This window comes from Mastigoproctus giganteus, chromosome 13 (genome assembly GCF_048544385.1).
Source record: "Mastigoproctus giganteus isolate SK-2022 chromosome 13, ASM4854438v1, whole genome shotgun sequence".
NCBI lineage: Eukaryota > Metazoa > Arthropoda > Arachnida > Uropygi > Thelyphonidae > Mastigoproctus > Mastigoproctus giganteus.
In genome coordinates, this window is record NC_143587.1 from 48,323,038 (window position 1) to 48,395,126 (window position 72,089).

Below are 72,089 nucleotides of genomic sequence, written 5' to 3' on the forward strand. Positions count from 1 at the left end.
TATTATTATTTTTTTGTTGTTTTAAATTTTACAATCCTAAAAAAAAATTTTTAAAAATTGAGTGAAAACAAATTTACGTAAATCCGTGGTTGCGTAAGTTGGGGACTTACTGTATTGAAAAATGTTCAGCAACCTACGTAAAAATATAGCGATAGATAAAAAACTTACCACACACTACTCGTGTGTCCAATATGATGCTCCCCTTTTTGCAATGTCAATTTTAAATCGAATAGCTTCCCTTTATCTTTTTACAATGTCGCGTATGGTTTGGTCACCAACATTATAATGGTTCAATAGAGATTTAACGGATGCACCGTTTTCTCACTTTTGAATAATTTCAAGTCTTAGTTTAACTGAAAGCGCAATTTTCACGATTTCTAAATATAAAAAAAAAAAAAAAATTCCAGCATCCTTGACATAAATAACGAAACAAAATTTGTCCTTTTGCGGTGCGACGGAACACAACAATACGCGACACACTAAAACAAACCTAAACATTTGGTCTCCCCTTTTTTTTTTTGAGGGGCAGGTGTGAAGACAGCGGGGATTGCAAGATAATAGGTACATTAATCTCCCAATGACGACTTATAACGCCGCTTCTTGTCGCTTATTTATGACCTGCAAAATATCTGTTTATACCTATTCTAGTTATTACTTGAATTTTATGATTTCTAATTTTTTTTTTTTTTTTTTTTAATTTGGAGTCTTGAAGTGTCCCGGTTAGCATTAGCATTAGCAGAGGCATATGATGCAAGAAAGCAAGCTTATGCAGCATCAGCCAAAAAAAAAAAAAAAAAAAAAACCCACTCCCATTTCGCCCCTCCGTTCGTTTAAAATACCCGTCTAGCTGAGCCTTAAATTTATTTGGGCTATCAACTTCCACAACAAGGGATGAAAGTCTGTTCCACCAACCAACTACCCGCTGGCTAAAGGCAAATTTCCGCACATCTATCCTACATCTGTCTTTCCTCAATTTGAATTTATGCCCTCTCAGGTGATTATTCTGAGCAAAAGGAAGAATCCCATCGGTATTGAGCATGCTCAAACCATTCAAGGCTTTATACACCTCTATCAGATCACCTCACCGGTGCCTAGTCTCCTGACACTGTAATTTGCAAAACTTTAGCCTTTCTTCGTAAGAGCAACCCTTTGTTCCATTCACTAATCTTGTTGTCCTTCTCTGTACTCGTTTCAGCAGCTCTACATCCTTCTTGAAATGAGGCCTCCAGACCTGTATACAGTACTCCAGGTGTGGCCTGACCATTGCCTTATACAAGGGAATAATCACTTCCTTATCCCTGCTAGAAAAATTCCTGTTTATCATTGACAAGACACCATGAGCTACTCTTGCAGCCCGTCTACACTGCTCAGAGAACTTCATATCTGCCTGAACAATTACCCCCCAGGTCCTTTTCATTCTCTACCACTGTCAGTGTAGTACCACAGAGTTGATACGTTGCTCTGGGTTTGCTGTTTCCCATATTTAGTACTTTACATTTGTCAATGTTAAACTTCATTTGCCACCTCTCATCCCATCTGCTCAACCTTTCCAGATCCTGTTGCAGCAGCATAGCGTCAGTAGTGTCTTTAACAACCCTGTCAACTTTTGTATCATCTGCAAACTTGGACATTAATCTTGATATACCTTCATCAATATCATTTATAAATACAGAAAACAAACAGAAAACAAAATGGACCCAACACTGAACCCCGAGGGACTCCACTAATAACATTAGTCCACAATGAGCAGTGTTCATTGATTACTACTCTCTGTCTTCTCTCCCTCAACCATCCCTTTATCCATAGCAACAATTTGCCTCCAATGCCACACTGCTCCAATTTGTGCATCAGTCTTCCATGTGCAACAGTATCAAAAGCCTTTCTAAGATCCAAATATATAATATCAAAGTTATTCCCTGCATCCAGTTCTTTTGTGACTGCATCATAGTATCCAATCAAATTGGTCAGGCAAGACTTTCCCTTAACAAAACCATGCTGTGTCCGAGCTGTAACTGAAGTCTTGTCTAGATGATCCTGCAGTGCTTCTTTAATCGGTGCCTCTATTAATTTTCCTGGAACAGAAGTTAAACTCACAGGTCTATAATTACTTGTGTCAGCCTTTGTCCTCCTTTGTGAATTGGGGTCACATTTGCACATCTCCAGTCTATGGGTACCTCCCCTGAGTCCAAGGAAGCTCTCATAATTATGGCTAAGGGTTTGCTTACTTCTTTTGCTGCCTCCTTTAATATAACTGGATAGATCCCATCCACCCCAGGTGCCTTTCTTGTGTTTATCTTCAACAATTTCTCCTCCACTTTACTCTCAGTTATTACAAGATTCTCTAGTTTACTGCAAGAGTTGAATACACCTCTGGCATTCCCCTCGCTGAATAACTCTTCATGGGTGAATGTCGATGCAAAATATTCATTTAGTTTGTTAGCTACATGAGCAGGATCATCAACAGTTGAACCATCGATATCAAGTGGACCAATCTGATTCATCCCCTTCCTTCTAGAGTTTACATAAGTAAAGAACTCTTTGCTGTTTTTCTTTGCATCCTTTGCCAAAGATTTCTCATAATCTGCCTTCGCCTGCCTAACCTCCTTTGTAACTTGGTTACAGACCAGCTTATATCTATCATAGGCTTCTGTGTCACATGTTAATTTATATGTATCCCATGCATTTTTCTTCTCTGCCATATGTGTCATTAGTTCATCTGACATCCATTTAGGCCTAAACCTTGAACAATATTTCTCAGTTGGTATGTAAAGCCTAGTAGCTTCCGAGATAAGTTTTTTAAATGCTTCCCATTTTGAATTTGCTGTTGGTAACATCATCAGTTGGTCCCACTGTATACAATTTAAATACTGTCTCAGACCATCGTAGTCGCCTTTATGAAACAAAAACCCTTCCCTTTACCCCTGATGGTTGTTACCTCTTTGAGTAAATCCCACTTCAGCACACTGTGATCACTGCCACCTAGTGGTTCCTTTATCTGCAGATTCTTAATGCATGAAGAATCACTACTGATAAGTAGATCAAGAGTATTACTCCCTCTAGTTGCCTCCTGAACATGCTGATGTAGAAAACAATCATCCAATAAATCCACAAAAGCCTTGCTAGTGTGTGAGTGACCAACCCACAAATTCCAGTCAATATCTGGGAAATTAAAATCCCCCATTATAAGACTCTCTGCTTTACTGGCCCACTCTATTTCCCTGTACAGTTTCTTATTATACTCATCAGCGTCATTAGGCATATAGCACACTCCTACTCTCAATTTTGATCTCCCAATGCTTATGTCACACCAAACTGACTCGACACTGCACTGTCCAGTGATGTTGACTGGCTTCACTTCCTTGGATTTTATGTGTTCCTTAACTAATAGCATAACCCCTCCTCCCTTCCTATCCTTTCTGTACACATTGTACTCTCAAAATTCCAGTTCTGCATTCCTTATATCTGTGTGACACCACATCTCTGATATCCCAACAATATCTGCCTTTGATATTTTTAGCAATACCTCAAATTCATCAAATTTATTTATCAAACTCCTAGCATTGGTGTACACACAAGTATACATGCACCTGTTCCTATTCTTAGCTATCCTAGCACAACCCATGAGTTTACTTGTACCGCAGTGACTCTCAGCAGTCTCTGAAATATCCTGCATCTTGTTTTCAGGCTGCTGCTCATTCCAATATAAGCAGTGCAAGAATCACTTTCACCTCTGCCAGTGGCTACTGTTACCTAACACTGCCTCGATAGCATCAGCAAATATTCTTGCACCCTTTCTATTTAAATGTATCCCATCCCTGTAGTTAATCTGCTTCCTGGTAAATTGAGTCTGCTGTGTGTGTGTGTGTGTGTATATATATTATTATTATTATAGGTATATGGGAATTGATAAGTCTGATAAAGTTTGATAAAGGTGCACAGATGGAAGTGAAAAATACAAAAAGTGCCAAGAACTAGAACAGTGAGGATAGCAGAAATAAGTATTGTAGGTTTGGGGGGGGGGGAGGGAGAGAGAGAGAGAGAGAGAGAGAGAGAATGTGAATATCCTATGTGATGTGTTATGATGAATTAAGAAAATTACAGGTTGAATTGCAAAGCCAATTAGAGGGGAGGGAACTGCAAAGTAAAATAGTTAATATAAAATGATAAAACAAATAAAATAAAAGGTGAAATAGCTAAATCAGAAATGGATGGACAAATTTTAGTTAAGTCGAAAAAAGGGATAGCAAAAATCTTATGTTAGCTAAAGTAAATATTGATACACAGCCAGGTATTTCAGAGGACTACACCTGACCATGTTTCAGGAACTGCATTTCTATACTTGTCCATAACAGTGGAAGAGAAGTGAAATAAAGCATAAAATTACAAGGGATAAAACAGCACAACTCTCACACAGTATGGACAAGGCAGTCCCAATGCAGTGTCAGTGATCTAAAAATAAGGTAAAATAAGGATAAAGCAAACATAAATTATAAATAAGTGTTTTCAGAGTAGGAAAAAAAAAATTAGAACTTTATGTAGGTTTTATGCAATTTGTAAAAAAATATTAGTGTAGGAATTTGGGGGAAAAGTATATAAATTTGATTAATTAAATTTAGAACAAGCAAATGATACAGGGCAAGGTAATAAATTGAGGATGGGGAGGGGATAAAGGAGTAATTAAATAAAGACGAAAATAGCAATTGAATGAGGATGGCTGTAACGTTCGTATCACCTCTGTATTGCACTAATTGTTTTACAAACAGAGAAAAAGGTAGAAATAGAAAGTAAAAAGATAAAAAGATTAAACGTACTAGGCTAGCTGGGGTTGTAAAGCCCAACCTTTTAAGTAAGGGCCGTGGCTTTGTAAGTGTTAGTATAAAAAGGAGACTAATACCAAATGCTTGTAATGAAGGAAAAACTAAAATCAAGAGCCGAAAAATGTAAGTTGAAACAGGCCTAAAATGAACAGAAACTGAAAGTATAATGAGAAAATAGAGAATAAAAACAATACCTGAAATTTTCAAGCAATACATAGTGGAAGGAAGAAGGTGGGAAAATATAGTGAATGTATTCAGTTGAGTTTTTTTTATATATTATTAATTATTATAGGTATATAGTATGCTGATAATCATTAATATATGGAATTTAAGGGCAAGTGCCATTGCAGTGGCAGTATATGCACTATGTCCATAATGTAATATATATACAGTATTATTTGTTAAATATATGTATTAGTTTACTGGGAAGAGTATTGCAAAAGGCATACCTAGATAAACCTATGGAGAATGCATAGGTAAAGTATGTTACACAGACACATAAGATAATATACATTAAAACTTATCGCTGTATACCTATAATTTGGGTGACTTTTTCAGGGATCAGTCAACCACCCCAATTGAAAGGAAAAACACGATAAGGGATTCTCTGTTTTTTTTTTTTGCTTGTTTCTGTAATTATTATTATTATTATTATTATTATTATTATTATATTAGCCATAGGTAGAAAGGAATCACCAAGAAAGGGAAGAATGATGACAATGATCAATATGCATTATGGCAAAATCAATTTTGAGGTTATATAAAAAATAATGGAATTTAGGATTATATAAAAAATAATGGAATTTAGGATTATATAAAATATAATAGAAATTAAGAAATTTTAAATTTATACCGGTATAATGTATATACATTGATCTTTAACCCAACAGAGAACAGAAGATATAAAGCTAAAAACTAAAGCAATAAATAAAGCATGGTGTATAAGCAGACTTATGTCCAAGCAAAATAGGTATACAGCGATATGTTTTTATGTATATTATCGTATGTGTCTATGTAACATACTTTATCTACATGTTCTCCATAGATTTATCTACGTATGTCTTTTGTGATGCTCGTCCCCATAAACTAACACATATATTTAACAAATATATATATATATAAATTATACAATTGAATCTCCAAGATCCAACGATACATTATCTGACACCATCCTGGCTGTTTTTAGGACATGGCTGTATGTGAATCGTGTAAATCACCTGAGAAATGTGAAATTTAGTTGTCAGGTTAGATATACACCTAAATGGCTTGTCAGTGCTTCCTTCCAATTACTATTCTCAATTGGCTAATGGCATCTCCTTTTGTTTTACATCTGCATCTCCCATGATTATATCCGTACCAGTATTCCAATGCCTTTGCCTCAACATACACTCGGTGATCACTGAATTATACCAGCTCATCTGTAGTGGGTTATGCCACATAGTTTGCAGACAAAAGGCTAAAATGCATTGTATGCTACAGCAGTGGTAATTTGCATCTGGTCATGCACGTCAAAATGATAAAGTAGCAGTTATGAGACATAGTAAAGATATCAGAGTTTCAAATGGGCATGCCTGTGAGTGGTAGCTCTTGCGTCAGGTACTTCCATATTGAAAACGGCACATCTTGTCGGTTGCTCATGGCCACTGAAGTTAAAGTGTACAAAGAATGGTCTTGAACAGGTCAAACTACCTCTCACTGATAGAATCATAAAGAATTACACAAAGTGGATGTTCCTGGTGAGTGAAGTGCACTGTATGGGCTCAACGGCAGATCACTGTGTGACAGCTGACATCACAATACAATATGGGAAATACAAGAACAATATCCCAAATGATGATGCATGCACACACAGATGTAAGTGTAAGTGTTTTCAGTGTCGAACGGCACCAGACGTTTCCCCCATCTCCGTGTTGCTTTTATTGTGGGTGTACCAGTTCACTGGGAAGGCCAGAGATTTAAAAGTGTATGGATTATGGAAGTGTGGTGTTTTGTACCATTGTTCCTTTGGCCATTTACCCGCTGGACCACTGCTGAGGCCCAACATTGCCCCACTTACGCCCCGTGGAGGCAGACCAGGTACCCAATCACTCTGGCAGGTCCTGCCACTTAATTTCCTGTGATTTCAGTGGCTAGGACCTTAAAAAAAAATTTACACATATATGTATAGATATATAGGTGTGATATCTATCGATTGTGTAGGGTGATGTCGCTTGAATAAGGAAAGATCGAAATGTGGACACTGGACTTGAACTTCTGCAGACCGTAATTTTCAGGAAATATGTATGAAGGAAGGTTGTTCCAGAAAACGGCAGTTGAATGAATAAACGAGGAAGATGAAAAGTTGGTTCTGTGAGTTTGAAGTTGGCGGCATGTGTTCGGACTGTTTTGAAAGAGAGAGCGGGAATTATAGAAGCCAATTCAGAAGAACAGTGCCAGTGGAAGTATCTGTAAAAAGGGCATGCAGCAGAAACAGTACGTCTATGAGACAGCCAGTGGAGAGACTCTGTTAGAGATGAATCATTAATTAACCTATTTGCCCTCTTCTGAATGGAATCAAGAAGCCAGAGAAAGGTTTTGGGGGCATCACCCCAGATGTGGGAACAATATTCCATGGCAGGGCGGGTTTGCGATTTATACAGAGTAAGCAGCTGTTTGGAAGAAAAGTAACGCCAAGAGCGAAAGAGAAAACCAAGTTTTTTAGATGCAGAGGAAGCAATATTTGTAATGTGCTTGTGCCAAGAGAGATTAGAAGTCAGGGTAATCCCCAAAAGAGATATAACATTTTGCCTAGAAATCGGAGTGTCACTAAAGATAAGCATAGGAGGAGAAGAATCCTTTTTTGCGAGATATAAGACAAGACTGAGTTTTAGAAGGGTTGAAATCAACTAAGTTATCTTTGCCTGACTGGAGAATTACCTGAAGATCGGCATTTAAGGAATTGGTAGCAGATTTTCGAGAAGTTGACGCTGACTGAGCAGGGCAAGGTTTCTCAAAATGTAAAGTGGAATGCAATGTTTTTTTTTTTTTTTTTATGAAAAACCCCAAACACGAAAGATATCAAAACCTATAGTACTTAGTACCATGCATGGGTTGAAGGAGAAGTATGGGGGAGGGGATGCTTTAGAGACTTTGCTCTAGAGACTAAACTTGGATTTCACCACTTCAAGCCTCCAATAAGCAAAGTGGTGGTATTTCACCGGTTGATGAAAGTCATCTACCACCTGCTATCATCGGCAAAACTATGGATAGGATTTCCAGTCAATGGAAGAAGGTCATTAATATACAATAGGAAAAGAGTGGGGGAAAGAACTGAACCTTGGGGGACACCAGCATTAGTGAAGAAGTTAGAAGACAGAGAGCCATCTACCATCACCTTCAGTGAGCGATCAGAGAGAAAACTGGATAACCAATTACTAAAAACAGTTGGCAAACCACAAGATGGAAGCTTGTTTAGAAGACCTTTATGCCAAACACGATCGAAAGCCTTTGACACGTAAAGAGCAACTACTTGTGTTTCACCGAACCTTTCCATTGAGTTAGTCCATAAATTGTTAACGTAAGCCAGAATATCACTAGTGGATCGACACTGGCGGAAACCATACTGGTGATCGTATCAGACGGAAGGTTTCTAGGAAGTTTATGGCGGTTAATTGATTTCTCCACTATTTTAGAAAGAGTAGAAATAATTGCAATGGGACGATAATTGGATGGGAGGGATTTATCGCCCTTTTTAGGAACTGGCTGGATATGGGCAAATTTCCAAGCAGAAGGAAAAACACCTTTGGAATAAGAGAGTGAAAAAGGCGGCAAAGAATAGGAATAAGTTCAGGAGCACAGGTTTTGAGAACAAGTGGAGAAATACTATCGGGACCTGGAGCATTCTTAGCATCAAGATTCATCAAAATCCTTCTGACATCCTTTTGACGGAAGTCCACAGGAGGTACTGACTGAAGCGTGTTGGGAATGGTGGGAGGTGTTTTACATAGATCATTAATACATGAGTTGGAAGAAAAATGGGATGCTAGCAGGTCAGCTTTATCCTTGGCTGAAGTGACAACAGAACCATCTGGTTTGGACAGAGGTGGGAGCAGAGATGGGCAAAAGTTGCGGCCAACAGCTTTGGCAAGAGACCAGAATGTTCGGCTACCATTTGGGCAAGAAGCAATTTTTCTACTCTTAGCCTGTTCAAACTCTAGTTTGGACTGATTAATAACTGCTTTACAATTGTTGCGAGGTTTGGTGTAGGCAGAAAATGAAACTGAAGAATTAAAAACAAGCCAATTACGATATGCAATATTCTTCTCTTGAACAGCAGTAGCACATTTATTGGAAAACCAAGGTTTAGATAAAGGACGAGATTTTAAAGTGGAGTGTGGGATAAAGGATTCCATTCCTGCAAGAATAATTTCACTGACATGATCTGAGCAAACATTGACATCAGAAGTTTTGAAACAGTAATTCGACAAAGGAAAAGAAGAAAAGAAATCTCGCAGGCCATCCCATTTTCCATTCTTGTAATGCCAAACAACACGAGGTTGGGAATAGCCATGAGATAAAAGCTCCATTGGAGAAGAGACAATCACCAAGTTGTGATCTGAAGTGCCTAAAGGGCCTCTCACTTCAACCATGTACTTAGAAGGGTTGTTTGTGAGAAAAAGATCAGGCGTGTTGGGTGTATGATTAGGACTGTCCGGTATTCTTGTAGGTAAATGAAAAATCTATGCAAGGTCATCAGTAATTGCAAAAGCCTCAGCATCTCGACCAGCTAGGTCAGTGTGACTAGAAAATGGAAGCCAGCTGGAGTTGTGAACATTAAAATCACCAAGGAAAATTAACCCACTGTTAGGAAAGTTGGACTGAAGAAAGTCAAGTTACAAAGAGAAGTCAAAGAGCTCCAAGTTATTAGTGGAGTTGGGAGAACGGTAGAGACAACAGATGAATTTGACACAATGAGGTACAGAGATTTTAAGCCAGAGAAGATCAAAGGGAGGAGATTCCAAATTGGCAAGTCTCTGACAGGGCATATCAGACCGGACATATGCACAAGTATCGCCTTTGAGGCAAAAGAAATCATACAGCGAATAATCTGGGCATCTGAGATGAGTGGTAGTTGAATCAACCGATAACTGAGGTTCTGTGAGAAAAAGTACATGGGGTTTGGCAGACTGCAAGTGGAAATGGACATCGCTAAGATTAGAATTGAGACCACGTATATTTGTGAAATGAATTAGTGAAGGGTTGGGACATGCTGTATGAAGTAATGAAATTTTTGGATATGGCATACACATGGTAAGAATATACCCAAATCCTTGACATAACGTGGCCTCGATAATGCTCCCCGTATACACACTACTTGGACTCCCTCCAGTCACTATCTGGCAGAGTAGAGGTAGCAAGATTATACACTAGCTGAAGTTACCAATAGGTTCGGTCCGGTGTACTAACTAGTGGCCGGCCTGCGAACACCATTTTAGAGCTGTACCCTTGAAATACAGTAATACCCCAAAGTTACGCGATAGGTGGGTCCGACAAAAATCGCTTAAGTCGAATTCGTGTAAGTCGGGGTACAACTTTGCATATAAATACATATAAATTTTGCTTAATTGGGACCGAGGACTAACAAAAACACTAGTTTAGAAGAAAAATATTTAATAAAATTGCAGTTCTTTATACATATTAATACAAAATATGTATTAAAAAAATAAATGAGTTACGTAAAAAAGTTATTTCGATGTCGATGGCTTCATAAAATCTAACAAATTTGTCTGACGACACAGCGCCTTCTTTTTTTCAAGCAGAATTTCTTCGTAGCAAGCTAATAAATTTTTTATTTCTTGCTTTATAGCTATAACGCGTTCTTCAATTGAGCTGAGACCTTCTGTCAAGCTTGCAATTGTCATGTGCTTTATGTGCTTTTCTGGTGGAACTGGGTCTGAAGTGTCGGATACTTCAGTGCTCACGCAGCTCTATGAGCTCATTCATTGTCAGCTCCTGACTATGTGAATCCAACAGCTCGTTGACATCATCACCATTAACTTCCAAATCTAATTGCCTGGCAAGATTAACAACTTCTATCACATGAGCGACATGATCAGTTTCGGCGTTGTCGTCTCGGTTTTGAAAAAAAAATGGACAAAGTTACTTCCAGACACCATTCAATGTTTATTGTGAATTTCATCCCAAGATTTTTCAATGATTCTTACGGCATCTAAAAGATTGAATTGTTTCCAAAAGTCTTTAACAGATATCTCACTATTTTGTCTCATAGCTTCATTCAGATTAACGCCTCATGTAGTAAGCCTTGAATGTTTTGATGACTCTCTGGTCCATCGGTTGAAGCAAGCTAGTTGTGTTTGGAGGCAAAAACACAACTTACACACATGGGTCGAAATTAATTAGGGTGGCAGGAGGGTGACCGGGTGCATTGTCAATAAGAAGCATCACTTTAAATGGAATCTGTTTAGACTTTCAATAACGTTCGACTTCGGGTACGAAATGGTGACCAAACCAGTCCTCAAAAACGGAAGCTGTAACCCAAGCTTTATGATTTGACATCCAAATCACTGGTAAGCTAATTTTAGATATACACCAAACGAAAAAATCAAGAACTGCGTAACTCCGAGTTCGCGTAAGTCGGGGTATTACTGTATAAGGAATATTGGATCTCGCCACGATGTTCATCATAACCTCAAAAGTCATCAATCATACTGCATGATGGAAGATATAGGGAAGGGTTGACTGGAACTTACCTCTAGAGACTAAACATGGGTTTCACTTCAAGCCTCCAATAAGCAAAGTGGTGGTATTGCACCGGTTGATGAGAGTCATCTACCACGTAGTACTGCCTGGTAACATAGAGAGGCAGCATTCCTCCATGTGGTGTGGGCGCCGCACCTCGACCCCTGCTTACAGTGGTTCACTCTTGGGTGGTCACCCACCATGTACTTGTGCATGGAGGTTATACCCAGGATTACTAATAGTCCCATCATCGTGAAGGTGCAAGCAGAGGATTTGGCTGGCACAGACCATCCGGACTTCGCCAAAATTGGGTCCACTTGACTTCAGTGTCACCCAAATATCAGTTCCATTAGCGTTTTAGACTCCCAGGTAGCAAGTACAACTTGTCTGGCATATCTGAGAGAATGTCTGTGACAACCTCAAGGACCTGACTGCTGTGTCATGTGCTTTACCACTTTCTGATTGGAAGATGTACTGGACTTTTATTACACAGCTAAGAAAGTATATAATTAAAAATCGAAAAAAAAAAAAAAAAAAAAAAAGGAGAGTAGATCCATTCAGAGGTAAAAATTGTAAAGAATGGATAAAGGAAATGTTGCAAGCTTATTTATTGAGAAATGGCCTGAAAAAAAGGAGAGGAAAATATTTTCAAACATATAATCCCTTCCTCTTTTGTGAAAATAGTTTTCCCTGAAAGGTTGCTGGGTAACAATTTAAAAGTTACCCAACTTTTTTCAAGGATCGAACCACGATGAGTTATTTTCAGCAAAAAAAAAACAGCAGCAAACTTCAATAGTTTAGGAAAAAATATATTTTTAGCCCATTAAAAGTTTTATATACATAAACACTTAAAACTGAAAGACAACATTTACTCAAATATTCATAAACTACTCAAAAACTAATAATAAAAAAGAGAAAATAATTTTGGGTAACAACAAACTGTGGATTTTGGAAAACCAATAACAGCATATAGAAATCCATAATTGATGCTGCCAACTCTGACCAATTATAACTTTAAATAAATAAAATAAAAATATAAATAAGTAGAAATCGACTGTAAAATGTATAATTTAAAATGCCATATAAACTTTTAAAACAGCCCGCAGCCAATAACAGCCCGCATCTTGCAGTCGTACCAATTATATTGTGTGCAGCTTCTGGGTCGGAAGCTGCGCACGGTGATGGCGGCGATTAAGGACCCTGTTGTGGGAGTTGACAGCAGTGGGGTTGTTTACAAAATTCAGTGTCCAGATTGTGGAAGATGTTGCGTAGGTGAGACGAAGCGCAGATTACATGATAGATTGGGGGAACATAGTAGGGTGCTTAGGTTGGCTAATGTCTCAGGGTCGGCTGTGGCGGAACATGCCTGGGAAATTGGGCATGGCATAACAGCCGAAGGAGCAGTAATTACAGATAAGGTAGAGGGTTTCTGGAACCGGAAGTGGCTGGAGGGCCTAAGAATTTGTGCCTTGTGTGATCATAGCCTGAACCATTATCCTGGATAGGGATGAGCATTTTAAGGTCGTACGGCTCCATGCCACTTCTGGTGCTGATATACAGGAAACGGAGTGTGCGCAGGTACCATAGTACATCCTGGGTCTGCTGGTAAGGCTTAGTTCTTTATAATTAATTGTTGATGCAGCACTACTTATGTTGAGGAAGGCAGCAGATGCTGCCAAAAGCTTCAGTTTTACAGTAGTACGGTTTTAATGCTTTTAATGTATGGTATTTTAATGTATAGTATTTTAAAATGCGCTTTTAATGTATAGTATTTTAAAAGTTTATATGGCATTTTAAATTATACATTTTACAGTCGATTTCTACTTATTTATATTTTAATTTTATATTTGTAATTTTATTTTATTTATTTAAAGTTCTAATTGGTCAGAGTTGGCGGCATCAATTATGGATAGATTTCCTGACCACAGAGGCCTTTTTAGTGAGCATATAGAAATCATTTAAGCATAATTGTCTTATTTGGCTTTTCTCATATCATATAACATGGGAAAAGCCAATTTCCATATTTGAAAAAAATAAAAAAATCAATGAAACAAATTTAAACTACCAACAATAACACAATATTAAAAACCGGCAGGGTCGAGAATTCGCAGAACCTGCAATTTTTAGAACGTCGGATTTCTGAAAGTTTTCAGGGATTACACCTAGATTAATATTACACTGAACCTCTCGAAAAAGAATAAAATCCAGATATCTCTTCTTCAGGGCCATTCAGATGAGAATTACAGATTTCATTCTGATACTGATTTTAAGTTAAAAAAAAAAAAAAAAATTGACAGAAAAGTATTCAAAAACTATGACTTTTTATTTTAATGATGTAATACATGAATATACGAATGAATAATTAAAAAAATACAACAACGATCACAAAAAACTGATTTGAAAGATTTTATGAATACACGAATGAATATTTAAAAAAAAAAACTAATACAACAAATGAATACATGAATATTAAAAAAAAAACAGCAATACAACAATGATGACTAAAAATTGATTTAAACGATTTTACATAACAATAAGCGCCTCCATAGTCAGGTGGGAAGGAGCAGCAGTGCGTAGCACACGCTTCTTGATTAGACCACCGCATATCCCGGAGCAATATGGCCTTAGTTGCTAATGCTCCTAAAAACCAAATAACAAACAAACAAACATAATAAAAAATAAGGATATTAACATTAATCTAACAAGCGATTGTTTTCGCTTATTAGATTTTGAATTACAGTCGAACCTGGTTATAACGAGCATCAAGGGAACAAAAAAATTTCCTCATTATAACCGTTACTCACTATATCAGTGATGAGTTAAATCTGTCTCCTATTTTTTTTTAATTCTCAATATCTTGATAAAAAAGTAGATTCAAAAAACAAAAGCAATATTAGAGAGAAAAAATAATATTAGTAGATAGCAATATATTATTTATATTAATAGGCTTATATTCAGTTTTTTTTTTTTTTTTTTTTTTCTTTTTGAAAACCCCAAACACAAGAGGTATTAGAACCTATAGTACTTGTTACTGTGCTTGGGTTGGAGGTTGAGAAGACGAAAGAAGATATTTGTTGACATTAGACTTGAACTTCTGTAGACTGTAATTTTCAGGAAATACATACGAAGGAAGGTTGTTCCAGAAATCAGCAGTAGAATGAAAAAACGAGGAAGATGAAAAGTTGGTTCTGTGAGTTTGAAGTTGGACAGTAAATGGATGTTAGCTGACTAAAAATTGATTTAAATGATTTTACATAATAATAAGCGCCTCCGTAGTCAGGTCGTGTTCGGAATGTTTTGAAAGAGAGAGAGCAGGAATAATAGAAGCCAATTCAGAAGAACAGTGCCCATGGAAGTACCCATAGAAAAGCATGCACAGGAAACAGTACGTCTATGAGACAGCAAATGGAGAGACACTGTTAGAGAGGAGTCATTAATTAACAAAACTGCCCTCTTCTGAACAGAATCTAGAAGCCTGACAGAGGTTTTGGTGGCACTGCCCAGATGTGGGAACAATATTCCACGGTAGGGCAGATTTGCGATTTGTACAGCTTGAATAGCTGTTTGAAAGAAAAGTAAGGCCAAGAGCAAAAGAGAAAACCAAGTTTTTTGATGCAGAGGAAGCAATCTTTGTAATGTGCTTGTGCCAGGAGAGATTAGAAGTCAGGGTAATCCCCAAAAGAGATATATCAACTTGCTTAGAAATCGCAGTGTAATCAAAGGTAAGCATAGGAGTAGAAGAATCCTTTTTGCGAGATATAAGACAAGACTGAGTTTTAGAAGGGTAGAAATCAACTTGTCTTTGCCCCACTGGAGAATTACCTGAAGATCGGCATTTAAGGAATTGGTAGCAGATTTTTGAGAAGTTGACGCTGATTGAGCAGGGCAAGGTTTCTCCAAATGGAAAGTGGAATGCAATGTGCTATCATCTGAAAAACTGTGGATGGGAATTCCAGTCAATGGAAGAAGGTCATTAATATACAAGAGGAAAAGAGTGGGGGGAAAGAACTGAACTTTGGGGGACACCAGCATTGGCGGAGAAGTTAGAAGACAGAGAGCCATTTATCATCACCCTCAGTGAGTGATCAGAGAAAACTGGATAACCAATTACAAAAAACAGTTGGCAAACCATAAGATGGACGCTTGTTTAGACCTTTATGCCAAACACGATCAAAAGCCTTTCAGATGTCAAGAGAAACTGCTTGTGTTTCACCTAATTTTTTTCAATGAATTTGTCCATAAATGCCAGAACATCACCAGTGGATGGGACACTGACGGAATCCATACTGGCGATCGTTGATCAGACAGAAGGTTTCTAGGTAGTTTAAGAGTTGGTGGTTAATTGATTTCTCAATTACTTTAGAAAGAGTAGAAGTAATTGCAATGGAACGATAATTGGATGGGACGGATTTGTCACCCTTTTTAGGAACTGGCTGGATATGAACAAATTCCAAAGCAGAAGGAAAAACACCTTTTGAATAAGAAAGTGAAAAAAAAAAAAGGCAGCAAAGAACAGGAGTAAGTTCAGGAGCACTGGTTTTGAGAACAAGTGGAGAAATACCATCAGGACCTGGAGCGTTCTTAGCATCACGATTTATCAAAATCCTTCTAACATCCTTTTGACGGAAGACCACAGGAGGCATTGAATGGAATGTGTTGGGAATGGTGGAAGGTGTTTTACCATGATCATTAATACATGAGTTGGAAGAAAAATGGGATGCTAGCAGGTCAGCTTTATCCTTGGATGAAGTGACAACAGAATCATCTGGTTTTGACAGAGGTGGGAGCAAAGATGGGCAAAAGTTGCGGCCAATATCTTTGGCAAGAGACCAGAATGCTCGGCTACCATTAGGCCAAGAAGCAATTTTTCTACTCTTAACCTGTTCAAAATCTAGTTTGGACTGATTAATAACTGCTTTACAATTGTGTTGTTATTTGGTTTTTAGGAGCATTAGCAACTAAAGCCATATTGCTCCTGTGATATGCGGTGGTCATTCCCTGACTTTTCCGCATCCTCCGTATTTGGCGGTCACGGGCTCAAACCACGGTGTAATCAAAAAGCATATGCTACGCACTGCTGGTCCTGCCCACCTGGCTACAGAGGCACCTACAATTGTTGCAAGATTTGGTGTAGGCAGAAAATGAAACTGGAGAATTGGAAACAAGCCAATTACAATATGCAAAGTTCTTCTCTTGAACAGCCTTAGCACATTTATTGGAAAACCAAGGTTTAGATAAAGGACGGGATTTTAAAGTGGAGTGTGGAATAAAGGATTCTGTTCCTACAAGAATAATTTCACTGACACGATCTGAGCAAACGTGGACATCAGTAGTTTTGAAACAGTAATCTGCCCAAGGAAAAGAAGAAAAGGAATCTAGCAGGTCATCCCATTTTGCATTCTTGTAATGCCAAACAACACGAGGTTGAGAATAGCCATGAGATAAAGGCTCCATTGGAGAAGAGACAATCATCAAGTTGTGATCCGTGGTGCCTAAATGACCACTCAGTTCGACCGTGTACTTGGGTTGTTATTGAAAAAAAACAGATCAAGCGTGTTGGCTGTATGGTTAGGATTGTCTGATGTTCTTATAGGTAAATGAACAATCTGTGCAAGGTCATTAGTAATTGCAAAAGCCTCAGCATCTCTATCAGCTGGGTCAGTGTGACTAGAAAACGGAAGCCACTGGAGTTGTGAACATTAAAATCATCAAGGAAAATTACCTCACTGTTAGGAAAGTTGGACTGGAGACAGTCAAGTTGCAAAGAGAGGAAGTCAGAACTCCAAGTGATTAGTGGAGTTGGGAGAACGGTAGAGGCAACAGATGAATTTGACACAATGAGGTAGAAAGATTTTAAGCCAGAGAAGATCAAAGAGAGGAGATTCCAAATTACCAAGTCTCTGGCAGGGAATATCGGAATGGACATATGCACAAGTATCACCTTTGAGGCGAAAGGAATCATACAGCGAATAATTTGGGCAACTGAGATGAGCAGTAGTTGAATCAACTGATAACTGAGATTCTCAGAAAAAGTACGTAGGGCTTGGCAGAATGCAAGTGGAAATGGACATCATTGAGATTAGAATTTAGACCACGTATATTTGTGAAATGAACTAGAAAAGGTTTGGGAGGTTTAGATCTTTTTGCAGATAAGCTTACTCTATTAGTTTGACAATTTGTGGCGTATTCAATAGTAAGAAAAAGTGGGGGGAAATGCTGTATGAATTAATGAAGTTTTTGGACATGGCGTACACATGGTAAGAATATTCCCAGATCCTTGATATAACATGGCCTTGACAATGCCCTCTGCATACACTACTCGGACTCCCTCCAGTCACTATCCAGCAGAGTAGAGGTAGCAAGATTATACACTAGCTGATCCGGAAGCCTCCTAAAGAGTTACCAATAGGGTCGGTCGGTGTACTAACTAGCGGCCAGCCTGCGAACACCGTTTTAAAGCTGTATCCTCGAAATGTAAGGATCTTGCCATGATGTTCATCATAACCTCAAATGTCATCATTCATACTGCATGATAGAAGAGATGTGGAAGGGTTGACCGGAACCTAGCTCTGGAGACTAAACATTTAAATCAATCCAGCCAACCATAGTTACATACAAAATCGTTGCATCCAAATTGTTGAAGTGAAACTTCTTTAGGCGAACTCCAGGCAGTTTTCAGATGGGAGTAACTTGCGTTTGTGCACTGACGAAAAACGCAATGAAAATGTGACCATTGCCATAAGTAAACCCATTACAATCACTCCAAACAGCCAATTATTGTACTAGATTAAATACCCGAGTTCTTGATCACTGAAGCACCCTCCCAATTAATAACCAGGTTATTAACTGGGAGGATGACCAAAAGGCAATGTGTAGTTGACTTTTTGCCATCCTTTCTATTTTTTTTCTTTTGTTCAACCTGTGGAATATTCTTCTGATTTTCACGTATCATTTAATTTTGTTAATTGGTAAGATAATAAAGTTTGTTTGTTTGTTTGTTATTTGGTTTTTAGGAGCATTAGCAACTAAGGCCATATTGCTCTGGGAATATGCAGTGGTCATTCCCTGACCTTTCTGCATCCTCCGTATTTGGTGGTGATGGGCTCAAACCCCGGTCTAATCAAGAAGCGTGTGCTACGCGCTGCTGCTGTTGCTCCTTCCCACCTGGCTACAGAGACGCCTTAGATAATAAAGTGTAAATTTGCTTTATAACATTACTTTTATAGCCGGAGGATAACATTCATTTTGTTTTTGCTTATTAGAATTGCTCTTAATAGAATTAAAATTCATATTCATAAACATGATCAAAATGACTGGCCCCAACTACATGTCGTATAGCGAATGATATTTTGTTATGGAGTGTCCACTGTAAAGTGGTTTGACCGTACAGTGGACAAATAGTAAAGCATTGGTACATTGTAATGAGAGTTGTAAGGTGTATAGCGTATATAGCTCCCTCCCCCACCATTGTACCCCTCCACACCAGGCACGAGCAATGATGATTCAATCAGTACCCCCTACTGATTGCATTATGCTATTTCTTCTTCATGCTCCACCATATATAATAAAAAATTTCGATGGAAAAAAATTTAATTCAACATGTGGAAGATTTATAGTGAGTTGCAAGGTGTACAGAGCACATATACGTGCAATGCGACCACCGAAACCACCTCCACTGAATACAAAGGAGAGATCTAAGATATTTCAACAGCAGAAGAAATTACAGCGTGCAATGGAGATGAATGAAGAATCCAGAGAAGGTCCATCCACATCTTCAGAGCCTTACATCTCCCCAGAAATGTTAGAAGTGAATTTGGAAGGATTCGTGGAAATTGATACTGCAAATGAAAACGATTAAGAGTCCTCGAAGCCCCATCCTAAACGGAAAGTGAAGAAACCGAAACCAGCTGCCAGAAGTACTCCATCGAAGTGTTCAACACCTAATACAAAGCTGGAGCAGCAATAGGATTTTAAGAAACACCGAAGTCCATGCTCAGTTTAAACGTATATTCCTGGATAATGATCTCGGTTCAGTCAGTTCCATGTGTGATCGTCTCTGGTTCAAGAACGATGTGAAGATTGTAGCAGCTCGAGATCACACTCTTCTTCAAACAGCATTTCCAAATAAGGATGTAAGTCAAATGTCTGCCTGTAACAGCTATTGTGGCTCTCTCAAGAACAAAGTGATTCCAGCTCTATCGAAGTCAAATAGTTTTAAATATCATCTGATTCCACAGCACTTGCTGAAACTAGATTTGGTAACGGAATGTCTCATATATCCAAGGCTCCAAACCATGCAGATTCATGGCTTGTGGCATTCATACTGTCAATACGGGATCCTTGGTCAAGTGATAAATGCTCGCCTAAAGAAGTTTCACTTAACTTCCGCTATGTGTGCTCGGCACACAATTTTTTTTTAGCAAATTTTTTCACTTCAAGATTGGGCCGTCTATTGAAAATTCAGCACTTCTTTTTGTAGTGAACTATTCAAGCAATGCTTCATCGGCATTTGTAAGCTCGCACTTTCTAATTTTTTTTTTTTTTTATATCAGTTATGTTCTTTTCCAGTGCTGATATGTAAACATGTTTATTCTTCCATAATGTTATTACTGTTGAAGTGGTCAAAGAAACTTTTTACTCAGCATTTTTTGCACTACTTTCTAACCCACGAATAATTTTGACTTTTTCGCACATCGAGAGACACTTTCTTTTGTTTGTAGACATGTTTCCGAAGGAAGGGTTCGTTTCTAATTGATTTTATTTAAAATGACAATAAAGTGACCTGCATACAAAGTTCTTGAAGTCCCGAAATGCATACAAAGGTCTTAGATGTTCCATTGACAAATTTCTTAGAAGTCCTGAAATAAATTTATGGTTCAGTGAATACAAGATAATCTGTAAATAGGGTAATGTGACAAGCGGAACGCAAATGCACCATTGTATAGCCCCGTTCCCAAAAGAACAGGGTCATAAACCAGCCGCTAATCTGATGCAATGTGGGTGGTCATAAAAGCTAAGTCGTCCTTTTCATTTTTGTCTATTACAAGAATTGGGTTTTTCAACCACAAGCAATTAAGAATGTTAGCATTAGTGGAGGCATACAATGCAAGAAAGCAAGCTTATGCAGCATCAGCCGGGGGGGGGGTTCCCATTTCACTCCTCTATTCATTCCAAATACCTGTTCAGCTCAGCCTTAAATTTATTTAGGCTATCAACTTCCACAACAAAAGATGGAAGCCTGTTCCACCAATCAACTACTTGCTGGCTAAAGGCAAACTTCCACAGATCTATCCTACAACTGTCTTTCCTCAATTTGAATTTATGCCCTCTTAGGTGATTATTCTGAGCAAGAGAAAGAATCTCATCAGCATTGAGCATGCTCAAACCATTCAAGGCTTTATACACCTCAATCAGATCACCTCACAGGTGCCTAGTCTCCAGACACTGTAATCTGCAAAACGTAAGCCTTTCTTCGTAAGAGCAACCCTTCGTTCCATTCATTAATCTTGTTGCCCTTCTCTGTACTCGTTCCAACAGCTCTACATCCTTCTTAAAATGAGGCCTCCAGACCTGTATACAGTACTCAAGGTGTGGCCTGACCATTGCCTTATACAAGGGAATAATCACCTCCTTATCCCTGCTAGAAAAATTCCTGTATATCATTGACAAGACACCATGAGCTACTCTGGCAGACCGTCTGTACTGCTCAGAGAACTTTATATCTGCCTGCACAATTACCCCCCAGGTCCTTTTCATTCTCTACCACTGTCAGTGTAGTACCACAGAGTTGATACGTTGCTCTGGGTTTGCTGTTTCCCATATGTAGTACTTTACATTTGTCAATATTAAACTTCATTTGCCACCTCTCAGCCCATCTGCTTAACCTTTCCAGATCCTGTTGCAGCAGCATAACATCAGTAGTGTCCTTAACAACCCTGCCAATCTTTGTATCGTCTGCAAACTTCGACATTAAGCTTGATATACCATTATCAATATTATTTATAAATACAGAAAACAATAATGGACCCAACACTGAACCCTGAGAAACTCCATTAATAACATTAGTCCATGATGAGCAGTGTCCATTGATTACCACTCTGTCTTCTCCCCCTCAACCACCCCTTTATCCATAGCAGCAATTTTCCTCCAATGCCACACTGCTCCAATTTGTGAGCTACTCTGGCAGACCGCCTGCACTGCTCAGAAAACTTCATATCTGCCTGCACAATTACCCCCAAGTCCTTTTCATTCTCTAACACTGTCAGTGTAGTACCACAGAGTTGATATGTTGCTCTGAGGTTACTGCTTCCCATATGTAGTATTTTACATAGTTACCATGTTTGCATAGTTACCAATATTTGTACAGTATATCCATGTAATACGCTCATTATAACAGTGAGCGATTGTATGGGAATATGCGTAAATTAAAATTATGGTTTTTGCTCGTTACAGCCGTGATCTTATTTCGGTGCACGTTATAGCCAAGTTCAACTGTACTTCTTCTACCAGATATTTTTCTACACCTGTCCTGCCAAATAAATTCATCCAAATAACTGGCAATCACATCTTTGAAGTCACATTCATTCTTTTAAAAACACTCAGCTCTTTTCCAGTAGTTTTCTATGTGCTTGGTGTGTACTCCTGTAATTGGATCTTTAAAATTTCTACCATGATTTACAGTCCTGTAGGTATAAAATTGTAATCTGGCTAATATTTGATATTCTGGTATGTTTTCCACTCTTAGATACAATTGTTAAACCAAGAGTGGAGATTGTTGGATCCAACTGTTGAGTGATTTGTCGATCTGGACTGTGTGACCCGGGCCTACTAGTTTAATTGGTTTTTGAAGAAGCTTTCATGAAAAAAGTCTCTAAAAAATTAATAATAGTCAATATCCATCTGCTTTGCTAATAACAAGTGCTCTAATGTTGCTGTCAGTGAAATTCCAGTTGCCTAACAATAGATTAGATATAGAATTTTGATTAATGAAACTTCTGAACCTGCAAAATAACTATTTTTCAGAACTGACTGCTTCGACTGATATTTTGGTAAATGCCAAATGAATCCACACAACTTGATTTTTGCAGAAAGCAAACTGTGGCCAATTACAAGTTCAACATCTCACTTCTTGCAAAATTAGATGGTGCTCTTGAAAATAACCAAGTCCACTTTGGTTATCTTTACAAATTTCACTTGCTGTAAAAAGATCCATATTGAATAGTAAAAATCTAAAAACCTAAAAACTACTTCAAAAACGTGAAAAAACACACAAGAACATAAGAATAAAAGGAAAAAGCATGTGACATCTTCCAATCAGAAAGCTGAATGACAGATGCAACAACAATTGTGGCATCTACCATTCATCAGCCATGACGTTTTCCAGTGGGGGAAGCAATACTATACCCAGTACCCAATACTAGACATTTGCTGAAATTTGCATTCAACCACAAAGTGATTGTAGGAATAAATGGAATAAACTTTCTCTTGTTATTATGGAAGTAGACAGTTTGAAAAAATTTAAAGGATTAGGCAAATTATTAGAAGAGATGAACAAATGAAGTATTTATTTATATATTTTTTAATGACTGATGCTGTTATTAGCTAACTTCTGTACATCATTTTGCCACCATTAATTACTAATAATTTACAATTAATTTATTTGCATCCATTTTAAACAAACAAAAAAAAAATGTTACAAAACATTTAAGTAAATCAATAAAATTTTCTATATTATGATGTACTTCAAAGGTTTATCATAGTCAAAAAAAGACAAAAAGAGAAGCCACATTTTGATTATGCTTTTATTATAGTCAAAAAGCATATTAAAAAATAAATAAACAAAAAAATTTAAAACATTCTCATTTTTAAAAGTACAACTTTTATAAAAATTCCTGTAAACAATAAATATTTTTATTCCATAATTACAAAATATATTATTTACATCTAAATAAATACATTGAAAACAACAAATAACGTCATCACCTTCCTATTCTACTATTATTAAGAGTATATTTATTAAAAATCTCTGATGGTTTCTCTTTTTCCAAAACACACAAATACTTCAGTAAATCAGCAGCATCTTGTACTGTAACTGCTTCTGGCTGTTTGTTAAGTATTGAGGATGCTCTGAGCCTTAGAAGTGAAATTTTAACATCCCATTCAAGTTCATCGATATTCTGTTGCAATTCTTTATCATGATTAACCCGTGCAGCTGCACGTGAAGCATGTGACATGGCATGAGAACATTTTCTTACATTATGTAACATTTGCAATGCATGTGTTAAGTCATGTATAACCAAAGAAACAGAGTTACTCTCCAACTGTAAAAAACTATTCTCTGATAAAACATTGTCAAGGCATTCCTTTTTCTTTGGTACATATGACAGTTTTAAAGGTGGACTTTTAACAGAATTTGATACTGTGTGTGCTTCTTTTGAATTATTTTTATTATACTGCCTTTTAGAACAAGTAGCTGTGGCATTTACTTCACTTTCAGGAGATGAAAGTTTATGTAACCTGTTTTTGGGACTTGCATCCGTTATTTTACTAGGTTTAGATAATTCACCACTGTTTTCTTTTTCATACTCATTTATTTGATTGCATATGTGTTTCAACCTATCAGCAGTGTGAATGATCCCACTTGTACGTCTCATTTGATTAATTTTACTAACTGATTTTGTTTTTTCTAACATCATGTCTTCTGCACTACTATTTTCTGCTCTCGAAAGTGTAGCACTATCAACCTCATGGTCATCTGGCCAATCTAGAAGTCCTAAAAGCTTCTTACCTGTAATCAATGATTGGTGTTCTTTTGTGCTGCTAACTGATGAGTCACTGTTCTGACCTGAATCCTGCAAATATAGTTGATAAAAAAAAAAAAAATATATATATATATATATAGTTATTAATTCAAAACTAATGCCAGTAGCATGGCAAACCTGTTGAGCAAAAATAAGGTTTATATTAATTTTCTTTATTTTCTTAATTTTTATATTATATTTTTTTACTATTTTTCTTACCTGTTTCATTATTCTAATATATATATATATATATATATATAATTTGCATTAATATTAAATTAAATGTTTCTATGTGGCTTTTTAAATAGTTACATTGAAAACCCATTTATATATAAATAAATAAATAAATATATATATATAAACACACAAAACAAAAAAATAATAAATATAGTACACAAGTGGTATTTAAAACAATATTAAACAGAATTTGGATTGGTCCTCGAGGCTGTCAGATTCTCTCAGATATGCCAAGCTGTGCTTGCTACCCAGAAGTCTAAAATGCTGATGGAACTGATATTCAGGTGACATCCAAGTCAAGTGGACCTAATTTCGGTGAAGTCTGGTCAGCCGGTGATAAACAAATCATCTGCTTCCACCTTCACGATGGTGGGACTGTTAGCAATCCTGGGTATAACCAGTGGTGAGCTGTGAATATTTTAACAATGGGCTCGCAGTTTTGCCGACTTTTTGATGTAAAACATACATTGGGGGCTGGGGGGGAAAGGATACCTACCAAGTAAATATGATCGGTCATGGAAGTGATATCATCTGCGGTGTCTGCCAGAGGTGCTTCCCACACTTGCACCACTAGTCGTGTGGTGCACTCACTAGTAGTATGATTAGAGTGTGTGATGCATTTTTCATGACCAGTACGATATCGGGAGTTCCAACATTTTAGAATTTTTTAATAGTATGACGTCACAATCATACTTCTTGAAGTTACTACTGCAGTAAGTATTTGTCATATGACTGCAACAATACAAAGATTTGTCAACAATTTCTTTTTTCATCTCGCATTTTCGCATACGCAGCTGTTCGGGGCACATAACATTCCATTGTTAGGTGCCCCGAACAGCTGCGTATGTCATTTCAACTAAGGTCGGGTACCTCAATTGATGCTGTTTTCAGAGACATTTAGATATGTTGCAGTAGCAAGTATACGTCTCTTACTTTTAAGAGACGTATACTTGCAGACTAGGCACCTGCGCAGTGATCTGATTGAAGTGTATAAGGCCTTGAATGGGTTGAGCACGCTGAATTCTGATGGGATCCTTCCACTTGTTCAGATTACGAACCTAAGGGGGCATAAATTCAAATTAAGAAAAGACAGATGTAGAATAGATGTGTGGAAATTTGCCTTTAGCCAGCGGGTGGTTAATTGCTGGAACAAACTTCCATCTGTCGTTGCGGAAGTCGATTGGTTGAATAAATTTAAGGAGGAACTGGACAGGCATTTGGAGGGAATGGTGTGATTTTTTTTGGCTGATGCTGCATAAGCTCATACACTTGCTTTATTGCATCACATGCCACTACTACTACTTCAGTTATCATAAATCCATTGTAAATCATCATAAATCTTGTCTTTCAGAAATTATGGAAATTTGTGAATGATCAATAAAATATTTACAATACAAAAGCTCCTTTATTTCGTAATCAATATATACAAATCAAAATATCTAAAAGAAACGGGAAGGATGTTTCACATAAACCATCCACTGCGCATGCTCGGCAGATGCGCAACTTTTTTTTACAAATAGGGAAATATAATGGATACATTTTTTCATGGTAAAATTTTAATATTGTGAATAAAAAAATAACACGAAATATTTCCCATATCACACATAATAAAAACTATCACAAAACATTCCACAATATAAAATATATTACATAAAAAACAAACTATTCTAGAAATGGTACACAAAAATCACAGATTACATGAAAAAAAATTATTTCACAAATATTCAAGAAAAATTTATTCTAAAAATTGCCATATACAACAATTTATGCCTTTATTAATATTTGTTGTCGAGCTTTGCTCAATAGCTGAGCGATGATTACAGAAGAATGAGTTGACATAACGATCCAAATCAAATTGAAGCAATGGTTTTCCATTTAGATGTATGGTCATCATAATCTGCAACGTGTTTAATTGTCAACATTATTCATTCATTACCCCAGGGGTTCACGTCTGGTGAATATGGGCTTGGCACACCCAGGGTCCTGAGCCGAATATCACCATTCTTCTCTTTCTTGGTGATTTCCTTTTATTTTTGTCTCTCTCTCTCTCTGAGGGTAACTCGGGAATTTTTTTTTTTTTTTTGGCTGGTTATTCATTGCGCTGAAAGCTCGCTCAGCTTCAGCACTTTTAATCGCAATGGTTTGAAAGATATTTCTGGCTTTCTTAATTGAAAAGGGAATTTCACTCGATTTTAAAGATAAACTGTGTTTGACAAAATCTCTAAAATGATTAATTTTTATTTCATATTTTATCAGAAAACAAATTTTTTATTCGGTTTTCACCGTCTTGCCACCGAGACAAACGTTCTTTCATATTCCACGATTTCGGGTAGCATTTGTTTAAAATTTCTTTCAATGGTATCATTATTTTCTTTATTTAATTTAAAATCACTCTGCTGCATTAATAACTTATCCTTTAAGGATAAAACCATGCATTTAATAACCTGTCACAAGGTAATTTTTTAAATGTGTTCTTACTTTCGATTTCTTCAAATTCTTTCCACTTCAACATTGCTCTCAATTTTAGCTTAATAATTTCCTTCAGAATTTTTCAAATTAGCAATGGCATTGATAGTTCGAATAATTAATTTATCCACTTTTACCATAGGGAATCTGTAAAGCTTCTGAAAAGTAAGAGAGCTCCTGCAGGATGTTGATCATTAGTGCTAAATGGTTAAGAAATTCCAGATTTAAAAGTCCATTTAACAATCCGGAATATTTAATTAACTTTCTGATTCAAAACGTTTGCACAACTGCACAGGATATTCAAAATGTTTGCACAACTGCACCCTTAACCCACAATTGCCATCCGCAAGCTATAAGCTGCTTTTCATAGCCCAAACACACGATTGATCTTTATAGTTTCCACATCAAGTTCCTTAGCAATCATCCTTAATTCGTATAGGTTTTTTGGAGATTGGTGATGATGCATACAGGGGTTTTTTTTTTTTTTTTTAATTATTGCCTGTATGCCATTATATTTTAGAACATTTTCTACACAGTGAAAGCCTCGACGAAATTTCAAAATCTGCCAACATTTCATCTTCATAAAATTTATATAATATCTTAGTTGCCTCAATCTCCCCACTCCCCTCTACATTGCTACTGTCACTAGTTCTTCAAATATTGTGCAAAATGTCGGAATCACAAGGATATTCAGCTATTGTGACCAAGTAATCATAGACAGGAGAAATTTACTGGAAGGCGTGGATCACTCATTTCTCCAAAAAACATACGCCCATTTGTCGGAGTAAAGGGGAACCACAACACAGGTTGACCAGAGGCTATAATCCATGTCGAGATCTTCTTAATCCTCTGACTGGCTATGGAAAGCATACTGACTAGCGCGATTTAGCGGTATGTGACTGCATAGGTTTTATGGACACCACTAACACTGTGAAACGGTAATCTCTTTCACCCTTAATTCTCGCTTTCTAATTGCCTAAAGACCAGAGGTGGGAACAATGAATACAAAGTTGTCTCTCGTAATCCGTCGTTATATGGAAATTTTCTTTGTTCAACAGAAACTATTTTAAATGTAATTACTAGAAGGAATTTTAAAAAATTCGCTATAAAGAAGTTGGTTAAAGAGAGATCCTACTGTAATTAAATCAAAAATGAAGCAATTTTAAAAATACATAACTGATCGATTGTGGCAATAAAATGCTGGGGATGGGGTCCCACTCACCCCACCGGGAAATTATTGAGTATTCAGAGCTGTAGTTTCGGCTCTGGATACTCAATAATTGCATTCAGGATTTCATTTGTAAAATAAATGATCATCTCAACAATGGGCTCACAAATTTTCAAAAAAATAACAATGGGCTCTTGTGAGCCCACTATATCTCACCACTAGGTATAATCCCCACGTGCAAGGTCTGAAATACAGCACCTAGATTACTGGAGGAGACTACCCAGGTGTGAATCAACATAAGAAGGGGTCAAGGTGTGGCACCCACACCACACAGACTAATGCCACTGCTTTGTGTTACCAGGCAACACTAGGTGGTAGATGACTTTCATCAACCGGTGCAATACCACCACTTTGCTTACTGGAGGCTTGAAGTGGTGGAACTCATGTTTAGTCTCCAGAGCAGCGTTTCCCAAACTGGAATCTGCAAATCCCTGGGGGTCCGTAGACCAGTTCCGGGGGAGGGGGGGCGCAAAACAGTAGTTGACCACATATGTATATGTATGCATATAACACATGCATATTATATACAGGGGTCCGGCAAACTTTTTTTGATTTTTGAAAGGGTCCGTAGATCTCAGTAGTTTTGGAACCACTGCTCTAAAGAAAAGATCCAGCAACTCCTCTCCCCCATCTCTTTCATCATGCAGTATGATTGATGCCTTTTGAGGTTATGATGGACATCATGGCGAGATCCAATCATCCTTGCATTTCAGGGATTCAGCTTTAAAATGTCACTGCCTCTACCCTGCCAGATAGTGACTTGAGGGAGTCGGAGTAGTGTGAATGCCGGGGAGCATTGTTGAGGCTTCATTATGTCAAGGAGTCAACAAGTATCTTCTCAACTTTCAAACCCATGCATGGTACTAAGTACCATAGGTTCTAATATCTCTTGTGTTTGGAGTTTTCATTAAAAAAAAAAAAAATTAAATACAACCCTTATAATGAAGGTTTGTATTTTAAATCAAAATCAAAGAATTAAGAATGTTTTAAACTAAAGAATTTAGAATGTTGAATGTCTTTTGTTGTGTGTTTCTTTTCAAGAGTAATGAATGTTATCATTCATTACTCTTAAAAACAACACCCAACATAAGACATTCAACGCCCTTAATTCTAATATTTCTAAATGATTTAATTTAGAAATAATCATGAGTAAGAGACCCGCACTAATTAAAAAAGCATTGCAATATACATTAAAAAAAGAGAAATAATATTTTAATTATGCTGCTGATTTCTTGATGTTATATGTCTTCCTCAGAGAAACTGATATAACATGCTAGTGTTACATAGTAAACTCAAACACAGACTAATAATATGGATACTAGCAACACGCTCTAGCACACTTTAAACATACACACACACAGAGGGGGGGGGGGAGAGAGAGAGAGAGAGAGAATTAATTTTGGGCTAAAAAGGCCTTGGAATCCGGTATTCATAATAAAGGTAAAATTACTGTTTACTCCGGATAAACAAAAACAAATATGCTGTAGGTAGAACCCTTTAATAAGGAAAACTAAAGCAAAAACAAACAAATTAAAACAGAAGCTTTCAAGTCAAAGAGACTCTTCATCAGGTGAATATACAAAGGGTACTAGGAAAGTTTTGCAATACAGCTTTGTTTATTTAATTTTTTCAAAGTAATTTCCTCTACATTCAATACACCTCTCCATCCTCCGAAACCAATCTTTAAACCAGTTCTGCCAAGTTTCACTAGGGAGTAAAGCACACTCATTGTCCCAAGCCCGTAGAAGGTCCTCATCACTGGAAAACCGCCTCCCTTTTAGCTTCATTTTCACATGCGGGAACAGTGCAAAGTCGCAGGGAGCAAGGTCTGGACTGTAGGGAGGGTGCTCGAGAAGTTTCAGTCCTGTTGTGGTCAAATATTCGGTGCAGGCTTTGGCGCGGTGAGCTTTATCATTATCGTGATGGAGGTACCAGGTGTCCATTCTTGACTTTGGCCGCAGGTTCTTCATAGATCCAATGACTTTAGGCAGGCTATTATTATTATTATTTATTATTTGGTTTTTAGGAGCATTAGCAACTAAGGCCATATTGCTCCGGGATATGCGGTGGTCATTCCCTGACCTTTCCGCATCCTCCGTATTTGGTGGTGACGGGCTTGAACCCCGGTCTCATCAAGAAGCGTGTGCTACGCACTGCTGCTCCTTCCCACCTGGCTACGGAGGCGCCTACTTTAGGCAGGCATTGTTCAGTATACCACTTAGCTGTGACTGTCTTCTGCGTGTCCAAAACGACACGTTCCACAATTCCACTCGATTTGAAAAATACAGCTATCATTTTCTTCTTTACAGATCGGGATTTTCTGACAATTACGAGTGTGTCGTCATCATCAAAGACCCAAACTTTGTTTTGAGCCTTGGTCGGCAGATCGTAATAGTACAGCCAAGTCTCGTCACCTGTCACGATGTTGTTCACATACCCAGATTGTCCCTTATCAAACTTTTTTAACATCTCCCGGCACCAAGTCACACGTCGTGTCATCTGCTCTTCAGTCAGTTGATGCGGCACCCAGAGAGAACAAAGTTTCTTCACGTGCAAATGATCTTGCAGAATCGAACGAATTGCTGGTGCATTTAGGCCCAAAGTATCCTCTATCTGTTGGTAGGTCACTCACAAGCATTTTCCTCACAGCAGTAACGTTTTCCTCCGTAACTGACGTTCGTGGCCTTCCCGGCCCCTCAGAATCCTCCAGAGTGAAATTTCCCCTTTGGAATTCTCTATACCACCTGAATATCGTTGTACGATGTGGGCAATCATCATCTAGTGCAAGAGTCATTTCTTCTAAGCACTGGTCTATAGTTAAAACACGCACGAAATTATACCGCAAAACTGTCCTTATCTCATTTCGTGACCACGATGCCATCGCAAGCACTTTACACTCTCACTACTAATGAATAACTGAGCCCATCGACTTGGCGCGGCGGCTACTATGCACGTATGAACATGTCTCAACATGCAGCAACAAGCAGCTTCCTGTGATTCATTGTTGCGTCATATTGCAAAACTTTCCTAGTACCCTTTGTATGTTAGTTCGAAAACAAAGAATGCCCGATCGTGGTCATGTGGGAAAAACAAAGCGTCGCACAAGTGCAAGCAGCAATTACTGGTTGGAGCTGGATGTTTGTAGCTGTGACTGCAAAGTGCATACATGGGATGGGTGCCAACGTTCATCACACTGGAGGATAACTGTATCACGTATCCATAATAGGATGGATACGTGATCCTTTATTGCAGTTAAAAGTACCATGGCAACCTGATATGTGGAGTGATTCTAGCCCAATCGTCGGTGGTAATTCAGCAAGTGGTTGATGACTTCGATGTCTCGGCCAGAGATGACCAGTAATGCTCTACGACTGCCGAGTGCTCTGAATCAGCAGACCAGATTGCCCATTCGTGCACTGAGATCTGGTCTCTGAGTCTTCCGCTAGATTTTCCAATGTAACCACTACTGCAGTCATCGCAGGAAATGCAATACACCGAGCTGCTCCGTAACAGGGGGGGTCGGCATTTTTACTCTGAGAGGAGGGATCGCAATTTTCTGCAGGTAGTTGTAAACATTTTACCCAGTGGGTGTGTAGGATTTTAGGCATTATGACATGCCAGGGTAATAGGGGATAAAGGCGGCCAAGGTCGTGTTATCATTGTTGGAGGCCCTAGGGTGTGCTGCGTTCTCATGTGCCTGCAGATCACATTTGTCTAGGGCACAGGTAGGGTAGCCACATTTGGACAGATCAGTCTTTACCCTCATAACATCCTTCATCCGTGGAACTGGAATGGGTCCAGGTACAGGCGAAAAGAGTGCGTGCAGTACTCAGATGCTGGCTGTGGGAGTGTGCCAATCTATAGTTGGTGAATTAGCCAGCACACATTGGTTTACGGTAGACCGAGATTCTTAAATGTGTGCCCTCGCGCTGAACTAGAACATCCAGAAAGGAGAGGGCATTGTCAGACTCTAGTTCGATGGTGAACTGGATAAACGGTGACAGAGAAGTCAGTCTTCCGAGCCCCGGGGGATGATTTACAAACACATCTGTAACGACACCAGAAGGTGATTGGATCTGGTAATTTTGAGAATATGCAAGTCCTCCAGCTCTTCCGTGGAAATATATGCCATGACAGAGCTGAAGGGGGTACCCATTTCCGTGCTGTGGATCACACCACACCACCAGTCAAACACAAGCTGAGAGCAGCACAAAATGTCTTCAGCAGATAGTGAGATTCTATTGAGCAGGGTGGAGTTGCTGTCCTATAGTTGTCTGGCGCATGTGATGGCTTGTTGAACTCGGACCGAAGTGAACAAAGACAACTCCAAACGAGGCCATGACTTGGTCTTCAGAGATGGCAAGGTTTGAAATCAGGCATAAGACTCTCCACTGTTCAATACTGTACAGTCAGTATTAGCATTAGTAGAGACATATGATGCAAGAAAGCAAGCTTATTCAGCATCAGCCAAAAAAAAAAAAAAACACACCACTCCCATTTCACCCCTCCGTTCGTTCGAAATACCTGTCCAGTTGAGCCTTAAATTTGTTTAGGCTATCAACTTCAACAACAAATGATGGAAGTCGGTTCCACCAACCAACCACCCGCTGGCCAAAGGCAAATTTCCGCAAATCTATCCGACATCCGTCCTTCCTCAATTTGAATTTATGCCCTCTGAGGTGATTATTCTGAGCAAGAGGAAGAATCCCATTGGCATTGAGCATGCTTAAACCATTCAAAGCCTTATACACCTCTATCAGATCACCTCGCCGGTGCCTAGTCTCCAGACTCTGTAATTTGCAAAACTTAAGCCTTTCTTCGTAAGAGCAACCCTTTGTTCCATTCACTAACCTTGTTGCCCTTCTCTGTACACGTTCCAGCAGCTCTACATCCTTCTTGAAATGAGGCTTCCAGACCTGTATACAGTACTCAAGATGTGGCCCAACCATTGCCTTATACAAGGGAATAATCACCTCCTTATCCCTGCTAGAAAAATTCCTGTATATCATTGACAAGACACCATGAGCTACTCTTGCAGCTCGTCTGCACTGCTCAGAGAACTTCATATCTGCCTGCACAATTATCCCCAGGTCCTTTTCATTCTCCACCACTGTCAGTGTAGTACCACAGAGTTGATATGTTGCTCTGGGGTTACTGTTTCCCATACGTAGTACTTTACATTTGTCAATGTTAAACTTCATTTGCCACCTCTCAGCCCATCTGTTCAACCTTTCCAGATCCTGTTGCAGCAGCATAGCGTCAGTAGTGTCCTTAACAACCCTGCCAACCTTTGTATCATCTGCAAACTTGGACATTAAACTTGATATACCATCATCAATATCATTCATAAACACCGAAAACAACAACGGACCCAACACTGAACCCTGAGGAACTCCACTAATAACATTAGTCCACGTTGAGCAGTGTCCATTGATTACCACTCTCTGTCTTCTGCCACTCAACCATCCCCCTATCCATAGCAGCAATTTGCCTCCAATGCCACACTGCTCCAATTTGTGCAGCAGTCTTCCATGTGCAACAGTATCAAAAGCCTTTCTAAGATCCAAATATATAATTTCAAAGTGATTCACTGCATCCAGTTCTTTTGTGACTACATCATAGTATCCAATCAAATTCGTCAGGCAAGACCTGCCCTTAATAAAACCATGCTGCGTCTGAACTATAACTGAATTCTTGTCTAGATGATCCTGCAGTGCTTCGTTAACCAGTGCCTCCATTAATTTTCCTGGAACAGAAGTTAAACTAACAGGTCTATAATTACTTGTGTCAGCCTTTGATCCTCCTTTGTGAATTGGGGTTACATTTGCACATCTCCAGTCTATGGGTACCTCCCCTGAGTCCAAAGAAGCTCTCATAATTATGATTAGGGGTTTGCTTACTTCCTTTGCTGCCTCCTTTAATATAACTGGATAGATCCCATCCACCCCAGGTGCCTTTTTTATGTTTATCCTCAACAATCTCTCCTCCACTTTCCTCTCAGTTATTACAAAATCATCTACCTCACTGCCAATGTCTACTTTACCTACGTCATTCTCCTTCCTGAATAACTCCTCATGCGTGAATGTAGATGCAAAATACTTGTTTAGATTGTTAGCCACCTGAGCAGGATCCTCAACTGTTGAACCCTCAATATCCAGTGGACCAATCTGATTCATCCCTTTCCTTCTTGAGTTTAAATAGGTAAAGAACTCTTTTCTGTTTTTCTTTGCATCCTTTGCCAAAGATTTTTCGTAGTCTGCCTTTGCCTGCCTAATCTCCTTTGTGACTTGGTTACAGACCAACTTATATCTATCATAGGCTTCCATGTCGCCCATTAATTTGTATGTATCCCATGCATTTTTCTTCTCTGCCATATGCCTCATTAGTTCATCTGACATCCATTTAGGCCTAAACCTTGAACAATATTTCTCAGTTGGTATGTAAAGCCTGGTAGCTCCAAGATTAGTTCCTTGAATGCTTCCCATTTTGAGTTTGCTGTTGGTAACATCATCAGTTGGTCCCACTGTATAGAATTTAAATACTGTCTCAGACCATCATAGTCGCCTTTACGAAAACAAAAACCATTCCCTTTACCTCTGATGGTAGTTACCTCCTTGAGTAAATCCACTTCAACACACTGTGATCACTGCCACCTAGTGGTTCATTTATCTGCAGATTCTTAATGCATGAAAAATCACTACTGATAATCAGATCAAGAGTATTGCTCCCTCTTGTTGCCCCTCTTGTTGCCTGATGTAGAAAACAATCATCCAATAAATCCACAAAAGCCTGGCTAGTGTGTGAGTGACCAACCCACAAATTCCAGTCAATATCTGGGAAATTAAAATCCCCCATTATAAGATTCTCTGATTTACTGGCCCACTCCATTTCCCTGTACAATATCTTATTATACTCATCAGAGTCATTAGGCCTATAGCACACTCTCAATTTTGATTTCCCTATGCTTATGTCACACCAAACTGACTTGACACTGCCCGTCTATCGATGTTGACTGGCTTCACTTCCTTGGATTTTATGTGTTTCTTAACTAATAGCATAACCCCTCCTCCCCTCCTGTCCTGTCTATCCTTTCTATACACATTGTATTCCCCAAATTCCAGTTCTGCATTCCTTATATCTGTTGACACCACGTCTCTGATATCCCAACAATATCTGCCTTTGATGTTTTGAGCAATACCTGAAATTCATCAAATTTATTTACCAAACTCCTAGCATTGGTGTACACGCAAGTATGCATGCACCTGTTTCTATTCTTAGCTACCCTAACACAACCCATGTGTTTACTTGTACCGCAATGACTCCCAGCAGTCTCTGAAATATCTTGCATCTTGTTTTTCAGGCTTCTGCTCATTTCAATAGAAGCAGTGCAAGAATCACTTCCACCTCTGCCAGTGGCTACTGTTAATCTATTAATCCTTGTATCTCACCCAACTAGCAGTTTTCCGAACCACCTAACACTGCCTCGACAGCATCAGCAAAAATTCTTGCACCCTTTCTATTTAAGTGTATCCCATCCCTGTAGAAGCAGTCTCTCCTGTTAACAAGTACAGACCAGGCTGAAAAAAATTCTACCCCTTGAGCCTTGCACAATCCCTCCAGGGCCGAATTGATCGACAAAGCTCTCATCATATACTCCCTCCTATCGTGTCTGGGCAGTATTGCCAACAAGAGGTGATAGCAGTCTGGTGACAAACTTCAATAGTTCATACATCAGGGAATTGCAATAAGAAACAACTGGTTGCAAGGGGACACTTGGCTTATGTACCTTTGGCAATCCATAGAACCTCGGAGACCTTCCAACACAGAATTGCTGAGTCGAAATACTTGGCATTCGCAGAGCATTACTGGTCATCTCAGCACAATCTTGACTCACACCGAGACATCAAAGTCATCGACCACTCATAAAATTACCACTAAGTTGTGGCTAAAATCACTCCACATATCAGATTGTCATGGTGCTTTTAATTGCAATAAAGGAGCACGTATCCATCCTATTATGGAAGCGGTTATCCTCCAGTGTGATGAATGTTGGCACCCACCCCATGTATGCACTTTGCAGTCACAGCTACAAACATCTAGCTCCAACCAGTAATTGTTACTTGCACTCGTGCCACGCTTTGTTTTTCCCACATGACCACGACCGGGCATTCTTTGTTTTCGAACTAACATATATTCACCTGATGAAGAGTCTCTTTGTTTTCATACTAATGTGAATTCAGCTCATGAAGAGTCTCTTTGACTTGAAAGCTTCTATTTTAATCTGCTGTAATTTGTTTGTTTTTTCTTTAGTTTACCCTATTAAAGTTAAACTAAAAAATTAGCATCTTTAATAAGAATTAGTCATGGACAAACCTCTTGACATTTATACACAGCAGGGAGGAATAAAAATTTATATTTTTTGGCATTACAGTTAATTGTTATGTACTGAAATTTAAGATTAACAGCTCAATAAAATTTTATGGTAGTAGAATATATGTCTATATAAGGATGAACTGCATAAAAATTTAATTATATTCATAATATATTAAGTTGTTAAGATGAAGTGAAATATATAAGGTGGATTTCATTATGTAAAATAACAATAACTAACCGTAACCAATTAAGTAATTTACATTAGGTATATCAAAGACAGTTATTAGTTGTCATTTATAATATTTATATTATATGTGTTAAATGTCTTTAACACATATAATAGCACAACAGTTCCAGTGTGGGTGAAGGTTTTATAGCTCCAGCTAATAGAGAAGTTTTTCTTAAATTTTTACCATTTTATTAACTAAACTGGCATATTAATTTATTTGCTAGAAGTAGCTTTATATTCCTAGTTATGATACTTAGTTTATTTTAAACTTAGAAAGAGATTTTGTGAGTTATTACTTAGTATCGGTAAAACTTGTACCATTCAAAACTTGCCGCCATTGTGTAGTACTGATACAGAATAGCATTATATATATCTCGAACTTGATAACATAAGGCATAACGTAAAACTAGATAGCATAATATGTAGTACTGTAGTAGGAATCTGTTAGCTTAGTATAGTATTGGCAATTAATCAATTAAATTTATAAATCCTTTAAATGTTTATTGTTAATTAAATTGTATTTAAACGGAAATCATGCACCAGAGTAGAGTAGCAAAGCAACTTGTGCAAAGTAGCGAAAGTGCTGTGGTTTGCGGGAGAACCGAAGGGGACGATTCGCCAACACATCAGTCTAAAAAAATGTGCAAAATGCCACTTTTGTGGATCTCTCTTGAATAAGACATGATCTAACTATGGAGGATGTCTTTGTGTCTGCTAGATGCAGAGAATGTGAAGAAATTAGGCGCCAACTCAGTGTTCTGATGGGTGTCTATGAGAGTTTGATGAGTCAAGTGGATGACCACAAAGGAATTAAAATGGGGGGGGCCCATCAAGTACTCAGCTGCATAACTCAACACCAAAGTTCATTCTTATGCACCAGGAAACACAGCGGCAACCCCAGGGCAGAATGCACTGGTCCCACAGGCGCTAGTTATTGTTGGTGACTCAATTATCAGGGAAACAGGAAATACATTCTGCAAAAAGGATAGTGGAATAAGACCAGGATATGTCTGTCAGGGACAAAAGATGACATTGTAGGGCAGATATTACCTTTTAAGGGCACAAAAAGTGGTATCGTTGTACATGTTGGCACTAATGACATTAAGTGTAGGAGATCTGCAGAATTACTAAGCAAGTACAGATCAATGTTGAAAAAAAGTTGCGATTTATGGTTAAATTTGGAAGTGTCTGCAATCCTGCCCAGAAACGATAGGAGGAAGTATATGATGAGAGCCTTGTCAATCAAATCAGTCCTGGAGAGATTGTGCAGGGCTCATGGGGTAGAATTTTTCACAGCATGGCCTGTGCTTGTTAACAGGAGAGACTGCTTCTACAGGGATGGTATACACTTAAATAGAAGGGGTGCAAGAATATTTGCTGATGATATCAAGGCAATGTTAGGTAGATTGGAAAACTGCTAGCTTGGGGAGGGGATTCACAGACTTGAATTAATGTTAGATTAACAGTGGCCACAGGCAGAGGTGGAAATGATTCTTGCACTGCTTCTATTGAAATGAGCAGCAGCCTGGAAAGCCAGTTGCTGGGGATTTCAGGAACTGCTTGGAGTCATGAAACAAGTAAATACATGGGCTGTGTTAGAGTAACTAAGAGTAAGAAAAGGTGCATGTATACTTGCACATACACCAATGCTAGGAGTGTAGTACATAAATTTGTACTATACTTATAAATTTGTACTATACATAAATTTGTACTACACTCCTAGTACAAAAATAAAAGATGACTTTGAAGTGCTGGTTACAACATTCAAGGTGGATACTGTTGGAATATCAGACACGTGGTGCCACTCAGATATATGGGATGCAGAATTGGAATTTGGGGAGTACAATGTGTACAGAAAGGATAGACATGATAGGAAGGGAGGAGGGCAGTGGTGAGCTATAGTGGGCTCGCATGGGCTCACGAGAACCCATTGTTATTATTTTTTTTAAATTTGCGAGCCCATTGTTGAGATGATCATTTATTTTACAAATGAAATCCTAAATGCGCAATTATTGAGTATCCAGAGTCGAAACTACGGTGGGACGAACGGGGCCCCATCCCCAGCATTTTAATGGCGCAATCAATCGGTTATGTATTTTAAAATTGCTTCATTTTTGATTTAATTACTGTCGGACCTCTGTTTAACCAAATTCTTCATACCGAATTTTTTTAAAATTCCCCTTGGTAATTACATTTAAAATACAGTAGTTTCCATAGAACAAAAATTATTTCCATGTAACGAACAGATTAGGAGAGACAACTTTGTATGCATTGTTTTCACCTCTGGCCTTTAGGTAATTAGAAAGAGCGAATTAAGGGTGAAAGGGATTACCGTTCCACAACGTTAGTGGCGTCCGTAAAACTTATGCAGCCACATTCCGAGAAGTCGCGCTAGTCAATATGCTTTCCATAGCCAGTCAGAGGATTAAGATTCCCGACATGGATAATAGCCTCTGGTCAACCTGTGTTGTGGTTCCCCTTTACTCTGACAAATGGGCGTATGTTTTTCGGAGAAGTGAGTGATCCATGCCTTCCAGTAAATTTCTCCTGTCTATGTTTACATGGTCACAGTAGCTGAATATCTGAGTGATTCCGATATTTTGCAGTATTCAAAGAACTAGTCACAGTAGCAACATATGGGGAGGGGGGTTGAGGAAACTAAGATATTATATAAACTTTACGAAGATGAAATGTTGACAGATTTTGAAACTTTGTCGAGCCTTTCACTGCGTAGAAAATGTTCTAAAATATAATGGCATACAGGCAATAATTTAAAAAAAAAACTGTATTACCAATCTCCAAAAAACTAGTGTGAATTAAGGATGATTGCTAAAGAACTTGATGTGGAAACTACAAAGATCGGTAATATGTTCGGGCTATGAAGAACAGCTTGTAGCTTGCAAATGGTAATTGCGAGTTATGGGAATTATCCTGCATTGTTTTTTTTTTTTTTTTTATGAAAACCCCAAACACGAAAGGTATCAAAACCTATAGTACTTAGTACCATGCATGGGTTGAAGGAGAAGTATGGGGGGAGGGGGATTGTGCAAACATTTTGAATCAGAGGCCGCTGTAGCCCAGTGGTCAGGCGTGCGAGTGCATAAATATACGTGCCTTGAGTGACCCAGGTTCAAGCACCATGACTGCTGAATACGGTGCTGTTTCTTGTATTCTCTCTACCTTGTGAACTCCTCTGACCGTGTGGTCGCCCTGGAATATAATTTATTTTTATTTGAGATTGTTAAAGTGACTTTTAAATCTGGAATTTCTTAACCATTTAGCACTAATGATCGACATCCTGCAGGAGCTCTCATACATTTCAGAAGCTTTACAGATTCACTATGGCAAAAGCAGATAAATTAATTATTCGAACTATCAATGCTATTGCTAACTTGAAAAATTCTGAAGGAAAATATGAAGCTAAAATTGAGAGCATGTTGAAGTGGAAAGAATTTGAAGGAATCAAAATCGAAAGTAAGAACAGTAAAATTACCTCGTGACAAGTTATTAAATGCATTGTTTTATCCAGGATAAGTTATTAATACAACAGGGTGATTTTAAATTAAATAAAGAAAATAATCGTACCATTGAAAGAAATTTTAAACATATTCTACCGGAAATCAATCGTGGAAGAACTTTCGTCTCGGTGGCAAGACTGTGAAAACCAAATAAGAAATTTGTTTTCTGACAAAATATGAAATAAAAATTAATGATTTTAGAGATTTTATCGAAGACAGTTTATCTATAAAATCGAGTGAAATTCCCTTTACAATTAAGAAAGCCAGAAATATCTTTGAAACCATTGCGATTAGCAGTGCTTAAACTGAGCGAGCTTTCAGCGTAATGAATAATATCGTGTGAATGAGTGAATAAATGAATGAATAATGTTGAAAATTAAACACATTGCAGATTATGATGACCATACATCTAAATGGAAAACCATTGCTTCAATTTGATCCAGATCATTATGTATATATTAATAAAGAAGTAAATTTCATATGGCAATTTTTAAAAGAAAATTTTCTTGAATATTTGTGCAATATTTTTTTCATGTAATCTGTGATTTTTGTGCACCTTTTCTAGAACAGTCTGTTTTTTATGTAATATTTGTTTTTATATTCTAGAATGTTTTGTGATAATTCGTTATTTGTAATATGGGAAATATTTTTGTTATTTTTTATTTGAAATATTAAAATTTTAAAATAAAAAAAATGTATCCACTATATTTCCCTAGTTGTAAAAAAAAGAATAAAAACGTCGCGCGTCTGTCGAGCACGAGCGGTAGATGGTTTTATGTGAAACATCCTTTGGGCGGGGGATACCAACCGAGTAAATCTGATCGGTCACTTCCGTGACCGATCAAGATTTACTCGGTAGGTACCCCCCATCCCCTCCAAAAAGATGTTTCACATCAAAAGGTCGGCAAAAGTGCGAGCCCATTGCTAAAATATTCACAGCTCACCACTGCAGGAGGGGTTATGCTGTTAGTTAAGAAAAAAAACCTACAGAAGTGCATCCAGTTGACATAGATGGGCAGTGCAATGTTCAGTCAGTTTGGTGTGACATAAGTACTGGGAAGGCAAAACTGAGGGTAGGAGTTTGTTATAGGCCTGATGACTCTGATGAGTACAATCAACAATTATACAGAGAAATAGAGTGGGCCAGTAAATCAGATTGTCTTATAATGAGGGATTTTAACATCACAGATATAGTCTGCAACTTGTGGATTGGTCACTCGCACACTAGCAAGGCTTTTGTGGATTTATCGGATGATTGTTTTCTACAGCAGCAATATTAGAGAAGCAACAAGAGGGAGTAACATTCTTGGTCTGATTATCAGCAGTGATTATTAATGCATTCAGAATTTGCAGATAAAAGAACCTCTAGGTGGCAGTGATCACAGTGTACCGATGTGGGATTTACTCAGTGCTTTTTTGTAAGAAAAAAAAAATTAAAAGAATATGAAAAGTACTCTAAAATTTTTTTTTCCTGATGCTGTTACTTTAGTAGTAATGTTTTTAGAATAAAAGCAACAGATTAAGTATATTAACACAGTTTATTAAGCATAAATTTATTATTCAAGTATATAAAAAAAATAAGTAAATGTGAATAAAATAAGTAAAAAATAATAACATAACTAAAAATAATTTCATAATTAAGTTTTTGTAGAATATTCCAAATTTTTATTAAGTTCTCATTCGACACCCTAAGCCAGGGGTCGGCAACCTTTTTTGAGCGAAGAGCCATTTTTGATCTAATTAAAAAAAAAGAGAGAGAGAATCCTAAGAGCCGCACCTCAGCTCAAGCTGGGAGGGGAGGAAGGCGAGAGATTTTTAAGAAATGGAATAGTGGGAAGGTGTTTATTAAAAAATATATATTTTGAAATATTATTTATTAATACTGAAAAAATGTAACAAACATCCAATTAGGTACAAATTAATGTGACTTTTGCTGATGAACTTCTTGAGCAAGTGTCTCTCAACATCATGCATGTTGTAATTAAACATGCTCACATTGTTCACACGACGGTTTCTTGATTTATTTTTAATATTGTTCATGTTCAAAAATATTTGCTCGCAGAAATACGTCGAACCAAAAACTGAGAGAAGACCAAACACAAATATTTTAAAATTTATATATGGGTCCAGTAAGCTACACCATGCATCAAACACAATTCGGTCTGCATTTTAAACTCATCTTTCGCCGTCCATTTATGTAGAATTGCAAGGGCAGCCTTTTGCCTCTCCAAATCCTCAATTTCAGTTTTAAGGTATTTTAGTCTTGCTTCCACATGTCCTTGATTTTTAAGTCCTTTAACTCCATTTCAAATTGTGCTTCATGTGAGCTGTAAAGTTAAAAAATCGCAATTGGGTTAAAAGAGCTGCCGAACCTTGTCCTATGCCGACTTCTTTTTTCCTCTTTGTGTGTCAGTTGCTGAATGATGTTTCTGAAGCAGCCACGAATCGGCATATTTTGCTGGATCGAAGCGGGTCAGCGGTGGGCCTAAAATTTTAAGAAACAGTAGTGAAGAAACTGTGTTTGTCATCAACGAAGCGCTGGTTGGGCCGGCGATCAGATTCATTTGTGAAAATCCTCGTTCACATTCACTCGATGAAATTGGTATCGTACTCAGACCGTTCATTAAATTCTTCATTTCCTCCAAAACCTTCTTATCAATTAGGTATCCCCGAAATTCACGAATTGCATCTCTTACATTTAACTATAACCTAATTGACAATTTTCTAATTTCACTTTCACCAAATGCCAACAATTCATGTTTAGAAGGATTAATACCTTCGTTGTACTCATTTCTGTCTCTCGTCATCAGTATTGTCACTAGTTCTTAAATTTGAATTTTTTTTTTTTTTTCCCATTTCAAATTGTGCTTCATGTGAGCTGTAAAGTTAAAAAATCGCAATTGGGTTAAAAGAGCTGCATGCGGCTCGTGAGCCGCAGGTTGCCGAACCTTGTCCTATGCCGACTTCTTTTTTCCTCTTTGTGTGCCAGTTGCTGAATGATGTTTCTGAAGCAGCCACGAATCGACATATTTTGCTGGATCGAAGCGGGTCAGCGGTGGGCCTAAAATTTTAAGAAACAGTAGTGAAGAAACTGTGTTTGTCATCAACGAAGCGCTGATTGGGCCGGCGATCAGATTCATTTGTGAAAATCCTCGTTCACATTCACTCGATGAAATTGGTATCGTACTCAGACCGTTCATTAAATTCTTCATTTCCTCCAAAACCTTCTTATCGATTAGGTATCCCCGAAATCCACGAATTGCATCTCTTACATTTAACTATAACCTAATTGACAATTTTCTAATTTCACTTTCACCAAATGCCAACAATTCATGTTTAGAAGGATTAATACCTTCGTTGTACTCATTTTCTGTCTCTCGTCATCAGTATTGTCACTAGTTCTTAAATTTGAATTTTTTTTTTTTCCCCCTTTTTTTTGAAACTGTCCAAAATGTTGGTGTTATTCAGATATTCAGGTACTGTGCCATGTAAACAAAGATAGGGAAAATTTACGGAAAAATGTGGATAACGCACTTCTGCCAAACAACAGATGATTATTTGTCGGGGTAAAAGAAAATCACTTTTCTAATTCCCGAACGGAGAGCTTACAGTTGATTCACAAAGGTATCCAACCTACAGCCCGCGAGGAAAGTGAACTAAATCAGCATTTTAAATTTTGTTAATTATCAAAAAAATTCTCATTAAATGTTTTGTTCAGTAAATGTAATTGTGTATTGTACTTAATAAAAGTTTCAAATATTTCAATTTTACTTTTACATACCAGATATGGAAAATGTAACACACTAAAGAAATCTAACTTTGAATTTTTTGAATATGGCTCCTGTACGAGAAAAGGTTGGACACCACTGCAGTAATAGAAGATGGGCCAGAGCCCATTGGGAAGGCGCCTCCGTAGCCAGGTGGGAAGGAGCAGCAGTGCATAGCACACGCTTCTTGATTAGACCGGGGTTCGAGCCTGTCACCACCAAATACAGAGGATGTGGAAAGGTCGGGGAATGACCACCGCATATCCCGGAGCAATATGGCCTTAGTCGCTAATGCTCCTAAAAACCAAAACAACAACAACAACCCATTGGGAATACACCTTGATCTGCTCACTCTTGACTAGCGCGACTCCTCCATATGACGGAGGGATGATCGGATTGGTTTTACCATGTACCACTAAGTTGTAGAATGCTTTAGTTCTCTTAATTCGTGCAGCAGGATTAATTGCCTAAATTGCCTGAAGGCCGGAAATGCGAACGGTGTGTACCGAGTTCTCCTAATCCGTTCGCTATATGAAAATTTTCTTTTCTCAACGGAAACTATTTTAAATGTAACTTCAAAGGGGAATTCAAAATAATTTGCTATAAAAGGACTTCGTTAAACAGAGGCCCGACTGAGTAATTTAGAATTATAAAAATGGTTATACAGTTTTATATAGAAAATATCTTAACAATAGACAGTAAAAAATGCAAATTTAGTTAAATAATTTTAAGCTTATTTGAACAGTAGGGAAAAGTTAAAAAAAATTTACGAAATATTACAAATTTCGAAGTGCACTGCATCCAAATGTCACACGTCACTGTTAATAAAGGTGCCAGTACGCCGTGCTGTCCCAAAAAAAAGCACTCGATTTACTTAATGACGTAACTACCATCAGGGATAAAGGAGAGGGTTTTGGCTTTCGTAGAGGTGACTACAGTAGTTTCAGACATTTTTAAGTTCTATACAGTAAGACCAACTGATGGTGTTACCAACAGCAAATTCTAAATGGGATGCATTCAAGGAAGTAATTTTGGAAGCTACTAGACTTTCTGTACTAAGAAATACTGCTTTAGGTTTAGGCCCAAATGGATGTCAGATGAACTAATGAGACTCGCGGCACAGAAGAAAAATGCATGGGATGCACATAAATTGTCAGGCGACACAGAAGCCTATGATAGATACAAGCTAGTCTGTAATCAAGTCACAAAGGAGGTTAGGCAAGCGAAGGCAGATTATGAAAAATCTTTAGCAAAGGATGCAAAGAAAAACAGCAAAGACTTCTTTACTTACATAAACTCTAAAAGGAAGGGGATGAATCAGATTGGTCCACTTGATATCACTGGTTTGATTGTAGATGATCATTCTCAGATAGCTGCCGAACTAAATGAGTATTTTGCATCTACATTCACACATGAGGAGTTATTCAAGGAGGAGTGGGCCAGATGTTTATCAAACTCTAACAGGGAGTTAAATGATTTTGTAATAACTGAGGGCAAAGTGGAGGAGAAACTATTGAAGTTGAACATAAGAAAGACACCTGGGGTAGATGGGATCTATCCAGTTATATTAAAGGAGGTAGCAAAGGAAGTAAGTAAACCCTTAGCCATAATTATGAAAGCATCCTTGGACTCGGAGGAAGTTCCCATGGACTGCAGATGTGCAAATGTATCTCCAATTCACAAAGGGGGATCAAAGGGCGAGATAATTACAGACCTGTTAGTTTGACTTCTGTTCCAGGGAAAATAATGCTGTCACTGGTTAAAGAAGCAGAACCATCTAGACAAGACAGCAGTAAATAATTCAGATACAGCATGGGTTTGTCAAGGGAAAGTCTTGTCTGACCAATTGATTGGATACTATGATATCATATACTTGGATTTCAGGAAAGCTTATGATACTTTTACACATGGAAGACTGCTGTACAAATTCGAGCGGTATGGTATTAAGGGTAAGTTGCTACAATGGATAAAAGAGTGATTGAGTGGGAGAAGACAGAGAGTGGTAATCAATGGATACTACTCTTCATGGACTATAATCATTAGTGGAGCCTCCCAGGGTTTGGTCTTGGGCCCAATGTTGTTTTGTATATTTATCAATAATATTGATGAAGGTATATCAAGCTTAATGTCAAAGTTTGCAGATGATGCAAAGGTTGGCAGGGTTGTTAATAACAGTAATGACAGTATGCTGCTGCAATGAGATCTGGAAAAGCTGGGTAGATTGGCTGAGAAGTGGCAACTGAAGTTTAACATTGACAAATGCAATGTTCTGCATATGGGTAGCAGTTACCCCAGAGAAATGTACCAACTGGGTGGTGTTACACTCAGGGCAGTGGAGAATGAAAGATACTTGGGGTAATTGTGCAGTTGGCATGAAGTGGTCTGACAGTGCAGACAGGCTGCCAGAGTAGGTCATGGAATCTTGTCAGTGATATACAGGAATTTTGTGGGCAGGGATAAGGAGGCGATTATCCCCTTGCAATGGTCAGGCCACATCTTGAGTACTGCGTCTGGAAGCCTCATTTTAGGAATAATGTAGAGCTGCTAGAACGAGTACAGAGAAGGGCCACATCTGGAGTACTGCGTCTGGAAGCCTCATTTTAGGAATAATGTAGAGCTGCTAGAACGAGTACAGAGAAGGGCAACAAGACTAGTGAAGGGTACAAAGGGATGCTCTTTAGAAGAAAGGCTTATGTGCTGCAAATTGCAGCTTCTGGAGACTTGGCATCTGCGAGGCGATCTGATTGAGGTGTATAAGGCCTTGAATGGATTGAGAATACTGAATGCTGATGGGGCATAAACTAAAATTGAGGAAAGACAGTTGTCAAATAGATGTGCAGAAGTTTGCCTTTAGCCAGAGAGTAGTTGATTGCTGGAACAAACTTCCAACTTTGTTGTGGCAGTTGATAGCTTAAATAAATTCAAGGCAGAATTAAACAAACATTTGGAATGAATAGATCAGTGAAATGGGAAAGGTTTTTTTTTTTGGCTGATGCTATAGAAGTTTGCTTTCTTGTATTATGTGCCTCTACTAATGCTAATGACATTTACAATTGGGGTGGATAACAGCAAGTATGTCATATTCATAAGTAGCAAAATGATTGAGCATAAGCAACATTAGTAGTAGTGGCAAATGATGCAAGAAGGCTAACTTATATAGCGTCAGTCAAAAAAAAAAAAAAGAAAACTACACATTTCACCCATTCATATACCCCTCCAAGAATTTGTCTGCTTTTTCTTGAATTTATTCAAACCATCCACTTCCACAAGATGCAAGTCTGTTGCAACAATCAACCACATGCTGGATGAACACAAACTTCCACACATCTATCCTGCAACCATCCTTTCATGTACTTGGTACAAAGAAGGAAATTTATAACCAAGCTTATGTAATTACAAGGATAGAGTTAATAAATTCTGCTGACTATGCCAAAATTTATTAACACTCCCTTTACCACTATATAAACTTGGTTACCAAATACTAACCATATTGCTAATACTAAATCAACTATCTACCTATGAATATGAAAGATCTACCATCTTCAAAACCTTCATTTTAACATAGATAACTGAATATGTTAATTAAAGGGCATAGTTACAGATTAGAATAATCTAAAATAAAGGTAAGCCCTGTTGATTCATAATATAATAGAATATAGGAAATATCGAGCACTTAATAGCTCTCTAGTATCAAATTATAAAACTATACATGTGACACCCAACCTTGAGGATCCCCAACAATTGAAAAGGCAAAAACTAAAATTTACATAAGAGAAAATAAAATAAAGTTATAATTTAAGTTGATATTCTGTTATCGTATACTTTTTTTTTTTTATTGTCTACTATTATGTTGAATGTATTGTTTTACAATAAAAAGTGCTTTTTATGCAGAGGAGTATCTCCATTCCTTTGAAGAAAACTGCCTTTAGTATATAACATATTGCAAATAACTGTCTTTGATATACATAATGCAAATTAATTGGTTAATTCTTACTATTTTACATGCAGAAATTTATCTTGTATGTTTTTCATTTCACCTTCACAATTATAAAAATACCATGCATATAATTAAATTGTCTATATAATATCAGTGTAGATACACTATAGACAACTCTTAAAGAAAAAACTATGATAGTAGTAGGGAGATTAATATTGCATATATCCAGTAATATATTTAATAACAAAATGTAACTTTGAGGGTAAAATGGACCCCTTCATCAGCAATATACAGATTCTAACGGAATAATGACATTAGAGACAAACTTTAATAGATACAGTGATTTGTGCATGGTTGCGAGATTGAACATTCAACTACTAGATTGGAGCTCATTGTTGGTGCATGAACTTCTATGGGTTTGCTACCAGCGTTTATCCAGCTTCAAGACAGTTCTTTCCAAGATAGGGTGTAGCCTCGTGCCCTTGCAGCGATTCATGGTTCTTGAATTGCAATGAGCTACTCTAGCCAGGGGCAGTGGCGGAAGTGCTGGAATTGGTCGATCACTTCGTAATCGCGTTTAGGGTTAAGGTCATGGTGGGTTGACTCGACCAGAAATGTTCTGCGATTATGGAGTGGTCAGTGTCACCAAGGTGAATTGATGTCATGCTCCACAAGGCGGCCTTGAAGGCATCTCGAGCTCTCTCCTATGTAGCAAGTGCCACAATCTTTGCAAGTTAAGCAGTATACCACTCCGCTATGCAAAAGTGGGGGGACCAGAGTTTTCACATTAGAAACCAGGGAACATAAACTCCTACCAGGTAGTTGTATGCATTTTATGCGATATTCCTGGAAGATTTTCGAAATATGGTTTGACATGCCCAGATAGTAGGGAATATAGGCGGTAGGCATATCATCACGTGGTCTCAGGCGGACTGCGGCGGCGGTAAGCATATCATCATGGTCTCAGGTGGACTGCGAGCTCTTGCGCTTGTAGCAAGCACTTGTCTAATAGGTGGGTTGGATAACTACAACTGACCAGGTCAGTTTTTACCCTGGATATCTCGGTGTGTCCAGCTTCCTCTGAGCTAGAATGGCTCCAAGCTCGGAAGAATAGAGTGCGGGCAGTGCTGTTGAGATGGTTAGGGGCATGGCCCGATCTGTAGATGGTAAACTGCCCGCATCACATTGGCTTACAGTATACTAAGGTCTCCAGGCGTGGGCCCACATGCTTTAGCAGAACATCTAAGAATGGAAGGGACCCATCTACTTCTAATTCTAAAGTGAACTGGATGGATACTGATAAAGAATTGAGATACTCCAGTAGTGTTGTCTCTGAACCATGTGGGATGACAGTGAAGATGTCATCGATGTATCAGCACCAAATTATAATGGGTACAGGCAGGCTCAAGAATATCTGTTCCTCCAATTCCTCCATGGCGATGATGGCCACGACGGAGCTAACAGGGGTTGCCCATTGCAGTATCATGCACCTGCTTGTACAGGGAATCCCCAAAGGTAATGATGATGCCTGACAAGCATAGATTGAGGGCAGTACAGATGTCCCCTGTGGATAGCGATGTTCTGCTCTGTAGATCTGAGTTGTTCTCCAGAAGTCGCTTGGAGCAGTTTACGGCCTGTTGGACTGGAATCGATGTAAACAGGGACATGACATCGAACAACGCCATAATCTCTCTGTCAGAGATTGAAAGTTCTTTAATTAGGTGAATGAACTCGCAGCATGTTAGTGACAGTGTGGGCCATATTTCCCACTAGAGGTGTAAGGAGTCGCGTAATGTATTTAGACAGCTCATATGTAGGAGCATTGCAGCAGGACACAATGGGCCGGAGAGGAAAACCTGGCTTGTGAATCTTAAGTAGGCCATAAAACTGTAGTAGTTGGCAGCCAGTGGCATGTAGTAGCCACTGAGTCGATGCCAAAATTTTCCCAGATTTGAACCATGTGGAAACTAGTTTGTTGACATTTGACTCCAGACATCCCAGGACTTTGATGGGCAGATCAGTCACAGGTTCACAGACATTGGGATCCTGTAGGAGGACGAGGGCTTTCTGTAGATACTTTGACCAGTCTAATATGACAGTGCAACGCCCTTTGTCTGTGGGGAGTATAATGATGGTGTTGTCCTTTCTGACGGAGGAAAGAGCAGCGTGCTGCCGATGGTTAAAGTTGGAACGGACGGGTCGTGTGCGTCGGAAGATGGAGGCCATTTTGAAGTGGATCTCATTATCAGCTTCTTCAGGGAGGTTGGCTATGCCTGCCTCTACTCCCATGGCTAGCTGTGTGATCAGCAGCCTCGACGGTCAGACAGCGAACTTCATACAGGAGGTTAGAACGTTGAGCTGCTCGGATGTTAATTGCTTGCTGCTCAAATTCAAAACGATGGAAACATTATTGGTGGAATGGGTGTTCATTCTCAAGGAGTGAGCTTCTATACTTAAATTCACAAACTTCTGTTGTTGTCGCAAATGGTAAGCATCAGAAATACAGTTAGCTTGGTGACAAAGAGTATGAATATGGTTAGAAAATACCATTGGTGAGATCCTAGTTCCTGTAAGAGTCTTGATTTGTTAAAGCCGGCTCTCTGGATTTCAGTGTGAAGAGGACTAATCCACAATTTCAATATTTGCAGGCTGAAGTTGAAACATGTATGATCCAGGTAAAGGGAGCCTTATAATGGAAGCCTTTAGGAATGATGGGGTTGGATTTGCATCTATGCGCAAAACGCAAATGTCTGTTTCGAACTAACGAGATGAAGGTCTTCTGTAGCTTAACAATACTGTATACATTGTGGCCATAAAAAGAATGTATAAATACAAATTGGGCCTGCTGTACTAGATTCCATTGTTTAAGGAGATTAGTATTGCATATATCCAGTAATATATTTAATAACAAAATGTAGCTTTCGGGGCAAAATGGACCCCTTCATCAGCAATATACAGATTCTAATGGAATAATGACGTTAGAGACAAAATTTAATAGATACAGATAGAGTTGTATGTGCTGTGATGCGTGCATGGTTGCGAGACTGAACATTCAACTACTAGATTGGTGCTCATTGTTGTTGCAACTTCTGTGGGTTTGCTGCCAGCATTTATCCAGGTTCAAAAGTAGTGTAAAGGGCATCATTTTATCTATCTCATATTGTGCTTATCCTTCACAAGTTACCATGTATTGCACTACCTTGAATAAGTTTTGATTTTGATTTGATTTTTAATGGCGCATTGGCTGCTAAGGCCATAATGCGCCAAGTCAGCTTGAATAAGTAACCCTTCACTAATAGGGAAGACTATTACCACCTACCACCACCCAGATGGTACCATTTCAAGGCTTGTGGCCTTTCATTGGTGGGTAGGCAGGTACCCTGGTATTGCAAACATGACAACCCAGACAATATGAAATGCATACAATATGAGATACAGCTGACACTACTATCATAGTTTTTTTATTTAGGAGCTGTCTATGGTGTATCTACACCGATACTATATAGATAATCTTAAACTCTTAAAATATGGACTGGAGATCTGCAAATGTATCCCCAATTCACACAGGGGGGGGGGGATCAAAGGGTGACACAAGTAATTACAGACCAGTTAGTTTAACTTCTGTTCTGGGTAAAATAATGGAGTCACTGGTTAAAGATGCATTACAGGATCATCTAGACAAGACTGTAGCAATAATTCAGATACAGCATGTGTTTGTTAAGGGAAAGTCTTGTCTGACAAATTTGATTGTATATTATGATGTGGTTACAAAGGAACTGGATGCAAAAAATTATTTTGATATCATATACTTGGATTTCCGGAAATCTTTTGAAACTGTTGCACATAGAAGACCACTATACAAATTGGAGCAGAAGTTGCTACAATGGATAAAAGGGTGGTTGAGTGGGAGAAGACAGAGGGTGGTAATCGATGGACGCTGCTCTTCGTGGAATAATGTTATTAGTGGAGTCCCACAGGGTTCGGTGTTGGGTCCACTATTGTTTTGTACATTTATCGATGATATTGATGAAGGTATATCAGGTTTGCAGGATGCGAAATTTGCAGATGATACAAAGGTTGGCAGGGTTGTTAATGACAGTAATGGCAGTGTGCTACTGCAACAGGATCTAGAAAATTTGGGCAGATGGCTGAGAAGTGGAAACTGAAGTTTAACCTTGACAAATGCAAAGTAATGCATATGGGTAGAAGTAACCCCAGAGGAACATACCAACTGTGTGGTACTACAATTAGGATGGTAGAAAATGAAAAAGAGCTGGGAGTAATTGTGCAGTCTGATATGAAGTTTTCTGAGAAATGCAGACAGGCTGCCAGGGCAGGTCATGGGGTTTTGTCAATGATATACAGGAATTTTGCTAGCAGGAAAAAGGAGGTGATTGTCCCTCTGTATAAGGCAATGGTCGGGCCACACCTTGAGTACTGTGTAAAGGTCTGGAGGCTCATTTTAGAAAGGATGTGGATTTGCTTGAGCATGTACAGAGAAGGGCAACAAAATTGGTGAGGAGAATGAAGGGATCCTCTTACCAAGAGAGGCTTAAGTTCTGCAAATTGCAGTGGCTGGAGATTAGGCACCTGCGAGGTGATCTGATTGAGGTGTATAAGGCCTTGAATGGGTTGAGCACGCTGAATTCTGATGGGATTCTTCCACTTGTTCAGATTACGAACCTAAGGGGGCATAAATTCAAATTGAGGAAAGACAGATGTAGAATAGATGTGCAGAAATTTGCCTTTAGCCAGCGGGTGGTTAATTGCTGGAACAAACTTCCATCTGTCGTTGTGGAAGTTTATATATTAAATAAATTTAAGGGGGAACTAGACAAACATTTAGAGGAAATTGTTTTGTAAATTTTTTTTTTTTGGCTGATGCTGCATAAGCTCATACACTTGCTTTCTTGCATCACATGCTACTACTACTATCACGTACACCTTTTGGCATCTCTCATATTGTGGGATTAACTTTGCAACTGGGTTGTCATGTTTGCAATAACAGGGTATCTGCCCACCCACTAATGAAAGGTCAACAAGCCTTGAAACGGTCACCGGGAAGGGGGCCCTGATATTCACAGAGTTTCTGAGAATAGGTAGCAACAGTCTTCTCTACTGGGAAAGTGTTGACTATTCAAGGAGTTTATGAGTGGTGTAAGTTGAAGGAGTTACTGTCCCTTTCATTCTTCTACACTGTTTCTTTTCTTCTTCCTCTCCTACTTTTCCTCTACTTTTTTGCTTTTCTATGTCTAATAGGGACAAGTGGATAGTAGTTATTATCCCACACATATACAAACAAGCCTTGAAATGGTGCTGTCTGGGTGGTGCCCACTGAGAATAAGTAATAAGTCTTACCTATTGGTGAAGGGTTAATTATTCGAGGTAGTGCAACATGGTAACTCATTGTGAAGGATGAGCACAATATGAGATAGATGAAATGATGCCCTTGACACTACTACTATCCTAGTATTTTCTTTAGGTGTTGTTATTGGTGTATCTATGTATAGATAATCTTAAACTCTTAAAATATTATGCCTAGTAGCATTTAGTTTCATTTTATAATTAAATTGTACATAGCACACATACATATGCAAAATTAAATTGCACACATACATATGCAATTCTGTTATCAAAATTTTATCTTATTAATTAATTTACTAAATTTCTTAAACTGTTTGTAATATATGCAAATTAACTACTGTATATTATTTGAAAATACTAAAGCATCCAAAACCTACATTGGTAGGTATTATTATTTTAAAATTAGAAATATGTACATAATGGAATGAAATGTTTTGTGGTATTTTCTTACCACTTCTTCAGTGACAGCTGCCTTACAATATCATCATCATCACAAAAGATACATTAAAACTGCTCTAAGCTGTTTCACTTACATACATGTGCATGCTATATACAGTATATCATACTTGATTTATTCAGATCATGTTGAGAGTTCCCTTTTCTCAAGGAATGCATACATCCTCTGCTTAAGAGCATATCAGTGTATATAGAAGTGTAACTAATTTGTAGGAAATGTACATAAATAATATGTGTGCATATATATATATATAAAATGTAGGCCTATATAATAAGATGAAGAAAAATATCTAAATTTTGAAATTTGATACATGCAGCCTCTTTAATAAATCACAGAAATAAAAACTGAACAATTTTTAAAATATTAAAAAATTGAACCATTACCTTTTTTTTTTCCAATTTATTTATTATAAGTGAATCGACGCTATCTAGGTCACTTTCCCTAACAGGTGAGCTTTTAATTTGATGTTTCAGTTTAGTACCTTCCAGCTGATACTTTTTTATAACAGCTTCATTTTTCTCTAATGCTAATAGCAGTCTTGCTCTTGCACTTTCTCTCTTAATTTTTTCAGCATTTAAAACTTCACTTAACAAGATTGTTTCATGATTTTCATCATTTTTATTTCTTTCAGGTACAGAGTTTAATTTGTTGTTTAATTCAGAATTTTTAGAATGATTGCTGGGAGATCTGGAATGCGATTTATCACTACAATTTTTTACAGTACTTGCACCGCTTATGTCTGATGAGCTTTCATCAGACCATTTCTTTAAATACCTTCTTTTTCTTTTTATATTATGATGAGAATTACTGTTTTTAGACACCTCTTCTAAATGCATATTTTCCTCTCGTAAAACTTGTTGTCCAGTAATAGAATCGCCAGGGCCACAGTGTCTCTTTTCATGTGATACTTCTTTTCTATCCATATTTTCTGGTTTTCTCTTATCAAATTTTAATTTACTTCTCTCATCCTTTACCAGAGAAACATGTTCAGAACCTTTACGAGTGCGGTATTCTGGGTGTTGTTCTATCAATCTTTTCATATGATGCATTCCAATACCATACCTGTTAATATTAGGTAAAATCCTTCTCCTAAATCGCTCTTTCATTGACTGCCATGTATGAGATGTAACTTTATGTTGTTCCATGTTGTTCCATAGCTTAATTCCTTTAACTTCTGAAACTCTATTCTCTTCAAGTATATATTTAATTATTGCAACATCATCTTCCCTTGAGAACTTTGATCTGCTTCCTGTAACAGAAGAGATGGTTAAATTTGTTCTAGAACATGTTAATACTGACTCATTATCATCATCATCACTATACTGTCTGTTTATAAAGCGAAGTCTCTCTGATGGAGTTAATGAATAACGACTGAGATTCACAAGCACTTTCTTTAAGAAATGTTCTCTCAGTGATTGCCATGTGCGTTGAGGTAAAACACCTTCATCTTCCATGGTCTTCCATAAACGATTACCTCTGATATCTTTATATCTCTGGCATTTAATAATGTACCGAAGTATGGCATTACCATCAGCAAGGGTATACGCCTTTCTCGCAGCGTTGGGCTTCGAGCTAGTTCTGTATACGGAACTATTATTTCCATATTCACTAAAATCAGTTATGTCGCTATCGGATGAAACACGTTTTACACGGTAATCACTAATGTTTAACAATCGGTTCTCTTTAACACAATCCCATATAAATTTCGACGAGACTGTATTATCATCGTAACACAAAACTTTACTTTCTGGGGGTATTAAACGTATAGAATTTGGTGTAAGTTTGCTTGTTATAATTCCTCCTCCATGCTCTATTAACGGCTTCAGTTTAACTCGCTCATCACATGGTCTCATTGAAAAGCGCATAGGCTTCGCATCTGACTGAACAAATAATACTCTACTGTGTGTTAGCCGAGACATACTGAAGCAGTTTTTCTATTTCGGAACTTACCTAAGAGGCAATTCATAACCATCAGGTATAAATTATTATCCGACATTACAATGTAAAACGTATAACGTACACATAGCTGTTTGATTCAACAAACGTATTCCCCATTATACCAACCAGCATCCCATCCAAATAAACATAATAAACAACACGGGGAAAGAAAATCAAACATTGTGATACCTTACAAAATAATTCTGCTCTGTGCAGAAAAAATATAGTAATAAATTTCATAGCATAATAAAAATATCATCCTACAAATCGTGATATTATTTATAATATGGTACATTATTTATATTTTATGACACGATTTACGATATAATAAATATATTATTTATTATTAATTGTGATATAATGTGAACCCCGGGGGGGGCTCACATCTGGTGAGTATGGGCTTGGCACACCCAGGGTCCTGAGCTGGATATCATCATTCTTCACTTTCTTGGTGATTCCCTTCTATTTTTCTTTTTCTTTCTTTCTTTCTTTCTCTTTCTCTTTCTCTCTCTCTCTCTCTCTCTCTCTCTCTCACCCTCTCTCTCTCTCTCTCTCTCTCACCCTCTCTCTCTCTCTCTCTTAGGGTAGCTCGGGAATTTTTTTTTGGCTGGTGCAGCATAAGCCTCATGCTTCCTTGCACTGTGTCTAATAATAATAATAATAATAATAATAATAATGTCGGTAGATAGCGTATATTCCGTTATCTATTTGCTGGACGAAAAACCCAAGTTTCCGGAAGAATAAATCATACTCCCCTAGCTGGAGACCGACTAACTCAGCCACATGAGGCCTTGAATGGGTTGAGCACGCAGAATTCTGATGGGATCCTTCCACTTGTTCAGATTACGAACCTAAGGGGGCATAAATTCAAATTAAGAAAAGACAGATGTAGATTAGATGTGCGGAAATTTGCCTTTAGCCAGCGGGTGGTTAATTGCTGGAACAAACTTCCATCTATCGTTGTGGAAGTTGATAGGTTGAATAAATTTAAGGAGGAACTGGACAGGCATTTGGAGGGAATGGTGTGATTTTTTTTTTTTTTTTTTGTTGGCTGATGCTGCATAAGCTCATACACTTGCTTTCTTGCATCAAATGCCACTGCTACTACTACTACTACTACATTGTGAAAAAGGCCCATAAATATTACTCGCATCATCAACAATATTCAAACTCGGGTCCTTTCCAGGGGAAGACGGTGATTATACCAACTCTGCTACCAACGAGGGCATTTCAGCTCATCGTTACCCTGTTTAATACCGCTAAAAAAACAGCCCTAACTGAATTTATCAATGCTCGATCTCAAAAAGGAACGAAATTTCGCATCCATCTCAAAAAACTTCCAGTTAGGGGCTGTACAGGTTATTATACCAGGTTTGGTCTTATCTGTTCCCCCCCCCCCCCTATGATCAAGCATTCTTCATGCTGCGACATACTATCTGAAATCTCAGTTTTATTTTCCGAATAAAAGTGGGCAATCAACTTCCATCCAAACTTTTCTGAAATAGGACTGGACAGTAAACCCATCTCCAGCCTCAAAATCGGCAATTCTGCTTCCTTGGAAAACCTTTACAGCCAAATTCACTCAAGATTATGTACCTCCATGGAAACGCTACAAAGTTACTCCTGTCTCAAAGTGAGCAAAACTACAGGAGACAAGCGACTACATGCCTATCTCTATTTTCTCCTATTCACTAAAGCCTTTGCATAAAATTCTCTTGAAACCGCATTTCTAGACAAATTTTTGTTTCAAGACTACTGCCAATTCACTATAGCGACTCAGCACGTTCAACAGACACGCGTCTTCTTCAGCTCATTTCCACGATTTATGCAACTTGGCAAAAAACAGAGAATCTGTTCTGCTGCCATCGACTCAAAATACTGATAGTCTGCTCAAGACTTATTACTGCATCTGAAGACCTCATTAGCATTAGCATTAGTAGAGGCATTTGATGCAAGAAAGCAAGCTTATGCAGCATCAGCCAAAAAAAAAAAAAAAAAAACCCACTTCCACTTCACCCCTCTGTTCGTTCAAAATACCTGTCCAGCCGAGCCTTAAACTTATTTAGGCTATCAACCTCCACCACAAGGGGTGGAAGTCTGTTCCACCAACCAACCACCCGCTGGCTAAAGGCAAATTTCCGCACGTCTATCCTACATCTGTCTTTCCTCAATTTGAATTTATGCCCTCTCAGGTGATTTTTCTGAGCTAGAGGAAGAATCCCATCAGCATTGAGCAACCATTCAAGGCTTTATACACCTCTATCAGATCACCTCGCTGGTGCCTAGTCTCCAGACACTGTAATTTTCAAAACTTAAGCCTTTCTTCGTAAGAGCACCCCTTTGTTCCATTCACTAATCTTGTTACCCTTCTCTGTACTCGTTCCAGCAGCTCTACATCCTTCTTGAAATGAGGCCTCCAGACCTGTATACAGTACTCTAGGTGTGGCCTGACCATCGCCTTGTACAATGGAATAATCACCTCCTTATCCCTGCTGGAAAAATTCCTGTATATCATTGACAATACTCCATGAGCTACTCTTGCAGCCCGTCTGCACTGCTCAGAGAACTTCATATCTGCCTGCACAACCACCCCCAAGTCCCTTTCATTCTCTACCACTGTCAGTGTAGTACCACAGAGTTGATACGTTGCTCTGGGGTTGCTGTTTCCCATGTGTAGTACTTTACATTTGTCAATGTTAAACTTCATTTGCCACCTCTCAGCCCATCTGCTCAACCTTTCCAGATCCTGTTGCAGCAGCATAGTGTCAGTAGTGTCCTTGACAACCCTGCCAACCTTTGTATCGTCTGCAAACTTGGACATTAAGCCCGATATACCATCATCAATATCATTTATAAATACAGAAAACAATAATGGACCCAACACTGAGCCCTGAGGGACTCCACTAATAACATCAGTCCACGATGAGCAGTGTCCATTGATTACCACTCTCTGTCTTCTCCCCCTCAACCACCCCTTTATCCATAGCAGCAATTTGCCTCCAATGTCACACTGCTCCAATTTGTGTAGCAGTCTTCCATGTGCAACAGTATCAAAAGCCTTTCTAAGATCCAAGTATATAATATCAAAGTTATTCCCTGCATCCAGTTCTTTTGTGACTGCATCATAGTATCCAATCAAGTTGGTCAGGCAAGACTTCCCCTTAACAAAACCATGCTGTGTCTGAGCTATAACTGAAGTCTTGTCTAAATGATCCTGCAGTGCTTCTTTAACCAGTTCCTCCATTAATTTTCCTGGAACAGAAGTTAAGCTCACAGGTCTATAATTACTTGTGTCAGCCTTTAATCCTCCTTTGTGAATTGGGGTCACATTTGCACATTTCCAGTCTATGGGTACCTCCCCTGAGTCCAAGGAAGCTCTCATAATTATGGCTAAGGGTTTGCTTACTTCCTTTGCTGCCTCCTTTAATATAACTGGATAGATCCCATCCACCCCGGGTGCCTTTCTTGTGTTTATCATCAACAGTTTCTCCTCCACTTTACTCCTAGTTATTTCAAGATTCTGTAGCTTACTGCTAGAGTTGAATACACCTCTGGCATTCCCCTCGCTGAATAACTCCTCATGTGTGAATGTCGATGCAAAATATTCATTTAGTTTGTTAGCTACCTGAGCAGGATCATCAACACTTGACCCATCAATATCAAGTGGACCAATCTGATTCATCCCCTTCCTTCTAGAGTTTACATAAGTAAAGAACTCTTTGCTGTTTTTCTTTGCATCCCTTGCCAAGGATTTCTCGTAATCTGCCTTCGCCTGCCTAACCTCCTTTGTAACTTGGTTGCATATCAACTTGTATCTATCATAGGGTTCTGTGTCATGTGTTAATTTGTATGTATCCCATGCATTTTTCTTCTCTGCCATATGCCTCATTAGTTCATCTGACATCCATTTTGGCCTAAACCTTGAACAATATTTCTTAGTTGGTATGTAAAGCCTAGTAGCTTCCAAGATAAGTTCTTTGAATGCTTCCCATTTTGAATTTGCTGTTGGTAACATCATCAGTTGGTCCCACTGTATAGAATTTAAATACTGTCTCAGTCCATCGTAGTCGCCTTTACGGAAGCAATAACCCTTCCCTTTACCCCTAATGGTGGTTACCTCTTTGAGTAAATCCCACTTCAGCACACTGTGATCACTGCCACCTAGTGGTTCATTTATCTGCAGATTCTCAAATCAAGAGTATTACTCCCTCTTGTTGCCTCCCGAACATGCTGATGTAGAAAACAATCATCCAATAAATCCACAAAAGCCCTGCTAGTGTGTGAGTAACCAGCCCCCAAATTCCAGTCAATATCTGGGAAATTGAAATCTCCCATTATAAGACACTCTGATTTACTGGCCCACTCTATTTCCCTGTACATTTCCTTATTATACTCATCAGAGTCATTAGGCCTATAGCACACTCCTACTCTCAATTTTGATCTCCCAATGTTTATGTCACACCAAACTGACTCCACACTGCACTGTCCAGCGATGTCGACTGGCTTCACTTCCTTGGTTTTTATGTGTTTCTTAACTAATAGCATAACCCCTCCCCCCTTCCTGTCCTGTCTATCCTTTCTGTAGACCTTGTACTCCCCAAATTGCAATTCTGCATCCCTTATATCTGTGTGACACCACGTCTCTGATATCCCAACAATATCTGCCTTCGATGTTTTGAGCAATACCTCAAATTCATCAAATTTATTTACTAAACTCCTAGCATTGGTGTACACGCAAGTATACCTGCACCTGTTTCTATTCTTAGCTACCCTAACACAACCCATGTGTTTACTTGTACCGCAATGGCTCCCAGCAGTCTCTGAAATACCATGCATCTTGTTTTTCAGGCTTCTGCTCATTCTAATAGAAGCAGTGCAAGAATTTCTTTCACCTATGCCAGTGGCTACTGTCAATCTATTGGTCTTTGTCTCCCCCCAAGCTAGCAGTTTTCCGACCCACCTAACACTGCCTCGATAGCATCGGCAAATATTCTTGCACCCTTTCTATTTAAGTGTATCCCATCCCTGTAGAAGCAATCTCTCCTGTTAACAAGTACAGTCCAGGCTGAAAAAAATTGTACCCCTTGAGCCTTGCACAATCTTTCCAGGGCCGAATCCATGGAAACGCTACAAAGTTACTCCTGTCTCAAAGTGAGCAAAACTACAGGAGACAAGCGACTACATGCCTATCTCTATTTTCTCCTATTCACTAAAGCCTTTGCATAAAATTCTCTTGAAACCGCATTTCTAGACAAATTTTTGTTTCAAGACTACTGCCAATTCACTATAGCGACTCAGCACGTTCAACAGACACGCGTCTTCTTCAGCTCATTTCCACGATTTATGCAACTTGGCAAAAAACAGAGAATCTGTTCTGCTGCCATCGACTCAAAATACTGATAGTCTGCTCAAGACTTATTACTGCATCTGAAGACCTCATTGAAAGTTGTTGGGCAATTACTTTACGATCGCACTCTTATCTTATCTAACAAATCCGTAACCTGTATTGGAACATTAGCGTAGGTCTGTCCCAAAGAGGAGCCTCTCGTCCTTGTTCTTCTTGGCGATTGTTTTTCTTTCAAGTCATCTGAACTTCGGCTTTTGTGCCGAAGTTCAGATGACTTGAAGTTCAGGTGACTTGAAAATCTACCAGTTTGCTTTGAAAAATGTCATCAGCATCTTTGTTTTGGAAAATGTCATCACCTCTTATGCTTCTTGCTTTTTCCAGCCACTTCCGACAATGTCAGCCTTTTCAATTCATTGTGTAGGGCTCAACAACTGATCGACGACTTCCAGGATAATACTGTACTTTTGGTTTGCATGTCAACCCCTTGAAGACCAAGTATCTGCCGTTTGCTCCTTCGAGAATCTTCTCTGTCCACAAGTTAAAATCCAATATAAATTAATTACCCCTGTAAACCAGATTAAATTCTTAGGAGTACATCTGTATTCTACACTTCTCTTCTCAGTCCATTGTTCAAAACTTCGGTCCCTTATTTTAACAGTATTTGGGTTCTTGAAGTGCGACCTTGCTCTCACAAAAATATTTGTTAACTATGTATATCCTATTTTACTTCCTTTGTGCATCACTAAGCTGATTTTCATCTCGAAAGAGCCTCCAGCCTATCATGCCAGACGCAGATTTTATTATCAGAGAGTTAAATGCCAAATTTGGGCATCCTGTTATGTTATCTCAACATTAATTCTACCAACAATTTTAAATAGTGCCTGCTCGTACTGGATGGCAATACAAAGTGATTCAACCTTTTGTGATTCTGATCACTGGCCAAAGTGACTTCTTCTTCAGTGACGAATTCCGCCCAGGAATTCATCACTGAAGAATACCAGAGCCACTATACGTATCTCCCCTATATAAATTATCCAAAATAAAAAGATTTGATTCTCCATTTATCACAAACTCCCTCAAGGTAGCACCTCCTCCTATCTTAGCAATGATGTCTCAATTCACGATAACATGTACATAAAAAATATTTTAGATTGTCATATCAAACTTTCAATATTGCTGACTATTATCTCCAGTTTCATTGAGCTTTTCAAATTTTCATTATTATTACTCAAATTATGTAAACCCCTGCAGTTTTGCTGTCATCAAATCACGTATTGCCCTTATACATGATTGGATGGCAATAAATGATTTTTTAACTACCATGGAGTGCACAACTTAAGGACCAGTCAGGTTTTCTACTGTAGTTGCTCATAGCAGTGGCCTGGATATGGGAAAAGCATACCAAAGGAACGTCGTGATATACAGAAATGATGAAGGAAACAACACCGATACAACAACGGAAACAGAACGGTACAGAGAGACTTTATTCAAAAATGGCAACACAGCACTGGCTGCCATGATATAGATGCATCACTGCCAAAGATGGAACAAAGGGAAGAGCTAGTCCTCAGTAGGAGATATGGCCACCCCTAATATCGATGCAGGCTTTGCACCTCCTATTCATACTTAGAGAAAATGTTGTTGATAAGTTCTTGCGGTAAGATAAGTTCCTCTGTCAGCGCCATCTTCAGCTGGTGAACATTTTCTGGTGGGTGTGGACGTGCCACTTGGCGTCTCCCCAGAGTGTCCCATATGTGTTCGATGGGATTTAGATCGATAGGAACGGGCAGGCCAATCCATACGAACAATGTCCTCACTTTCCAAAATAATACAACACATACCTCAAGGACAGGAGCACCTGCTAATTTCTGAAGAACAATATTATAAATCATTAACGGAGTATGCACAGAATCTCTTTTCTAGGCGCAGGACTCTACAACCAACTCAAGCCAGGGATAGAAACCTGTAAAGGACTTACTCAAACTTGAAGTACAAAATCTGTACTTGACTGTTTTACCAGCATCGACTTGCTAACCCTGGAACATCCAAAGTAGGATTACCTGCTAACTTTTCATATGGTTTTGTAGGCTCCAGTGGTCTTGACCACTCCACTGCAAAATATAAGTCACACTCAGCACTCTCGCTGAGTGGTTTTTCTACCCTTCTGGAGTTAACCCCTCCCCCTTTTCTCCTGGTGGGGCATATGCTCCACTGTCAATTTACGGGATGCCCTTACCTACCTCCCCTTACTCTTACTTTCAACCCCCATCTTCTTCCGTACACCCTGTACTGCCGCACTCTACCTTATTTTTTATTTATTTTTATTATTTATTTATTTATTTTTTTTTTTATTATTATTATTTATTTTATTTTTTTTATTTTTTTTATTATTTATTTTTTTTTAATTTTTATTTATTTATTTTTTTATTTATTTTTATTTTTTTTATTTTATTTATTATTTTTTTTTATTTTATTTATTTATTTATTTATTTTTTTATTTATTTTATTATTATTTTTATTATCATCGGTTTTTTTTTTTATTTATTTGTTATTATTATTTTTTTTTATTTTTATATTTTATTATTATTTTTTTATTTACTTTTTTATTTTATTTTATTTTTATTTTTTTTGTTTATTATTATTATTATTTTTTTTTTTATTTTATTTTTTTATTTTTATTTTTTATTATTATTATTTTTTTATTATTATTATTATTTTTTTTTTTAATTGGTCTCCGTTCAGGAAGCTCAGGCGACCCTGACGGAGACCTGCCAGAGAATAATGGGCAGCCTGGCTACCTCCTAGTGGTGTGTGCGGGCAACGTGGGGTTCCACCAGGGGCCCTGCGGCCAAATGCCAGGACACACAACAGAACCCAACACAAAACTACACACTCAACACACTACACTTTTTCTGGCATTTACAGTGTTCTGTATTTCTTCACAGTGTACATATGGCGCAGATGTGGGAAACCACAGGTGGCGCCCGACCCTAACACTATGCACACTATTTCCAAAATAATGAAAATACTGAAAGTTCACAGGATGAGGTTAGCACGTCTGAGAGAGACGAATCGGAGACTTCTAATTCACTGCTTCTTAGAGTATCTGGCAAATCCTCCTCCAAGAGAAAGAAGTCCAAGGGAAGGTCCAGAGCTTGTCCTCTGTGCTCCTCTTGCTCTCCACTTCCTGCACAGATGAATAATATTTGTATATCACCTTACATAGACCATAATTACTCAGCTTCCACCTTGGACCAAAGAATCTCTACACCAGTAGCTGCCTCCATCCTCGAATCGATGGCAAACTCCACCTCAACCGCAGCCTTACGTGCAGCTCCAAACACTCCTGTAGCTGCTGCTTCTGAGACGCAAAACTCCTCAGGTGCTCACCAAACTCCATCAGCTCTGCCACTTCAAACTGCCCCAGCAGATTTCTTGGCTACACAACTACCGTCTACTCTGGACCAAGTGGTCTCATCTGGGATCCCACCATCCAGTATGCTTACCATTCCTGCATCACCTGTTCTGGCTGGCCTCTTTAATGAGGGAGACACCACCTCCTTCCATCAGATCATCTCAGTCTTGCACAGGAACTTGGTGGCACTCCTCAACCAAGACTCCATAAGATTCACCAAAGCCACTGGAAACTATGTCCAGGAGCTTTGGACAAGCCTAGAAACAATCACAACAGCTCTTCTAATCGAGAATGAGAAGCTAAAAGCTGTCAATGAAGAAATCAAGACAAGGTCTACAATATTGGAAAAGGCCTTAGACATCTGCGCTAAGCTTCCGCAGTCTTCACCCGAGCGGGAACTGGGCCTAACCACAGAACCTGAATCAACTACAGTGTCCTCTTATGCCGGTGCTGTATTTAAGAACCTTCCAACCTCTAAACTGGGTGCCTCCATCCAAGGGCATCCACCAGAAACCAGTCAACAAAACTCCCAGCATATAAGAAAGAGAACCCTGATAAAACAGCAGAATCTGGTCGTTATCAGACCCATTAACTCCAAAGAATCACATACAAGTGAACAAATCAAGACCAAAATAATGACAGAGTTGAAAGATGATCTCAAAACTACGAAAATAAAAGCAATAAGAAAAACTAGAAATACAGGCATAGTGATCGAAACGGAAACTAAAAAAGAAGCTAACAAAATTATGACCAATGCAAAAATAATGACAATGGGTCTAAAGGCAGAGCCGCCAAAAAAGTTGGGGCCCTCTATCATCATTTTTGACCTCAGTGACAACCTGACCCCGCAGCAACTCACTGAGGAACTATACTGTAGGAACTTGCAGGAGTTCCGCCAAAAAAGTTGGGGCCCTCTATCATCATTTTTGACCTCAGTGACAACCTGACCCCGCAGCAACTCACTGAGGAACTATACTGTAGGAACTTGCAGGAGTACTTCCCAGACTTAGAGGCAGATGCCTTAATCACACCTAAATACTCAAAAAAAGTCAAAGGAGGAGGAGGAGGCAAAAACTGGATTGTTCAAATCAACCCAATCGCCTGGAAGGTCCTTAACAATCAAGCAAGGGTCTACATAAACTGGGGCAGCCACCGCTTTCGCGAACATGTGGCTGTGCCTAAATGCTTCAAGTGTTGTAGGTTCGGCCACACCTCACACACTTGGATCCAGACAGTGCCAACGTGCGGCCATTGTGCTGAAAAAGGCCACGAATTTAGCAGCTGTCCTAACAAAAACCAAAGATCCTATTTGTGTGAACTGTAAAAGTTTCAAAATCGACTCAGCACATTCCATCAGAGACAGAATATGTCCAACATATATAAAAGCCAAGGGTCAGCACCAACAACGGATCGATTATGGGGAGACATCTTAAAAAATTTAACTTCGAAGAGGTAAAAATAATGCAAATTAACGCGCAGCGGGCCCGGGCTGTGGTCGGCCAAATCAGGATTCGGGCAGAAGAGGACAACACGGATGTAATTATCCTGCAAGAGCCGTACACCCATAAGAACCAGGTCAGAGGCTATCCCTTGACCTACAAAGTCATCCAGGTGGAAGGGGAAACCCCCTGGGCAGCAATAGCTGTAAGAAACCCTGACATCACAGCCACAAAGATAACACAACTTTGCACAGCCTGGGCCGTATGTGCCCACATTATTACAGCGCTTGGAAACTTTTACGTCGTTGCCCTATACTGCCGTCCAGGAGAAGATATTATCAGGGCTATAAGATACCTTCAAAGTGTACTAAATACTCTTCCTGGAGGGAGAATTATCGTTGGGGCAGATGTAAACTGCAGGTCTCCCGCGTGGTACAGCACAACACCAGACCGTCGAGGAGCAACAAACGGCCAAAGACTGGAGAACTACCTGGGTAACTCCCCTTTCGGAATCCTCAATCAGCCAAACAACCTCCCCACTTTCAGCAGCACCCTTTGGGAAGCCACCATTGACATTTCTCTTGCTACAAGAAACACAGCCAGCTATATCTCCGACTGGAAGGTCCAAGATGATTGGACGACCTCGGACCACCGAGCCATTACATTCAGGATCACAAAAAACTGTAATAGACAACCAATTTCCAGAGTAATGCAACATAGATATGCAATAGAAAAAACAAACTGGGACACGTTCAGGGGTGCCCTGCTGGAAATGGTGGGAAAACAGCAGCAGAAACTCAGGCAAACTCAAAATCCAAACCTTCTTCAAAAAGAGATTACCACCCTATTAACACAAGTCTGCAATGCCACAATTAAAAGGAAAAAACCTTCTCCGGGAGCGGTGCCCTGGTGGAATGAGGAGCTTCGAAGGATGAGAAAGGAGGTACAAGCCAAACGAAAAGCGTTCCAAAGGGCGAGAAGATCTTGGCCTGATGTGGAGGTCGAAGAACTTAAACAAGTATATCGAACAGCAAGAAACGTGTATACGGAAAGAATAAAGAAATCAAAGCAGCAATCCTGGGAGCAACTTGTCTCTTACACGGGAAATTCTGACCCCTGGGGGGTGGTGTACAAAATCACCACAAACAAACTCCCCAGGGGGGAAGTGAACACCGCTACAGAAACCCCGCAGGGAAACCTAACCACCACCTGGAGGGACTCAGTCTCAAACATCTTAAACAACGTTTTTCCTCCAAACATTAATCCAACAACAACTGAGCAGCATGAGATCTGCAGAGAAAATGAACTTATTGGACTGGACAAGTTGAACCGCAGTTCACACATGAAGAACTCCTAGCCGCAGCAGCTCTTATCAAAGGGAAAAAATGTCCAGGGCCTGACTTGTTCGAGCCTGAGATTGTGAAGAAGGTTGTGGAGCTTTCCCCGGAGCTATTGCTGCACCTATTCAATCTCTGCCTACACACTAGCACCTTCCCTGATGACTGGAAAGTTGCAAATATGAAACTTATCCTTAAAAATCCGACAAAACCACCACATCTACCAAGTTCGTACAGGCCCATAGCCCTATTGTCCGTATGCAGCAAGCTCCTAGAGCGTCTCCTCCATGTACGGATCCAAAGCCACTATGAGAAAGCAAACCTAATATCTCCAAACCAATATGGTTTCAGACCAGGGCGTTCCACGGTTGATGCTCTACAGGCACTGCTCACTGAGGCCCACCAAGCAGACAGAAAATACTTCCTGATGATTGCAATTGATTTCGCGGGAGCGTTCGACACCCTTTGGTGGCCGAGCGTCCTCCGCAGACTCAGGCAAGCAAATGTACCGGACAATTTGTTCAATATCATGAAAAGCTACCTCTCAAATAGGGTAATCACAGTAAATGCACCTTATCAGAAACTCACAAGACGGATACACCGTGGCTGCCCCCAGGGCTCGGTCCTGGGGCCGACCTTATGGAACATGGTGATGGACGAATTTCTATGCCTTGACCTCGGGGAGGTTGGTTCACAAGCCTTTGCTGATGATCTCATCCTGATGGTGACTGCAAATTCCAGGGCCCAGCTTGAGACATTGGCAAACCATGCACTCCAAATCCTCCAGGACTGGGCAAAAACACACTGCTTGACCATATCACCATCAAAAACAAACTCTCTGCTTCTTAAAGGAACTCTGTATTACAAGACCACCACAGATTAAAATTGGAAACAAGACCATAAAGTTGTCAGAGCAACTGAAATATCTTGGCATAGTACTAGATAGAAAACTCTCCTTCCAAGCTCATCTCAAATACATCAGAACCAAAGTGAGAAACTATACTGCCATGGTTGCTAGGATATCCCGTCGGGACTGGGGTCTCAGCAAGCGAACCCTCTCGTTGTACTACAAGACTATCTTCATCCCTGTGATTACGTATGCAGCCGGAATTTGGTTTGGCAAGGCTACGACTGCAGTAAACAGACGAATCCTGGATTCCACTCAACGCACGGTCCTGCTCTCCATCTCTCGTGCCTGCTGCACTGTGTGAGTACTCACGCCCTCCAGGTCCTGGTGGGGGCCCTCCCCCTCGACCTGGAGGTGGTGAGAAATGGAATGTTGTATCATCTGTCTAAGGGTGTGTCTCAGACCTGCTTGGGATTCGAGCTGAATCTTACCAACAACCAAAAATTTGAGAAGAGGAGACTTCAAGCACACATGCAGTGGGTGTGGCAGGACCGCTGGACAAATTCAACCAAGGGGGAAATCACCAGGAGATTCATCCCAGATGTTAGCAGAATCTATCCAAAATCCCCATTATGGTTTTCTCCAGGCTTGTATGCCACGTATTTGCTTACTGGCCATGGTTCAATAAAGGCAAAACTAACAACCTTTGGCCTAGAAGAGGACTCAACATGCGCCTGTGGAGGAATTGAGGACTGGGATCACCTCATGCACGAGTGCCCCCCTCTACGATGACCTCCGCTGCCAGCTTATCACAAAGTTGACTTATATACCAAAAGGCAAAGAAAACCACTTACTGGATACTAAGGAAGAATATCAAGCTCTCACCAACTATGCACAGCAGCTTTTCTTGAGGAGAAGACAACTAATTGCAGCAACATGATAACCCTCTACTAAATGAACCCAGGGACCCTGATGGTACTGGAACCAGGCAGCTAAACTTAACCAGCATTACCATCATTGGTGTGAACTACTATACATTCTCCAAAATGTCACCCACCAAAGATAACTACCAAATAACTACCTTTGAATAGAGACAACCCACAAATTAAGACAATCTAAGAAAGACAAAAGGTTCTTATTCTTCTGGACTTGTCTCTCATGGATGTGACCAATAAGACAATCTCCTAGATAAAGACTGACAATGCCACCAGCATGCCATTGGATGTCAACTTCTTTTCTTGGCCAACTAGCATTCCGAACCATGTACCCTAACTTGGTTCACTTTAATACCCCCTCCCCTGGTAGGGAGAGGGAGGGGACGGGTTTCTGTCTCCTCCCCCTCCCTGCTACACCCTTTTTTTCTCCTGGTGGGGCCAGTCTCCACTGACCTTTCTGGGGTTGCCTTCCCTATCATCCCCATATTTCTATCTGTCCCCCCCCTTCCTCAGTCTTCACCCCTACTCTAACTAAATATGCATTTTATTCTATTTTATTTTTATTTTATTATAATTTTTTATTTATTTATTTATTATTACTATTACTTTTTATTATTTTTTTATTTTTATTTATTTATTTATTTTTTTTATTTATTTTTATTTTTTTTATTGATTTTTTTATTATTATTTTTTTTATTTATTTTATTTATTTATTTTTTTATTTTTATTTATTTTTATTTATTTTTTTATTTTTTATTTTATTTTTATTTTCTTATTTTATTTTATTTTATTATTTTTTTAATTTTTTTTATTATTTTTTATTTTATTTATTTATTTTTTTATTTTTTATTTTATTTATTTATTTATTTATTTATTATTATTTTTTATTTTTTTATTTTATTTTTTTTTATTATTTTTTTTAATTTTTTTTTATTATTTTTTATTTTATTTATTTATTTATTTTTTATTTTTTATTTTTTTTATTTATTTATTTATTTATTTATTATTTATTTTTTTATTTTTTTATTTTTATTTTTTTTTTTAGGCCCTTGCCACTGAAATCTTAGGAAATTAGGTGGCAGGGCCTGCCAGAGTAATTACTTCTAATGCGATCCCTCTATGCCTGACCTGCCTCCTCGGGGTTAAGTGTGGGCAACGGGGGGTCCCACTAGGGGCCCAACGGCTAAAAGGTCAGAGGAACAACACAACATGACACTACACAACATAAACATGTACCTTACACTTTTTAAAATCTCTGGCCTTCACAGTGTTCTGTGTTTCATAAACAGAGTACACAACATGGAGATGGGGGAAACCCCTTGTGCCGTTAGACAATGAACACTTTACACTTTACACTTTTTCCAAAAGCATATCAACAGCTGCAGTGCGATGGGGTGTGGCGTTATCATCCATAAACACGAACTCGGGGTCAATGGCACCTCGGAACAGACGCACATGGGGAAGGATTACATCAGTACAGTAGCGTGCACTGGTTACAGTCTCGCCTTCCAGTATCTGGAGTTGTGTACGTCCATCTAAGATAACGCCTCCCCAGACGAGAACACCTCGACCGCCATATCGCTCCCTTTCAGTGATGTTTGCAGGGTGATACCGTGGGCCGTCCTCTCGCCAGATCAGCTGACATCCAGAATCGCTGCTGAGACTGAATCTACTCTCATCAGTAAAGAGTACCTTACCACATTGCGCTGCTGTCCAGTCCTTGTGTTCGATGCACCATTGTAAACGGTGTCTCCGATGGACAGGTGCTAAAGGGACACAGCGTACAGGCCGTCGGGCAAACAGTCCACTTTTTGGAGTCGCCTGGCCACAGTAAACGCGATATCTTGCGTCCTGTGCTCATGTGCAGCTGGTTTGCAATGGATCCCGCTGTTTGGTGTCAGTTCCTCTTGGCCTGTTGGAGTATATAGCGATCATCATTGGGCGTTGTTTTTCATGGACGACCACCACTGGTCCTTCGAACAGCTGTACCTGTCGTTCTGAAGGTCGACCACGCACATGAGACGATGCTACGGGCGATACCGAACTCTGCTGCCACACTCATCGCACTTCGGCCTTCCTCGAGCTTCCCAATTATTCGACCCCGGGTAAAGTCATCCAAATATTGTCTTCTGGCCATTTCGTTGTCTGTAGCACTGTATGAAACCAGTCGAACGTCTGTAATAATTGTGCTCACCATTCGAGAATTTGCACGTAGCTGCTGAACTGTTGCTTTTATCTTTTTATGTGAGCCCTCTCAACACGATTCAAATTTTTACATGTGCACCAGCTTACTACTGAACGGCCTCAGTTATGCAAATGGCCACGGGCTGTTTCGTTTGAAATAAGAAGGGAATCACCGAGAAAGAGAACAATGATGATATCCAGCTTAGGACCCTTGGTGTGCCAAACTCATACTTACTAACCAGATGTGAGCCCCTGGGGTTAAAATATTTGGAGGGGTTAAGAGGCCTGTAGTAACAGACCACTGTTTTCTATAGGGCACCTAAAATTTAGTTATATAAAAATATACCTATACAGAGGCGGACTGGCCATAAGACTCACCGGGGAAACCCTAGTGGGCTGGAGGGTCCTTTTTGTCTCCACTCCCCGGGTGAGAGGAGGAGGTAACCTCTGGTTCCTTGCCCCTCTCTCCCTCTGGTGACGCACTGATTTGGGTGTCATCATCTCTCTCTTTTCCCTCAGCCTCAGTTCCCCCCCCCCATCAAACTTACAACTAGCGTCCGAATCATCTCTAAATTGCTTGAGCCCTACACCCAAAAGTTTAATAACATCAAATCGCATAATGGCTGACCCTATCTATAGCGGTTTTTTTTTATAGGTCCTAGCCACTGAAATCTCAAGAAATTAGGTGGTAGGAACTTCCAGAATAAATAACAATA

General features: G+C 38.9%; 1 protein-coding gene across 1 annotated transcript; it reads right to left on the reverse strand.

The window, feature by feature from the left end:
• Positions 1 to 23,533: 23,533 nt before the first annotated feature.
• Positions 23,534 to 55,931, reverse strand: LOC150076016 (uncharacterized). Its single transcript, XM_090387236.1, has 2 exons — positions 54,315 to 55,931; positions 23,534 to 24,406 (listed from the first exon to the last, which is right to left on the reverse strand). The coding sequence occupies exons 1-2, from the start codon at positions 55,848 to 55,850 to the stop codon at positions 23,534 to 23,536; spliced, it is 2,409 nt and encodes an 802-aa protein (XP_090243362.1). The 5' UTR covers positions 55,851 to 55,931.
• Positions 55,932 to 72,089: the final 16,158 nt, after the last annotated feature.

Coding starts and splice junctions, on each gene's coding strand:
- LOC150076016 (XM_090387236.1), bottom strand. CDS start 55,850: ATGTCTCGGCTAACACACAGTAGAGTATTATTTGTTCAGTCAGATGCG. Junction 24,407..54,314: donor ATAAATTGGAAAAAAAAAAG/GTAATGGTTCAA, acceptor CTATATTTGCAG/GATTCAGGTCAGAACAGTGA.